The sequence below is a fragment of the Centroberyx gerrardi genome, chromosome 24 (genome assembly GCF_048128805.1).
Source record: "Centroberyx gerrardi isolate f3 chromosome 24, fCenGer3.hap1.cur.20231027, whole genome shotgun sequence".
Taxonomy (NCBI): domain Eukaryota; kingdom Metazoa; phylum Chordata; class Actinopteri; order Beryciformes; family Berycidae; genus Centroberyx; species Centroberyx gerrardi.
In genome coordinates this window covers 14,088,604-14,149,110 of record NC_136020.1, presented here as the reverse complement: position 1 = coordinate 14,149,110, position 60,507 = coordinate 14,088,604, and the positions used below count along the sequence as shown (strand labels likewise).

At 43.2% G+C, this 60,507-nt stretch overlaps 2 protein-coding genes across 2 annotated transcripts; one reads left to right on the top strand and one right to left on the bottom strand.

Annotated features, from left to right (window-relative positions):
• Positions 1-3,108: 3,108 nt before the first annotated feature.
• LOC144538115 (periphilin-1-like) lies at positions 3,109-20,238 on the top strand. Its single transcript, XM_078282136.1, has 5 exons — positions 3,109-3,781; positions 4,598-4,684; positions 7,427-7,482; positions 12,355-12,492; positions 19,178-20,238. Exons 1-5 carry the CDS (start codon positions 3,442-3,444, stop codon positions 19,370-19,372), a joined length of 816 nt encoding a protein of 271 aa, XP_078138262.1. The 5' UTR covers positions 3,109-3,441; the 3' UTR covers positions 19,373-20,238.
• Positions 20,239-20,940: 702 nt separating this feature from the next.
• LOC139911452 (prickle-like protein 1) lies at positions 20,941-56,492 on the bottom strand. Its single transcript, XM_071898989.2, has 8 exons — positions 56,325-56,492; positions 32,634-32,831; positions 30,358-30,471; positions 28,283-28,420; positions 25,219-25,422; positions 24,769-24,955; positions 23,476-24,468; positions 20,941-23,354 (listed from the first exon to the last, which is right to left on the bottom strand). The coding sequence occupies exons 2-8, from the start codon at positions 32,817-32,819 to the stop codon at positions 22,351-22,353; spliced, it is 2,826 nt and encodes a 941-aa protein (XP_071755090.1). The 5' UTR covers positions 32,820-32,831; positions 56,325-56,492; the 3' UTR covers positions 20,941-22,350.
• Positions 56,493-60,507: the final 4,015 nt, after the last annotated feature.

Sequence of the window (60,507 nt, the reverse complement as noted above, 5' to 3'; positions counted from 1 at the left end):
AAGGTTCAAGTTGAAAGATTTACAAGCCATATCTCCTACACAGAACCTTGGTACATATATCTACCTATCCTTGCTCTATAAATTTGCCTCTTGGACAATTAAAGTCCATCATAATGGATTTTATGCCATTTTATGTGTTTTTTGTCTTTTCAACTCTTAATTTCCTTTCACTTCTGTGTGTAGCTTTTCAAGCATGGGGTTTTTCTATCCTGTAATGTCTCTCCTATCATTTCATGTCAAAAATCTGATCGGCCTGTTTTACTGTGTATTGCAGGAGGATTATCCTTACAGAGTACCCAGAGAGGATCCACACACAGGACGGCCTATGGAGTTTGGGTAAGCTGCTTCTTTTCTAGCGCTTGCTTCTCTGAAAAGATATTTTTTTTTAAGGGGGCTTATGTTTTTCCAAATATGTAATCCTGTCTTTCAAGTTATATTTCATAAGCGTTATTGCTCATGAAAGTTTGGTGTTATCTTGTTGAACAGCAGGGGACGGCCTTTTTCCAGGCATCTGAGTTTTGAACAAGTCCGCTGTGTTTATTTCCTATGGTTCGCCCGGGGGGGGGTCTCCGCAGCAGTAGGCCTCCGTTTTCAGTATCCCTATGTGAAATGTTTGTTTACATAGCACCGAGCATAAATCATGGTCTGCTCTGACCCATATTGGCCTGTCTCAGCTTATTCAGTTTTCCTGCAGTACCAGCCTCAAGGCTCGCTCAGCTCCACACTGTTAGAGCTCAGACATCTTTTCAGTCCAGCAGTGGCTCATGGCGGAACAGTGTCCACATTTAGGCCACAGATTCGGTTGCAGAACGCTAGGCTACAGATTGGTTTACAGTATTCATTTGAAATCCTTGGCTCTGGTTCTGCAGTTATTTAAGTAATAGTATGTCATAGTATCGGTAATGTCATCTATTGTCAGCTCGCTGTGGCTGTGACCCTTGCACTCCTTACTATCGGTTGCTTGTAAAGTTGTTGATCTAAGAATCTAGCTTATTGTACTGTTGTACTTATTTGTACTCAGTCACTCTGGATAAGAGTGTCGGCTAAAAGGCTAAAATGAAAATTTTCATGGGGAGCCAGACTCCCGTCTCCTCTGAGTAAGGCTCTGCTACAGGGATTCTTAAACTATTTTCATCCAGAAACCCATATTGAGTAAATTTATTCTCTTCCAGGGACACAAACTCACTCACAGCATATTGCTGCGCTGGTCACGTAGGGCCCCACCACGAACACACCTATTTTGAACTTGACTATTGCTGGCAATCGTTGGGAAATATTTTGATATCAATGCAGGTTCTAAAGTACGTTTTTTCAGTACCTTTCTATGTTGTATGAAAGCATTTTATCATGCAATAGAATGCATCATTGTGTTACATGTTAAACGCCATTTTCTTTGCTAAATAGAAACAGACCTTGCTCAATATATATTCTTGATTAATATATGCAGAAACCAGTTGCAAATTAGAGGTCTAATCTCATTGTAAGAATTCAAATATCTTTCAATCCCTTAAATGGTATTGATAACTGAAAATTGCCAGGGCGCTAACAGGCATCACATTTCAATACCTAGCCTTAGTCTGGAGTGGATCCATAATTAAATAAAAACAATGTTGTTCTCATTCAGTAGCTAAATCAGGCTGGGAAGTCAGACGTATACTGACTACTTTCACAGCTCATCAGGCAGACAGGGCTACGTAGGCTGTCACTCCAAACACACACTGTGGTTGTTAAAGGGCACTGGGGTCAGTTCCGGGCTGCTGATTGGTGGGTTTGGTATGACTAGAGGTCAGAGGTCAGGGGCGTTGGGGGGCACAGTCAGACTGGGCGCCAGAGGTTACAAGGGATACAGGGAGTTGTACAAAATGTCTGTAAAAGTATGCATACACATTTTACTTTGTTGTAGACCTACTATCGTGTCATAATTGGCGATATTTTGTTGTTGTGAATCATAATCTTTGGCTTTAGTGTGATATGGCTTTGTGGACTGTCATATTACCCAACCACCATCAGCATACATTATATTAAACACCAACCAAGATCTTCAAATCCAGTCAAGAAATTAGTGTCTAGAAATGGTATGGCATTTTGAAGTGAAAGATATGCAGGAACTCACTCTTTCTCCTCACACACATTTCACATAGCCACCTCACCACTACCGTCTTCTTGCATATTCAACCACTCTGGATGCTGTGTTGCTCTGTACATGGTTTCCTCTGCACTCCCCTACGAACACACTCACACACACACACACAGTGGCAGAGTACAGAGGGACACGCAGTGATACCCTTCTCCCTCTATTACCTTTCTTGTTCTCATGCGTTAACCTGAATGACATTTGGGAAAAGAGCCTCTTTATCCTCCTCAGACTAGTTGTGTCGCTCCTGCCTGGATAACTGTTTGGAGTCAGGTCAGGTTCCTGACAAAGAACAGGGACGGAAACAGTTTTGTCTGCATTTTTCGACCATTATCTAGCTGTTGGACGAGTTCCACCTCATACATTTAGGCTGCGCGCTGACTTGTAACCATATTTGGCTTGTGTGTGTTCATAGACTAAGACTACATCTTCATCCTGTTCATTTCCAATTCTTATTTCAGAAGATACCCATGCTATTGTATTAGGTGCGAGTGTATTGGGTGTGTGTTGTATGTTGGGCATGAGTTGGTCCACTGCAAGGATTAGGGGTTCACATCCCACTGACGTCACCTATGCTAAAAATGCATGTGTGGATGGATGAAACTATCTGAATAAAAGCATCCATCAAGTGGTATTTGTTATCATGTTATATGTTTGTGTGTGTGTGTCTATAGCTGAGCCACATGTATGTGTTTTTTTCTCCTTCAGCACTCGAGCGCCACCCCCTCACAGCGTGCGAAACCAGGGCATCTACCCAGCGCCCAGATCCCTCCCAGAGGGCGGAGACGACACACTAGTGCAAGCCATCCTCAACTTGGACAGAGCGTATGAGTGAATGACTATTTTATTCACTCTTTATGCCGTCATTGTTGTAATATGCACTGTTGTCTAGCCAGTGGTTGTGTAGCGTATGCTGTTTTTTATTCTAGCCAAACACTGCAGCATTGTCAACCAGAGACGATGAAGTAATTCAAGAAATCAACTGGTGTAGTCTTTGATTGGAATGAAAACCTGCATACTCTTGGGCGTCAATGGCAGCATGGTTGACAACCACTGGCATTCATGTTAGTACTTTAATGCGAGTGGTATTTATTTCCCTTCAACGCTTATGATTTTTGGGCTGTGCTGTTCATTTCTGACTGTGCAGATGTCTTACTGTCATAATGTCCTTGTTGTCTGTCTATCGCTCCCTCTCTCTGTCTCCCTCCTTTTGGTCTTTTCGATCTTTTGCTTTCCTTGTCCTTCCATCTTCCCACTCTTTCCTCCCCCACCTCTTACTCTGCTAATTTGTTTATCCAGAGTCCAATATGCGTTCTGCATTTTGCCGAGTAGGCCATAAGGAGCAGCGGCAAACATCTTCCCTTAATTATAGCCGATTGTGTGTGGATAAGTTTTGTTTTGTCTTTGTATGTTTGTACTATACAAATAATTACCCCCTCCAACTACACGCCCTCTGCTTTCTCAGGGAAGACAGAGATCACTACAGGAGAAAGGCGGCGGCCCCGTTCCCTCCCATCAGAGAGCGCTCCCCCGTGCGCAGAGAGGTGGCCCGCTCCCCCCACAGTCGCTCCGGCTCCAGCGTCAGCAGCAGAGGCTACTCGCCAGACAGGACCAAGAACCTGCCCTTCCCCTCACAGCAAGGCAAGAGTATGTACCATCCTTAAAATGTCCCCTCCCTGGTGCGGCGTACGGCTCTATTCCTGTAACACCACATCCTGGCACGAGGGGGTTTTTAAAAGGATGAATGGCCTGACGACAGGTCGGTGAAGTGCTCATTTTTTTTGTCTATTGGCCATTGCGGTTGGCACGTTCTAAAATTGACAAGCCGCTTTAACTATTTTACCAGACAACTACGTTTTTAAGAATAGAATATGACCTCCAAATGATGGATGGTTTGATGCCTGCCTGTTGGAGTAGAAAACTTAGTTGTCACAGCTAAAATTGACCAGTATTTGGCCGGTGGTTGGTGTTAAATCCCCACCCTGCCTGTCAAGCAACATCCAGTCAGTTTATAATTGGCTGTACAACCAAAATGAAGCTCAAAATTCAAACTGCCGCTGCCTCCAACTGCAACTTTAGACACGACTCACTTGTTGCGGTCGCCTCACCAGGAAGACATTCAATGAGTTTTGTTCCAAAATGAATTATCATTTGTTTGAAAAGCAACATCTCCTCAAACAAAATGATTGACAACACAAAAACAAATTTTGTAATTTGGAAAGGATAGTAGGTAGTCTTTGGCTGACAAACTTTTACAGACTGCATCCTCTATATTTTAGAGGTATTGAATAATATTGAATTTATTTATTTATTATTGATAAATAATAGATGTGTGCAAAATGTGCATGTATTGTTTTGGAACAGAACTCTTCATTTTCTCTCTTCTTTTTATTATTTTACCATCTAGCTGCAGTGATTTCAGTTATATCTGTTGACTGATGATGTGACTAACTGGCTTTGCAGGTGTGGACGGTCCAGAGGGACTCGCTGGTGTTTCTGAGCACCTCTGGGGGGCGCTCTTTCCCCAACAGAGAGGACTTGACACTTTGGGTCTGTACACTGAACCGTGTGGACAAGGTTGGACCTGGGTCACAATAGTTTGTTTTATGGTTCCTCTCTTTTTGCCTCCTTCTCATGTCGGGAAATGTTGGAGGGAAATATTGTGGCTTCCTACACTCCATACATCTCTGCCAACGAGTTTGGAGAAGGATACAAGGATAGAGGATACAAGAAATCAAAGGCCTTGAAATGCTTAAAGATTTTAAAAGATAAAAAAGCATCAAGTTTGAGCTTACTTTGCTCACTAGTCAAAAAATAAGCATTGCACATGTAGAATTCCCACCACGATAAACTACGTGCCCTATTTGATTTTATTTGACCCAGGTCTTGAGTAGAGTGAAGTTGCCTTGTAAATTGTGATTCCTGGTTAGTAAGGCAACTTCACTGTGTAGTGTCCCTTATATTTCTTCTATCCCTTGTGGAGGTACAGTAGCACTTAATTTCCATGGTTCCTACACAGGTCTGGAAATGTATCAAACTTGATCATTTCTTTGTCTTTAAAATGTATGAAAATTGCACAAGTTCTTGATCAGAGCACATGACTATACATTTTTTTTTGTAGTTGTAGATCCATCTCGCATATTGTATTGTGATTCAGCATGCATCAAATTGACCAACAACCAAAATTGTTAAATCCTATCTATGTCTGCTCTGGAAAAATTATGGAATTTTGAAAAGGAAAATGTGTAGGAACTATGGATTTTACAGTCCGGATCAAACAAGTTGTAGAGCCATGTATTTTTCAGAGATCCTGTGTTAAACTCCAGCCCCTCAGTCTTTTTTATAACCTTGCCATAAACCTTTCTGTGCTGTTCTGTACTAGCCTATAGATACATGCAAGCACTTGCAGCATACAGCTAAATTGGTAGTGATGCTAAAAGTATCCTTATGCTTGTTAGCATCTCAAAGTTATTAATTATTTCCAATGATGTGGAGACAGCCAAATATGTATAAGTTGACATGACAGGCTGACAATAAATTTGAGATAAACTGGACTGTAAAATAAGCAAGTGCTGGGGTGCCTCCCTGTTTGCTGCATGTCTGTAGGCTCTATAGATCTCAACCTCCCAAGCTCCCAGTCTAGTAGTAGTACAATTTAATTTAGTCAGTTCATCAGTTTGGGCCATGTCTCCTTTAACTTTCCATTAAGTTTGGTGTGTTTTCTTCATGAAGTATGCTCAGCGGACCTTAGAATAACAAGTGGTCATCATACTGAAATGGCAAAATGACAGAAAGATGATGGACGGATACATAGATGGTGATAAAGCTTTCAAATTAAACGCATGAATCGTAACATCCTGGAAGTAGAGCCTAGTGGAGACTATTACTGAAGGAGCAACCTGCTTCAATAGATTAGGCATCACAACAATGAGTGATGAGGGATTGCTCTAAGATACGTAGACCTAGTTGTGATTTAAACATCAGTGACTTTGCGGTTTGGTCTTCCTACAAGGTTTGAAGAAACTTATTCTCAGAGCAGGATGACTGGTAAGTACAGTTCAGTGTAGTTGTTGTGGACAGGTTGGAAAAAGCCGCCATCTGGAACATTTTGGCTGTGGATGGTAAATTGTTACTCTACTAGCCACATAGGCAGGTAACAAACCAGCATTTGGAGGTCTCTTTCTATTCTAAAAACGCTTGTTGGCTGAGGAAATGTTGAAAATGGATAGTGAGTTTTCGCTTGTATCGGCCACCGCCACAACCACTGATTGTAGAGGGACCATAGATTATTTTGAGCAGTGTTGCATTAGTATACTTTAGCTATACCTAGAGCGTATTATACATGGTATATGCCCCATTGCATTTTTTTTGATGGGTGTACGTAGAAATTAATGGAAGAAAGATGAAATATGACATACAAGTGAATTGGATCTGAAATAAACCAAAGTTATTGCCACTAAACTTAACCCATTCCCAATATGGGAAACCTGAGAGAGAGAGAGGGAGGGAGAGAGAGAGAGAGCATTGCTAATGCACCCAGCAGCCAGGCTTCTCCCCTCTCTGTCTGCCACTTTGTCAGGCCTCATAAAGATGCCACCAGGTCGTGTGTGGAAGAAGAGGGGAAGGGTATAGGATGTCTGATGGATATTCCTGAAGCCCCAGTTTCCACAGTAGGGTGTTTTTTTTATTTTCATGGCCAGGCCTTTAGAGTACTCTTACGGTCATAGACTTGGTTGATTGGCTACAAAGCCTTGGGTGGTGCTGGAGCTTTTAGCCCGTGGCAGAACTGTGAAAAGCCGCTAGAAAGACAAATAGGAAGTGAGTGATTGAGAGAGGGAAGGGGAGGTGGTGTCCAATGGATGAGTGGGAATCTGCAGAGGTTGGAGAAGTGGCTCGGGCAGTGTGAGTGTTTCTCCTCAGTGAATCCTCCCTTGGGATTTTGGAGCGTGATGTTGAACCATCTGTTTCTAGATTGTTCCAGATGTTTTAGCCCAGGTACCTGTCTTGAGCCTTGAGTAGTACATCATCACCTTTACAGCGCCCCAATAACCACACACTCGCACACATAATCACTTACTTGCCGGACATGTTGATTGTAACAGGTCTGGTTTTTCGGACTGAATTCCTGCCGCCTCCTGCTATTCATCCTCCTTGTCTTTCTCTGTCCCTCTAGTTTGCTAGTCATTCTTTTTCTCTTTCCCGATCTTTTTTTTTTTTCTACCCTAGACCTTGCCGACTCTCACTTAACTCTCACTGTGTCAATTTGTTTTTGTCCCTCTCTCCTTTCTTCAGACAAAGTTCCTGGCCTGTCGAGGGATGGCTCTCCACAAAGCACAACCTCAACCAAGGTGAGCTAAAGTAAATGCAAATGCTCAGTGAATATCGTTGCAGAAAAAAACACCTGACTTGAATATTGGTGTTTCTCTTGCCGGAATTGAAAGTTTACATAGTCATGTATGTGGTGAGTGAGTTATATTACCCTTGAGTGCTTAAAGCCTGTTGAATAATTTCAGAAATACATGGGCATCAATGGGGAAAATAGGCATCTGTTTCTTGATTTCTGAAAAACCTTTAGTGGATGCATGGTTTTTGTCTTAAAACCACAAATATTATCTTATCTGTGCCAAATGCCCAGCCAGGCCAAAGCAGTAGAGTCCCGTTCATACTGTGGAAAGGACGCATTTGCTTATTTAATGTAAAGCATGGACTCGACCTCTGTCACTGTACGGCAGAATGCATCTGGAACTCCTTAAATTCTGTCCTTATACTTCTCTAAGTGTTTAGTCCCATTGAAGTATGTTAATGGATTTTAAAGTGGCCCTCACGCGGAGCATGAAAGGCATCGGGGCTGTGCTCTGTTTACCTGTGGTGTAAGCAGACTTCAATCACAGCGCCTTGTAACAGCGAAGGGAACGGGGCTCGATTTCGACGAAAGTACGAGTCGTGCATTCCTGAAAGAGCTCCTATCAAAGTTTTGTTTCAATCTTTTTAAAGAGATTTTTTTATTGTTTTGGGTAAATTGAACATTGCATATAGATGTCTCATGCCAGCTTTGCAGGTAATATACACTTGCTTTACCGATATGCCTCCATTTGGGTGGAGCAGTGTAAACAGAATCATAAGTGATCTGTGGCTAGGGGCGATGGGTCTGGCTGGGGCCACCCAGACTGTGTGAAGGGGCTAACTCATTATCCCGAGTCATAATTTTATCACAGGATCTTAGCCACAAAGCTGGGGGGACTCCCTGTGGAACTCATCGGGATGTGTGTTTAGACCGTTTACAATGAACAATCCTTTCCTTTTTTCTCTTGAAGGGTATGACTGGCTGTGTTTGGTAGTCACAACTGTCCGGCAAATCCAGCAGCCCATTGGTCTAGTGGTTTGAGAGACTGTTTTGTTGCAGAAAGGTCACAGGTTTGACCCCCGGAAAACAACTGACCTGCTCACTCATTGTGTGTCATTGGATAAGAGCGTCAGCTAAATGCCTAAAAGTAATGGAGACTCTTTTTATCTATATATGGGGCAAAGAGCATAACTCTTTATCTTACTTGTGTACCAGCAAGGCATAAACTGTGTTAACTTAAAAGTGAGAAAAAGTGCTATTTTTATCAAAAAGCCTATAAGGCAAACTGTAAATTAGTTTAGGGCTTTTTTTGTTTTACATTGTTTTCACTTCTGAGCCAAAGCCTCATTAGCAGCCCTCAGATCCTACCCAGAACATCCTGGAAGCACTTTGAATGTTGTTAAGCTTGTAATACTGCTTGTGTTTACAAATATTTGTTGTATTTTCACTAGATCATCCTTTTGACTGGTTTAGGGGGCACTCTCAATCTTTCTGAACCCAGCCACATGCTTTATATGTCAGAGATCACAAGATAGAGCACAAACAGACACACACGCAGCCCCTTCCTCCCCTCCTAATGTGCATTTTCCAAAGAACCAGCCGCACCCCACCCCCCAATCAACTGCTGTGATGAAAGTTGCGTTTGAGTAAGTCCACCACCCCTCCACATACACACACACACACACTGCTGCTGCTGCTGTGTTTGATCTAGCCCATGGTGCAGTGTTGTTGTTCTCTGCTCTCGGGGCACAAACCCATAACCTTGGCCGAGATGAAAGGCCTGTGCTGTGCCCCCAGTAAAGCCTGCTCTAATGGCCCTGGCCACTGCCTGCTCGCCTGCCTGCTGTGGGGATTCAACAAACACACGCACAGGCTTTCTGGAGCCATCTCAGACAGAACAGAACAAAGAGAGGCCACCTAGAGAGCAACGCCGGCTCTGGCTGGGAGCCAGGGTGGCAATGGTTGGAGAGCCCGTCCTGTAACCGAAAGGTCACTGGAAGGTTTCATCCCTGCAAGAGACAATGCGTCCATTTACTGATGCATGAGCTGAGGAAGACATTGTACCCTTAACTGCTCACTCGCTGGGAGTCTTTCTAGGGAGCCAGCTAAACGCCTTAAATGTAAATGTGAGATGACTTGGCCTCACCATTTTCTGTCTTCTACTACTGAGGACTTTGAGTAGAATGCGCTCTTTCATTGGGCTGTTAATAAAATATCCACCCTTGGATACTCTTACACTGTTGGATATCATCAATTTGTGATGTTCAATGCGTTCCAGATGTTATTTCGCAATGAAGTGTTGTAATTTACTTTTTCGGTCAAACCACTTTCCCTCAACCTGCCTCATCTACTTCTCCTTCAGTTAGATATTTCCTACATTTACAATAACTTTGACAACCCCTAGAGAAGGGGTGTGAACGTGTGGCTTTCAATCAATGATGGACTTACAGGCATATAAATATAGATAGCTAGCCAACTAGTTCATGATCATGGCTGCGCCCCTTACTCAAAGCACAGCATGTCTTGTGGCTAGATTGCGTTCTGGTCTATTGAGGCTGTCAGTGGAGAAATTGGTGTCTCTACCTCTTGTACCATGGATTTCTCCCTGTATGATTGTTGAATGTTGTTGCAAAATGGTGAGTCTAGAAAGAAGCTCTTGCTTTTTGATTCTGAGGGACTGACACCAAAACATGATTGTCAGTGTTTTAGATGGCTGAAAAAATGTCTGCTATTAAACTCCATTGTAGCGACACTGGAAATATCTTGATGTGAAATCACGCCGTCTGTGTTTGGCCAGTTATCAGCGGGAATAAAAATACCACCAAACAACAAAACATGCCCACAAATGTAAGGTACCAAACGCTGTTTTTTGCATGGTTAAAAGCATTTCAGGGTGGATTTTTCCTTAGCACAAAACATACGAAATAAGATAATTTGTTAAATTATATGAAAATCTAGAGCCATCTTAACCTTAGAGGTCAGTCCATGGTTCAGCTAGACCAAGCTGGCAGCAGCAGGCTTTTTCTCAACATCCAAATGAAAGGAAAATATAGGTCTAATAGCCTTTTTTATTCAATCTTAGCTTGACATTGAAAAGAGATTACCCATACCTCCAGACTGACATAATTTCATTTTAGTCCAGTTTTGCACCGAACATATCTGCTAAGCTTTGCATTGGGAGTAGAACGTCCCCTTCATGTTTGGCCGTGCCCAGTGAGTTGAAGTGAAAGGCTCAGACAGGGATATTTTTTCACATAGACCAAGGAGGCTGAAGACTGACAGTCGAGATCTCGCATACGTGCACAAGCACACACACTGGACTTCTCCCAAGCATAGCTTCAGGGGGGGAATTGGAAGTAGGACTAATTGGATGATGCCTTATGAGTTGCGTTTTTATTTTAGACCACACAAGGCTTTGTGATCTACCATCTCCTGTAGTTTTTTTCCGTAGCCATCTAGAGATTTGATATGACTTAGTCCATGGCCTGTTTCCCCTCATATATGAGTGGATTTTAGTCATGGCTGGCCAGCTCTGCTCCCTAGCCATCGAGCCCTAATAGTTTCATCAGGAAATGAGCAAAAGAAATTGAGCGGTCATCCAAGTCGGCCTCATTTCTCCCCTTGCTCTTTGTTTCGGGCCTCCCAGTAATACTTATGAGGACTTGCGTCTCCAGTCCACTCGCTCCAGTTGGCTCATGGCTTCTTTGGCTACCTTCCCTATTCTCTCCTACAGCACTGGAAACACAGCTGAAACGTCATTTTTACAAATTTGCATTTAACTCATAGTGCGCGCCTATGTAGAAACCTAGCTTGAATGTTAAGCTAGGTCTACAATTACAATATACCAAGAGCTGAGAACAGTGTACAGTGTGACTATCCACATCTGCTGCCATAGCTATGCCATCATATGGTATACAACTCTCGTCTTAGTCATGAGATGGATTTCCATGTTTTGGGCCCCAACTGGCATCCTTTCTTGTCAGCCAGAGCCACTGGCTGCAATTTTTGACTGCTTCAGATGCTGCTTTTGTAGGTTGCTGTAATTCTTGACCACGAATCCCTAATCTCCTGAGTAAACTAGATGCAGCTACAAATCCACAACACTCCACTTCCACAGGGCGTTCTCTCGCCTCCCAGCCTCGCTGTTCAGCCTGGGCTGCTAGTTCAGTGGATGTAAGCTTCTTCCTTTCACATGCCTCATCTACCACGTCTTGCCATTGCACAGCGAGTCCTATAAAACAAACAGTCCGCTGAGTATTGGACCGCAATACTAGGTCAGGTCAGAGGCTGGTGCTGACTATCTCTGATGTGACTCTAAGTTGCTGGTCTATGTCTTCTCACATTTCCCAGTCTCTAGCTTTCTCTCACTGCCCTAACTTGTGCCTACTCGACAATAAATCTTGTTAGCACTTTATCTTGTCATTGCTAGCACTTTAATTTGTTTGCTTTCATCAGTGATTGTGTTCATTTGTTTATTGGGAGTTCAGTATCTGGTTTCTTAATTTTTCTGAGTCAGCTTTAATTAGCAATTGCCATTAATGGAGTCAGTCTTCCCTGTATTACAGCTGATTGTTTTAATGATGTGTTTATTTTACAGCATTTTGTAATTTTCTCAAGAATGGAATGAAATCAGATTTGTTTTAATTTTCTTATTATTAGTAGTAATTGTAAAGTAAGTATTGTTATTTTAGTATCAGTATTAGTGTTTTTATTGTTGTTGTTACTACACTGCTGTGGTTATTGGTCATGGGTTTTCTTCCTACTAGCCTATTAAAAACAGTTTTTTCATTTGACATTGACAAAATTACCATTGTGCCCAGTGTTCTTAGGGCTCCTTACAGCTATGACTCACCTCTCCCCCCTCCTCTACCTTTAGGAGGAGACCCATCCTCCAGAAGGGGAGAAAGAGGAGCCGGTGGTGGCTCCAGTTGTGGAGGAGAGCCACAAGCCTGCAGATGACTTCCTGGAGCGACGAGCACAGGCCATCGCAGCCAAAGCCCGGGAGATAGAGAAGGTGTGTCAACCTATCTTCCCTCCAGCTCATCCCAATCTTAAATTTACATTCAGCTGATGTTTTTATCCAGAACGATTTATACTGAGTGAGCAAGTAGTTCAGTGTCTAAATAACACATCGGCTGTTGCAGATGTCAAACCTCTGAGCTTTCTGTTATATTGCAGTCTCACAAAACACTAAGCCACTCTTACACCTTAACAGTGCTTTATCAAAGTCTACTACATATTTTTTCACATCCACGTAGTTCTTGTACCTCAGCCTACATAACTTGGGGTCAAATTTCTCGATATACTGACCATGAGCTGATGATAAATTAAGATAACAGGATCACTTTTGTGCAAAGAAAATATCCAGGATTCTATATTGGTATACAATTGGTGTGTTTTGTTTTTTTTTGTTTGTTTTTTTAAAGGAATTCCTAAAACGAACATGGAAAAATGTATGTCCAAATTTTAATGACGGTCAATGTGCCCCCTTGGAAAATCATTGTTTGACATTTACAATCCTCTCAATCCTCCACAGGAGGGAATTTGTGACTGCTATAAATGTCAATTTGGGGCACATCTGTAGCGCATATCCCTGGCAAGCTTTCCCATACATATTCTGTACTTGGGTTCTCTGACTCACACATGGATTACTGTACTGGACAGGCATTACTGGAACAACCACCCATTATGTTCCTAACAAGGCAGGAAATTAACTTCTCTCTCCACCGATCACAGCGGTCGGTACATCCCAAAATTCACCAGCCACTTTCACTATTTTACCAGCCAAATACCATTTTCAGAACAGGACCTACAAATGATGGTTAGTTACCTGCCAAAGTAGCTGGTAGTCTAGGGAATCTTACCAAATTTAATGGCATTTTCCTGGTGGCTGTTGTTAATCTCCCAGCTTGACTCCCTGACTGGAATAACTGCTCATTATGTCCCTTCACCAGCTTAATATCCCACACCGCACACACACCACAACTCTCCCTCAGTGCATGACTCGTCTTCACAAACGCACACACACGCACAGGCATGCACACAGGGTTTGCCAACACGAGTTAAGTCACAAATTACAGGAAATTTAGAGGAATTAGTTTGTGACGTTGGTACATGGTCGTACTGACAATTAGCATAGTTAGCATAAGTACATACAGGCACACATTGTACAGGAACACACAAACACATGCACATATACAGTTTGAGGACGAAAGCACGGTCTGCGCAGGGCATAAATTTGCGCATACAGTAAATCGAAGGGTGGTGTGGGGGGTTGGATAACTAAGCAGGGCTGAAACCACCCCAGGCTCGAGGTCTCAGCTCTGCTTAGTGATCTAATGAAGGCCATTCCTGCACCACTGGGCGCTACCGCTGCTTTACTGGGACCATTAAACCTGAGCCAGCTCTGCCCTGGAGCACAAACCGGGCCCTCACATTGAGCTGCACCACAGAACCCACGGAGCTGCGCCCCAGAGCCTATAGGCTGTTATAACACTGTTGCTGACGCTGCAGCTTCTGGCCTGTTTTATAGCCTGTCTTTCTCCCCCATCTGTGTCTCCCTTCTCTTCCTCTCAGTCACTCTCATTTTATTAGACACACCATGTAACATGTAGGGCTGTAATGATTTCAGGTATTTATAAAGGTGAAAGTTTGAGATTGCACTAAAATTTGGGAAAATTATTGTTGTTCATTCCCAATATGCATGTGACAACATATTTTATGTCATTGCAGACCCACTTTATAAAGAAGGAGCTTCAGTTATTCTAATATAACCATGTTGGCTCTGATATGGCCTTGTCATTGTCAGCATACATCATATTGAACACCTGCTATAATCTTCAAATGTAGTCAAGAAGTTCTGGAAAATGTATGGAAGTTTAAAATGGAAATTGAGGAGGAACAATGTATTCCATATTCACAGGGATGTGATGTTTCTGGTTTCTCTCCAGGATTTCCGGTTCTTAGATGCCCAACTCCCATCCACTTCTAATGACAATTCTAGCTTTTCCCTCCTCTTCTCCCTTTCTCTGTGTTTTTGTGTTGTCCCGATCACATTTCTGAATGTTTGTTATTTAGCACCCCTCACTCTGTCCTTCATGAAAGGCTCAATTGTTTAGTCTTCATGCCCTACCACATCGCAGAGTGAGTCTAAGTCGGCCTTTTTCCATCAGAAACAACCAGGTCAGGAAAATAACTAATAAACAAATCCAAAATTGCCCAGCTACTTTCCATATTCTCTGGGTTATTATGCAGGTCTGGAAAAGCATTGAAAGATTAATTTAATTATTTCCATGTCTTGGAAAGTTTCACAATTGCACAAAGTCTTGAAAGTCTTCAGTTGCAGTACATTCTGTATATTCACTACACATTTTCCATAGTTAGACCATACTGTCGTTTTTGCATTTGTGATGTTTGTTTTAGTGCAGCGTAATAGTCAACCCTAGATTATTATAGCCTTGTTGTCAATCATTTTTGCCAGCCATTAGACCATAGTGAACACAAAAAAATGTCAAATCCAGTTAAGAAATTATAGTCCAAAAATATTTTTAGAATAGACCCTTCAAATAATGGTTGGTTACCTGCCAAAGTGGTTGATAGAGTAGAGAAACCTACCAGCCACACTGAAAATTTACAAGCACTCGGCTGGTGGCTGGTATTAATTTCCCAACCTGCCTACCGCACATAGCTAAACAAGTCGGCCTTTTTTCTGTCAGAAACATCGCAGTCACTTTCACATGTGGTCTGTGAAGTGGCAGCAGTGTTTCTGTTGTGGTAGTCACTCATGTTCAGCCGCTTGACAAGTGTCAGCCAGATGTTTAGCTTTCTGCCCCCAATCTGGTCTAGCCATCTCTTCTACACACACACACACACACACACACACACACACACACACACACACACACACACACACACACACACACACACACACACACACACACACACCAGTCTCAGTATCTCCTACTTTCCATCATCGGCTAGCCAACGTACTGGGCTGTGCTATATTGGTGCCTCAGTGTGTGTGTGTTTGTGTAGCTAAGTGAAATTGGTCTGCTGAAATTCAACCTGAGCCCCCTCTCATTGTCAAAGTTGACTTTGGCTGCAGTTCAGACTAACCGGTTGTAGTGAGTGACAAGGCATGAGAAGTAATAAAGGGTATTAAGTTCTGTTCCTTATAGTCCAGTCTGTGATACAAAGGGAATTGTATTTCATTTGTTGAGTAATCTAAATATATTTGTCAAAGACATTAGTGTTGATCTTCTCCACAGAGCCAGACTGTTCCAGCCTCCTGATGTTTCTAGCAGGTACAAAGATGGCAGAATTGGACCATGGCTTCCCAACTCTCTCGCCCTTTCTCTCTCTTTCTTTCCACTCGTAATCTTCCACCATAGATTAATAGTCTTAGTGCCCAGCCACAATCAGCATTTTACAGCAAGGTTTCCAAAAAGTAATAAACATTGAAATGCTAAATGCGGAGGAACACTGAGACAGGCACGCACCCTTGACGGACCCCCACCCAGGGTCAAGAGAAGGGCCTTTCCTTCCTGATTGGATAACAGGGGAGGGGAGGGGTTTCAGGAAGTGCGTTTGAATACAGGAAGTACAGTTTCAGCACATTGTTATCTAGGAACCACTTTCCCTGCGTTTGTAGCAGTTGTTATGAGCACAGTGATTGGATACTTCCTCAGTAGAGTTGATAAAATAAATTCATTGTCATCAGTCATGAGCTGTTCAAAAAAAAACATACAACATTGATGAAAGATGGAAAAGATGGTGCTTTGCTGCTAAATTCAGTGCAGTGACAGTGGCCATCGGTGTTTTGTTTGTTGGACGGATGGGTTGGTCTAGCTGTTGTGTAACGTCTTCCGCTGGGGCATATCTACTGTAAGAAGTATCTGAGGAATGTACATATGCTATAGAAACACTCAGGGAACAGTGTGCTACTTTTACCTCAGGACAGTTTCCCGTCACTGATTGTAGCACAGATTTATCCCAGCGTTTGATTGGCTGCACCCTAAGAGGGAGAACTACAAACTGTGGTCACAGCCACAATACGGATAATATTCACTGTTGGTCAAGAAGGAGCAGCCTCACAGCTAGGCAATGAACAGTCAAAGGATGCAACTCAGCTTATGCTTTTTTTAGTTAGAAATACTTGACAAGTGAAGACAGAAACTGTCATTCTTTAAACTCTTTCCTTCACCAGAAATCTTCAGTAAAGTGTCTTATATCAGGAGGACAGGGCTTGGTTCAGTATGTTACATGGTCTCATTGTAGTGCATCTAATGCTACTATGACTGATGAAAGTTGTTGCTGTCACTGACAAACCATATAGCTGCAACTGCAAACTACACTGTGTTTGTTTTTCTTTCTCTTATTTGATTTGAACGTTTAGTGTCATTTACACATTCAAGTTTCACCAACCCTTGACCCTTGAAACCTGTTAAAATCTATTGGATAATTTCTGAAAATACATCTGTATCATTAAGAAAATAGGCTGTCTTTTGTTTGTTCCAGATAAACTTACTCTTTGCAGATATGTGGCTTTTATTCAACAACAGAAATATTGTCCTAGTGTAATGCAGCTTTTGGAAACTTGCCATCTTTGTTGCAACTGTGTTAACTCTGTATGACGGCAGATCGCATTTTGATCTCTCCACTAAAGCATGCTTTACATTCTAGCAACATTGTGAATGGCTATAAATAAGCCCGAGAGTTAGAACGGCCTGCAGCACAGTAGGCATGGTTAGTATCCGGTGAATGGCTGAAACTCGCCATTGGCTGTCCTTATTTTACACACACACAGGCGTGTGGGCACACATACACACACGCACACACACACACAGTCAAGCAAAAGCACGCATACACACACACACACATCCCATGCCTCTGAAGCTGGACTCGGCCCTCGTCTCCGCCTGCGGCATGTAGTCTTGAGTCTCCTGGTGAAGGCTTGATGCCCCACTTAATGAGCAGCAGTATCGAACTAATGTATGAACTAATTCACTTCCGTTCACTCAGGGATCAGAGCCTTGGACACAGAGACGGAGAGGAAGAGATGGAGAGAGAGTGAGACAGACTATAGGGCGAAAGATGTTAGCGAAGCAATACAGGGACAGATAGAGGAAAAGAGGGAGAGAGTAACAGATGTGTGAGTGTCTCTGAGGTCTGTCAGTGAGTCATGTCCTGACTGGAGATGATTAAGAGTTCAGTATTTATATAGAAAAATGGGGCACTCTGTCCATCTGGTAAAAGTAGACACATCATCACAGTTATGCCTCAGGGATCTAATTTTTAGTCCTTTTTGGATTTCCCATCTTTGGGCATACATCTTCCATTCATTTGTATGAAGAAAACTGATTTCTTTCCATTTTGTGTTTCTTTTTTAACATTTACTTATCCAGGGAAGGTTGACCTATCGTGCATGCTCTTGTTCAGCAAAGCCCCACTTCACATTCACAGTTACACACAGACAATTTCACACCTTGAAGCTGCCCAGTCCAACCAGTCTCTTACTGCTGGCCATTGAATAGCTCTACTGGAGCTGACTTGAGATCAGCAGTAGGAGCTTAACTGCCTTGCTCAAGGGCAGCTCTTACTCCTGATCACACCCCTTGAAACTCTGCACCTGGATTCACAAAACTCCCTGAAGTGATGCTCTAATATGATTGGGATACTGTAATACACACTATCACTTAGTTTTTAAAGCCATGTGGGAAAGTTGATTCCTGGGAGAGAGGTTGATGATTGAGATACACAGCTTGTCTCAGTGTTTTCTGTGTGGGAATCCATCCTGAGCATGTCCTGAGGCTACTGGCTACCAGCTTTTATTTCACTTCGAAAATGAAAATCGCTGCAAAAATGTTAACGTCAGTGGAGCTGTTATTCACCCTGATACTCTCCCCCCCTGCGGTATTTTCACCCTTTTCCTTGTCGGTGCATGTTTCTAGCTTCTGTCGAAGGATAATGAGTTAGAAACATAGTAAAGCCACTTTTGGGTATTCTATAAACCCAAGATGCAGTTAACAAGCAGAATCCAACTGCTCTGTGTGTGAGCAGCGGGTCTCTCAACTGTTTTATGAGACATTGGAGGCTTGGTGTGAAATGGCAGCTCCCAAACAAGATTCCAACACCTCTTCCTCGCTGTCCCTCTAACACCTGTTACAAGCCTCAGAGCCACCACTAAAATGGGGTTTTATTGGTCCTTGGGCCAGCCTAGCCAATAGAAAGGGCCCTTATTGAGCTCTAGGGGAGAAGTGTTTATCTTTTGACACAACGTGCTGTGTTTTAACACCAGAGTGATCAGCTCAGTTTCAGTGATGCTGGTGTATTTACACCTAGACGCCAGGTAGAGCAGGAAGGAAACAACTTTTCATCTCCTCAATTAAGACCTTCTCTCTCATCGCTCATGACCTTGGCCTGTCAGTACTTTTGAGTCCTAAATCTACAATGACTAGATTGCTATTCATAGATATCAAATCAAGACACATTCAACACTCAAACTGCCTTTGTCAACATGCCAAAACATGTTAATTGTGACTGCTAAAAAAGTCATTTGAGTCATTTTTTGGGTCAAGAGTAAACTTTCTGAACCTTTTGCACCACATTTTTCTTTCTATAGCTTTTGAGTTGTGGACCTCAAGCTTCTATTGGTTTTACATTTATCCCATATCATTTTCCCGTCCCCCGCACGCGTCCAGGTGTACCGCCAGGACTGCGAGACCTTCGGCATGGTGGTGAAGATGCTGGTGGCTAAGGACCCCAACCTGGAGAAGCAGCTGCAGGTTCCCCTCAGGGAGAATCTCGGGGAGATCCGCGAACGTTGCCTGGAGGACCTCAAACACTTCATCAGCGAGCTGGACGAAGTGGTACGGCAGCCGGAACCTTCCGCCTGAGACCTGCCCACCCCCTCTTCATCCTTCACAAACTTTAACCAAGACGGGGGCTAATCATGGCTCATCACACTGACACATAGGCCAGATCTGGTCTGTTTACGTGAGATTGAGCATGGGAATGATTGTCAACATAGGATGCAGATTGCTGGACATGATGGATATCTGGATAGATTCTGGATTGCTGGATTTCTATATAAAGTCACACATGGACTGAACCTACTCTACAGCACAGCAACCCAAGGAACAACTCTGCATTGAGAGAAAATGTATTGTTGCACTTGATGTTGGGATGAACAGTGTTAGTTTTGAACAGATCTTTTTTTATCAAAAGACAGGCATTTTTATCTTGTCATTCACCACTGAAGGGTATTAATAACAAAATGTCCTTTTAAAATGAGTTTTTCTGTCAAGTCTTTCACAAGCTAATTTATTCTGACTGGGAGTAATATTCGAAAAGCTGCCAGTCTCATGTTACCATGGAAATGGTCAACACTGGTTTCATTGGTTTCCTCTCCCGATGAAAACCAGTTGTTGAAAGGGTAGACTGCCAGCCCTCCAATGTGATCACATTTTTCCATCCTCGGCAACCGGAAAGCCAGATAAAACACAATGTATTGTTTTGTGATATGTTCAGCAATGTAAATTTAATTTTGTAGCAGTCAGATGTATGACTTGGTGCTGCTAAATGCACAACAGTGCTACATTCTTGTATAAAGTCTGTACGGTCTGGAAATGTTACCTCTTCTTTTTGTTCTTTTCGTTCCGTTGTCTCATTTTGCTTTTGAAGCGTTATGCCCTCTGTTTCTTTAACAAACCTATACTGTACAAAGCTTGTTTACCATGATAAGATTAAAAAAGGCACAGAACATGTTTTTGAAGAATTCAGTAAACATAATTTCTATTAACTTTCATGCTTGCTTTAGCGTGATCTATAGTACAAGTTCATTGGAAATTTCATCCTTATATATATTACAACTCTATAGGGTTATTCTGAGATTCTGTTTTAAAGAGCATTAAGCAATTAAGAATTTTTTTCATTGCTTATCCCTCTAAGACATACATATTGGTATTTCTGTGGAGGTGTAAGAGCATGGGCCGTCAAGATGGTCTCTAACCAAAAGGTCACCATGCCACCCTTACTGCATGGCTCAAATTTGCATGTTACCAAATCAGCTCAAACTTCCAGCAGGGATTATATTCAAACAAATCAGGCTTCCTAAACTGGACTAAGAATGGAAACGTGTAGAAAAAGGTTTTGACGGTGTCCAGGTCTTTAAAAGTAGGCAAAACCACAAAAACCCATAAAGTCTTTGAGGCACCTATCTGGACAATCACCATTGCACTTTTAATTGTTTGTCCCTGAGAGAGAATTGTACACTGTTAAGCATCAGCAATATTATTGGCTTTTTGTCAAAGGTGTAAAACCTTGCAATGAACCTGGAAAGTCTAAAAATTTACATTAAAAAAACCCAATGTAATAAAAAAAAAAAAAATAGAAAAACTCAGATCTGTGAGCAATAGGACAATCGTTCATGAAGCTTTGGAAAGAGTATTTATTAAAAGCTTCTTTACATCACAAAGCATTTAACTGGTTATGACAGAGCAAGGGTAGTGAATACGGTAAATGGGGCATTTCTGCCATGACATTTTATATTTTGTACACCAATAGTGAGTATTGTGGAGGATACATGTTAGAATAGACATTGTTACCAGGTAACATGGCACTTTTACTGTGAAGAATATGGTTTGTGTAGTGGCACATTTTTTTGTTTCTCATAAAACATTGAGGTCAGTTTGTTAATGATTACAACTGCTGTTTTCCATCATACACTTCAAAAGAAACATTTCTTTAAACCAAGGATATAAAAATAACAGTATTAAAATCTTAACTTAGTATATACATTATCATTTTATACTATTACGTATTAAATAATTATTTGATTAGTTTCTAGATGCTACTTTAATTATCAACCTCTGTGTTTAAGTGTTGCCATTTCAATGTACACAACAGTATTGCTGCAATACTTTCAACTGATCATAAAGCATGAAAAAAACTTTTTTATTGGCAAATGTTTAAATGAGAAAAAAGTTTACAAGTAAATGTCTTCACTATTTCAAAGTCTGTGCATAATTTTGGTATCCACTGTCCAAAAAGATTCCAATTTCAACCAATAACCAATGTCCAGGGTCAGGGAGTTACTTTAAAACAAGGCTTGCAAATTCACCAGTCCACACATCATATTAGTGCTAAAAATAAAGTCCCAGAATCTGGGCCAGATTTGCACACACACAAAAACATGATTTTCTGACTATATGTTGCACAGGTCCGATCTTTCCATTGCTGTCTAAACAGTCTGAATCAGATATTTTCAGAATCAGATTTGTATGTATTTTGACATGACGTTATGAGAATTATGTCTGGGAGATTATATCTGATATATTTAGCCTTAAAAGGGAAAAGTAGGGCCAAAGATAAAATTGGTCAATGGGGCACAACATAAGGTATTTGGCCATGCAGCTGCTGCACATAAAAGAATAAAAAAATAGTGTAGGCTTTCTGCCATAATATAGGCTTCTTGGGCATCTGACCTAGCGTAGAGCTAGGAGCTGTTCTAAGGGTGTATAATAACAATGTATTTCCACATCTGCACATTTTACAAGCTCAGTTTGAATGTTTTGATATATGATGCCCTTAATCCCAACTATTTTAGAGCTCGTAGTTGTTAAAAGTTTGCAAGGGTTCAGTTTGTTTGAGAAATTAGGCTACCTTGGCTACTAATTAAAAATGACCTTACTATCTAGTTGAGGATAAAACTGACATTCCATGCAAATGCGAGTCATTTCAACATGCCTGTCTGAACACACTAGTTTGATCTGTGCCAAATCACTTAGGTATCATATGATCAGAAAATCAGATTTTTTTTGTTTAGTGTAGTGCAGCCCATAATGTAAATACAGCCCTAGTTCAGTCTGAGCTGTTAGGAGATGATACAGTTTTTGGCCCGGTGGCTCTTTCGGCGAGCAGTCCGTGAGCCGTGGCTCTGGGATGAGAGGGCTGTGACCCTAGTGGGATAGTCCTCAGCATAGTACTGGTAGCGTCCGGCAGCCCGAGGCTGGGGAATTGGCTGGCCCAGGAAATAACCCTCCTCTTCAGAGTCAGAGGAAGAGGAGGAGCAGGTAGAGCACCAGTCATCCTCGTCTCTGTAGAGGCCCATGAAATGCTCAACTCGTGGGTCTCCTTGTGCTGAGCTTTGGAGGGTGTAGTCGGATCGGGTTTGGGAATAGGCCAAGGGCAGTCTGTGTGAGGAAGGCTGGGTGAACAGGGCACCACCCTGAGGATTCACCAAACTCTGCTGCTGGGGCTCATAGGGCCTCTGCGCCCTCTCCAAAGGCACCATGTGAAGGGCATTGTCTGAGCGGGCTTTGCGGCTCCTGTGGTGCCTGCCTTGGTGGTGGTGCTGCCTGCTGCGCCCGTGGTGGCTAGTTGGGCGGCTTCGTTCTCGGCCCAGCTCATCTGGGCGGTATACCCTCCGCTGTGGTTTCTCACTCATGGGGTGCTGTCTGATGTTCACATCGATGCCACCATTATATCCATTGTCCACAGTGTCTTCTGAGAACTTGACCATCTGAGGCGGCCTGGACTGAGACTTGCTCCTCCTCAGAGCTGGGGCATGGAGCAAAGAGGGAGGGAGGCCCTCCTGGTGGGGGGACAATGAGAGAAGTCCACCTGCTGTGCCTCCCCTCATTGCCATTGCTACCTCCTCCTCTACATCCTCTTCCTCCTCCTCCTCTAAGGCCACCCTCTGGTGGTTCAGCTCCAAGTTGAGGTTGAGGGAGTTGGTGCTGTGGTGAAGCTGGGATGAGTTAAGGGTTCCCATGTTGCTCATCTTCTCACAGTCATCAACAGGCTCCAAGGGATCCTGCAGACCATGAAGGGAACAGAGTATAGGTCTGTCCTTACCATCTCCGTCCACTGATGCACCTGAGAGAGCAAGCAGGAGAGAAAAACAGATATGTTGTTAACTTGTTAAAAAATAACTGTTATACATAAAAAGAAAAGCAATTCTTTCCTATAAATCCAAATGCAACAGTAGTGTCCTTACCAGTGATGTTGGACAGAGCCAGTGAGTCCATGGAGTCTCCAACACCCTGCTCAACCTTTCTCAACTCATCAGCGATACACTCCAGGGAGTCTTCGTACCAACGCCCAGGGTCCTGCCAGAAGGCCTGTCTTCCTGGCCCGGATTGCTCCTGATCCTGGTCCAGCTCTTGGATCTTCCTGGCACTAGCAGGGCCCGGGTGGCTCCCATAGGCTGAGTCTCCCAACCCATCCTGGGACTGGGCCCAGTACATTTCAGGGAGGTGCTTCTTACTCATCAGTCCAGGGCTAAGGCTGTTGCTTCGAGATTGATTGTAAGTCTGACTCTGGGTGGGACTGGCAGGGCTGGGAGAGGAGACAGTAACACCCATGGATGTAGTGTCAGGTTTCAGCCAGGGATCAGAAACACCTATCAGCCTATTTCTGTCACTACCAGGGCTGGGGGCTTCGAGGGATTGTTGCTGGGGTTGATGTAACATCCCACGATCGCCGAACTTGAGCAGGAGCTGAGTCATATAGTCCTCATGCTCGGCCCACTCCTCTGGATCCTCTTCTCCCCCGGCCTCCTGCTCTTCCCTCTCCCTCCAGAACCTCTCCTCCTCCAGGCCTAGACGGGCCAGCTTCCGCCCTACAATATCAATGTCCCCATCCACATCTCCATCACCCTCTCCATCCGCATACTTGTACTCCAATGTCGGGATGGTGGCAGGGGGGTTAAACAGCTGCGACTGCCTCCACTGGTCACCGGGCCTGCTGCTCTTCCCCATGCGGATACTGCGCCGCGATTCACGTGAACGGGCAGACTGGAAGGCAGAATCGGACGAGTCGGAGGCATGGATATCTTCCCCTTGGCTGCAGGCCTTGGAGCAATAGATGCGACCCTGCTTAGGCAGGAAGGGACAGCCTAGCAGGGAGGTCTTACACTGGGCACAACAGAAGCACTGGTCTGTGGCATGCCAGTGTACACCTTCGTAAGTCATCTGGGCATGGTCCACACCTATATGATGGTAGGATGGAGGTTAAAAGAGTTTGTAAGAATAGAATTTTTGCAAAGATACAGTTGAAACACTAGTCAATGAAGCAATACATCAGTTCAAATCAGCATCTTGTGTTCAAACTTGTGTGTAGGCGTCCCAAAAGAGGGTAGCTCTTGCTATTCTAACACCAAAGATGGATAAAAGAAACAAATAAGCAAAGTAAAATATCTCTCTCGTGCCTCACTATTAAACCCAGCTTTTCTGAAACAGAACTCCATTTAAGATGTCAGTGAGTTATTCTCAAAACAAAAATAACTCACCAATGTTCTCACCGCAGGCCTCACAGTACTCTGCATAGAGTGACTCGAAGCAGCCACAGCAGTAGGGCCGGCCATCTTTCATGATGTACCGCTGACCTCCCAGCATCGTCTCGCACTCGAAACAGGCAAAGTGCGTCATGTGCCAGTGACGACCCTCTGCCTCCGTGCACTCATCCGCAAAAATGATCTGAGGAGAAACACATACACGTGCAGCTATTAGTCTTGTGGAGCTCTGTGGCACTCTGTAACAGTCTTGGGGTTAGAGGAACCATTGCCTATATAGCTCTATGGGTAGACTGTTGGCACCGATGTTGCCACAGTTAGGGGTTCCATTCGCTGTGTAGACCATAGAGCACTTATTTGTTTTTGGGGTTGTTTCAACAAATCTCACCAAAAGACTTCATGGTAGCTATTTTGTAACTCACTTCTACTCCTACTACAACTACCTACCTCATCACAGGCAGAGCATCGTGGTTTGAGCAGTTCAGCGTGGTGTCTTCCACAGTGGATCTTGCCGTTCTGGTAGAAGTAGATCAGATCCACCAGCAGCTCATGACACGTGTCACACACAAAGCATGCTGGGTGCCAGCAGGGGCTCGGCCCTGCCCTGGACGCAAAGATGGCCATCTCCCCTCCACTGATGCCTCCATCACACTGGCAGTCAAAAAGAAACAACAGATGACTATTAACATTTGCATTTCAGGCATTTTGTTAATGTTTTTATTCAGAGAGGCTTACAGTGACTAAACCAGTAGAGGTACAAGTCTCTTAGGCAGAACACTTTGAAATTGATGGGACACACATTGGCTATTGTGGAACATCGAAGCTATGACCTTGCTTATGAGATCATTAATATGGTTAATATTAAATCACTGGTATCTGTTCAATACTGATCTGGGATAATGTGTTGATGAGTACACTACCTTGAGAATAAACCTAAAGCAACATATTACAGAGATAAAAGCATATGGGGATGTCTTTTCAAAATAGATCTGTGATACTCTGTTGATGGCTATGACACATGAGGAATGCAAAATAAACAAAAGAGGGATTATGGAGATATCTATTCAAAGTATCTATCATCTCTGCTGATGTTTCAGTTACAGTGAGGCTAAAACAAAGCAGGCTAAACAACAGGTGATCATACTGTAAGTGCCAATGGAATATGATCTATTCAAAACAGATTGATGATGACTGTCATAACAGAAACACAATAATAACATGGGCACATGAAAAAAAAAAACATGGGCATAGAGGAATCTAATCTTTTCAAAGCAACCCTAATGAAGAGTAGACACCTGTTATTACAAAATGATTGATTGCACAAAATAAAAACAATTTATGGTACTTTTTCAAGCTAAGTTGGTAACCTTAGGCTGTATAGTGTATTGGAGTAAAACTCTCCATAATAACATATGGGTAGATTCAACTATATAAATGCACATAATTTTCTGTAAAGATTAATTGAAGGGGTTCATTCCAAAAAACCCTATATCCATTTTGGAAAAATGAAATTCTGACTAAAATTCATCTGTCAATATTTCAAAAACACAGATGAATCTGTTCTATTCTAAACTAGTTTGTCAACAAAAGCTTTGAGATGACTCATGACTTTAATTGTAACCCCATAATGTGCTTTGCTTTTGCCTCAGCAATCATTTGGAAGTGTAGGCAATGGCATCACTTCTGCTTTATTTTGGCATAAAAGTCTTCAATTATTCAGCAACTTGGGTGTTTGCCTCTGGACAGAATTTTTGTTGCCCGGCGATGTAGGTTTAAAGGGAATACACTGGCCTTGGTCCTGAGTCCAAAGATCATATGACTCCACAGAGATTGGCAGAGCATGTCTGAACGTGCAATCACAAGTCTTTATATAACCCGGTGGAGCCATGAGACACCATAGGCAGCCACGGGATACCATACCCAGCTGTTAACCATTATTACCAGGGTGGACAGGGGCCTTGGATACAGGGGTGTCGTGTGTCCCCTGGAGTTACGGCACCAGGAAACTGGAGCCTGACAAAGTGTGTGTGAATGTATGTGTGTGTGTGGGTGTGTTTGTGTGTGTGTATGGGTGTGTGGGTGCATGTGGATAGAAACAGTGTTTGTGTATGCATATGTGTGCATGCAGGACATATCTATGTGAATACATATGTATGTGCAGTATGTATGTGTGTGTATCCGTGTGAGCCTGTGTGTGTATGCTTATGTGTTCCTATGTGCCTGTTCAATGTGTGTGTGACCTTGCATCCCTGTGTGTGTCTGTGTTCGAGTGGTGACAGACCACATCTGCTGTCTGCGGGGATTAACACGGCTGGCCTGTTCTTCCTGGATGCCTGGCAGGGACGAGCCAATGGCCTCTCAGAGGATGTGGTTTAGTTACTGGTCAGGGCTGGGTTTGCCGAAAGCAAAATAGCACTAATATTTGTGTTTGCTGCATTGAAAGCCAGTGGACAAAGGTCGTTGTCGAGGAAGGATGTTTTTGGAAAAACAGGATCAAGGACAGCTTGAATGGCACTGGATGTTATGTGTAAAACACATCAAATCACAAGCTGGAAATACAAGTTTGTGGATAGTTTCAAGTGTCGTATTTCTTCATAGTTCACCATGGCTGCAAACAGAATCTCAAAATGGAGTCCAAATCTCTCCTCCCTCAGCAATTAAAGTTAAGATGCCCTTCAGCAAGCTGCTTGACCCTGAGTTGCTCCAATGAAGCTGCTCAGTGGCCAACAGTAGAAGAAACCCTGTAGAGCCAACTATTAGAGCATCCAATGGCATTGTTTCTAGTTCACCAAATGAAACATTACAAAACAATTAACAAGTAAATCCGCTTGGTTCAAGAATTTTCTCAAACAGGTGTAACAATCTACCTTACTCTAAGATACTACTTATTTCCAGAAAAGTCTTAAAACAAGCTGAACTATATGGAAAGAAGTGAAATGATCTCACCCCATTGGCAGATACTTTAACCTGTTTCAGGAAAAATAGGATTTTAAGACTGAATGCAAGAATTACTTGTTAAGGTGGACATGCTGAGATGTGGATGGATGGCAGGAAATTGGCCACATTCCTCGTGGGGAGCTGACTTCTCCGCTCGGCTTGAGCGTGAGCCTCCCAATTTCCCCACTTCCTCTCTCCCCCTAATGAGGAGGTTTATGTCGATGATTAAAACCATCGCATTAGCCAATCAGGATCAGGCCTTAGGCTGCCGCACATCGGGATGGGATAGTGGGTGTCGGCTATTCATGATATAAATAACTTAAGACCCACCAGTTGGTTTCCTTGTAACTGGTAGCTTACCTTATGGCTATGTGAGCGCTAAATGAGGGAAGTTGGGTTCATGTGTGTGTGCAAGTTATGCGTGTGTATGTGTGACTGTGCGTGTGCCCTTGTGTTTGTCCGTGTGAATGTGTGTGTCTGAGAGTGCCTTTGTGTACTGTATGTGTGTCTGTGTGTTCATTTCTGTGTGTGTGTGTGTATGCTTTGTGTATGTGTAACTGTGTGTGGCACCTACATTTTCACAGCGGGTGTGTTGCAGGGCCCGGGGCAGGATCTTGGGTGTTCCTCTCCCCAGCGCCTCCCTTTTCCTCTGGGCACTGAACATGTGAAGCTCCCTCTTCTCCTCCTCAGTCAGAGACTGGCAGTACCGCACCTGGGAAAGAGAGAGAGAGAGAGGGAGAGAGAGGGAGGGAGGGAGGGATGGGTTGACAAAAAGAAAGAACCAATTTATGGTGAGAAGAGAGTAAGAGAGGAGGAGAGGGAGAAGGGGGAAAGAGAGAAGTTAGAGAAAGAGCAATCAAAAAAACATCCACCCATAACCATTGATGGATAAGCTTTCATCTCTGCATGCAACTTTGGGCAAGTATGTCACGCGCAGTCCTTATATGGTGGGAAAAGCGTTTAATTTGGGCTAATTCCCCTCAAGGCTGCGTTGAAAGGATGGCGTGAGCGATACACAAACCCTCCCTCTGTGTTTAGAGATGGTGATGAAGGCACAGATAAAAGATGAGGAGTACCCTAACAACCAGCTCAGTTGTTCTCTAAACAGTAAACGATGCTCACACACACACACTCACTGTCTTTCTATTTCGCACACACACACGCACAACCGAGCGCTTATCCTAGTTAACCACAGTTATGCAAGGAATCCTGCAGCAGTTTGCTTCCTCAACCACCAGGTCTGCCAACAAACATCATAAAACCGCTCAGTCAAACGCTGTGTGTGTGTTGAGTGTACGTGATGTGTATCTTTTGTGTGTGTGTGTGTGTGTGTGTACAGAGACCACCTCAGTCAAGCAGTAGCCCCCCCCCCCTCCTCCCTCCTCCCTCCCCTTTGGTGATAACCCCTCCACCATATCTCCTAATGTAAACTCGACTCACAAAGATGCAAAAGGAGTGCTGGTTTACACACCATAAAGCTATTATACAGAAGAAGCTGGCGTGGGCTTTACTGTCAGAGGACCATGGGAATGTGAGGCCATTGTTTTTGGCTTTACTAGAAAAGGGTTTGCAGATAGTCTTGGCTGTCTGACGTCACGCTTTAGTCAGCAAAAGGGACTGGTGCTCATGACCCCACGCTGTAGTTAGTTTAGTTTACTTTACTTTAGTTTACGAATTTCGGGGGAGGACTATGAATCAGACTTGCGACACTGCTGATTGAATTTTGACGAAACTTGGGGAATGATGCTTTTCACCCTTTTAAAATTCACTGATTGGCCCAATGGCAGTGCTACAATTACAGGCCAGAACAAGGTGACTTTACTGATTGGCCGTAGTTAGTTTAATTAGTTTAGTTGACTTAGTTTCATTAAGTTTTGTTTCAAGATTCAAGAAAACTGTCTTGTACATTATTGCAAGCAACATGGAAAATTTCTTTGGCTTGTGTTTTGTTTCAAAAAAAAATCTATCTCTGTTCTTAACTCTTTTCCTATTTCTTCTTCATACACTTTGTTCTTAGATGATCATTCTGTGGTTACATGAATATTGTAATGTTGGTGATCTAGGAATTAGAATTTTTCTACTGTTGCACTTGTCGTAAGGCAATCTAGATGAGAGCGTCAGCTAAATGTGAATCTAATTGTACATGTTTAGTTATTTGTACAGATAAATAACAAGAAAACAGAAAGAAGCAAGAGAAGATAAAACCATTGTATGTCAAATAAATTGGAAAATAATGGACTTATAAAAACATCACCTCATCTGATGTAGTGGTAACTAAAGGTATACTATGATCTATTCTTTACATTTTGTAATTAGGCTCATAGGTAAATATACTGTTAACATACAGAGAAGGAGAGCAATATACTCTGTGCATCTCTGTGTACTGCTACCCATGACTACCCCACTTACTTTCCCCATCTGTCTCTCTCTCTCTCTCTCTCTCTTGCTCACACCTTTACAAGTGAGCAGGAGGTAGGAAAGTATAAGCCAAATTATAACGTAAGTGGTAGGTATGTTTCACCTAAATCTTATCCCACTGTCAGTGGAAGACTTATGCAAGAATTCAGGGTTTTTGCACAAGTCTGAAGAAAAAGTATCAACCTCTCTCTCTCTCTCTCTCTCTCTCTCTCTCTCCCTCTCTCTCTCTACCTCATTGTCATGCGGGGGCAGCTGGTAGAGGAGCTGTCGGATCCGGTGTTTCTCTCCTGGGCTGTTGACGTACGGCACCTTGTCCTCTGGTAGACAGGAGAAATACATCTGGACCTGAGGATGGAGACAGATGAATGCACTTTAAAAGACAGAAACAAGTGAAATGTTCTCAACCCACTGGTAAATTTGTTTTCTTCACTTATTTAAGATTGAACATCAGATTAAAAGACTTGCTAAAATAGACTTTTTTTTTTTGCAGGGGAAATGGAGGGGAGGAAAGAAGAAACGAGGAGATGAAATTAAAATGGCCGTTGTTGGGAAGGCAGAGAGAGAAATCTAATTTGTGCCAGACTCTCGTGATGTTCTACTTCGAAACTGAGTTTGAAGGGAATCTATTGTCATTTTTTTTTATATGGCCAGCTCTGACCACATAACTGACGCATATTTATTTATTTAAATAAGTGTGACGAAGTCGAATCCAAAGCATAAAGACCATATGACCACATTTTTTGTGCAGTTCAAAGCAGATGAAGAACTAACCGCCCTGCTTAACTGTCAGCCACAGTGAGGCAGATGGAGAGAGAGAGGGAGAGGGAGAGGGAGAGAGAGAAAATTGGGAAAGTGCCACATTGCCTGCAGACAAGAGGCCAAGTCTGTTTGCAGACAGAGGCAGCTGAGCAGTAAAGAAAGGAGGAGAAGCATAATGGTCCTGCACACACACACACACACACACAAAGGACTGAAAATGACACTGTCCCAAGGCTAAAAGTCAAAAGTAATGTTCTGCTGAGGTAGCTAGACCAGACATTTAACACAGGGGATTAAGTTAACATGCAATTCCTATCCTTTGTGTCATGCTGGAGCAAATAACTTACTATGCCGCTGTAGGAGAGAAGACTTCCAGTTGTGGTTAAACAGTGGATGCTATTTAATATTGTGAGTTTTTTATAGCAATATGGAAAAATGTTGCCTTAAATCTAACTGCTGAAAAGTCCTGAGGTGTGTGTGTGTGTGTGTGTGTGTGTGTGTGTGTGTGTGTATGTGTGAGAAGGTCTTAACCACACACCTGCATGTAAATGTGACTGTCTATATGTATAGGAGACGCTGAAAATGAAAGGCCTTGGCTCCAGTTTGTTTTATGGCTTCATTACAGATAACTGTCGTTCACGATGGCCTGATCAACGTCCCACACTACCGTTAACACTGCTGGGAGAGGCTGGACTGGGCTTGAGGGGAGAGAAGGAGGGGCGGAGGGGGAAAGAAACCAAGAGAGACAGAGGCCCAAAATAGACAGAGGCAGATACAGACTGATACCATGACACAGATGTGAATAAGAGGAGAGGAGAGGAGAGGAGAGGAGAGGAGAGGAGAGGAGAGGAGAGGAGAAGAGAAGGTCTCCTCTCCTTTGCTCTCCGTCAGGCAGGAGAGAGGGCAGCATGGATATCGAGTGGAGAACGACTGCTGCTGTGTGTGTCCTCATTATGTGACACTGTGGGGCAAATACTGTCGATCTCAATCCAGTCACAGGCGCCTGACTGTGAAATCTCTCCGCACACAAGAGACAGCAAGGGACGGAAAATGTTAATGTTTGGCAGGACTGATTCCCCTTGACAGGGCAGAGGAAACATGTGCATTGCCCTGAAAAATATGGAGGACATCAAACGGTCGTCCCTGAGTGAGCGGCGCAGGGCATGTGCGTCTTAAAACACACTAAAGGGGAAAAAAAAAAAAAAAAATCACAGACAGATGCTGAGCTTCCGCCACAGGCCAACGCTCTGCACTTCTAATCCACTACCATGACATATGGAACAGTATGTCTGCACACATAACCTCAGCTGATCCCATGCTGTTAGCATGCAGGTTTCTGCACTCATCCCTTAAGGGGAAATTCCACCCTCGGATACTCTTACACTGTTATCATCAATTTGTGATGTTCAATGCCTTCCAGGAGTTATTTTGTGCTGAATTGTTGTGTTTTACTTTTTTGGTGTATCACTTTCCATCAACATGCCTCGTCTACTTCTACTTCAGTGAGTGATTTCCTACATTTCACAGAGTGACTTTTAACAACCACCAGACAACGTGCCTGGACTTGTTCTATTGAGGTGGAGAGAACATAGTGATAGCGATAATTTCCACTATTCTTCACTATTCTTTTTCTTCTCTATCAATCATTTTGTTAGAGTAGATGTTCATGTTTTCAGATGGTCAAATCGAGTAACTTTGGAGCAAAAGCCTTCATGTGTGTAGTTATATGTGACAGGCCACAGTCCTACCTGCTCAGGTCTGAGTCCAGGTGGCACCCAGGCGTACTCCTCCAGTGCGCAGCCAGAGTCATCATCTGAGGTGGAGCTCCTCTGGAAGCCCAGGGATATCTTCCCCATCTTCCCCCCGGTACGAGGCTCCATCTCCAGGCCTCTGGGCGAAGGACGCTCCCCTCTCTCACCGCGCTCCAGGTTCATCACACACGGGCGCTGTGGAGGAAGGGGAAGATTTAGGACTCATATTGATCTTAGAAAAGAGACCGTTTCTACCTTTTCCTCTCTGGTTCTTATTTCTTTACTTCTCTATCATACATGATCTTTTTAGGGACACAAGGATACTTTGACCCTTTTACTCTTTGCCATTAGTTGGTTGTTATATTGATGACCTAGGAATTTAAGCTTATTCTACTTTTGCACTCATTGTAAATTCCTCTGTGTAAGAGTATTAGCTCAATGCCAACAATCAGTCAATTAGTTTTATTTTCTCAACTTGTCAACAAAATGGTTGTTTTGATCCCAGCAGTGTTTGAATAACGCAAAACATTTCCAATCTATAAAAAGAATAGATGATTGAATGGATGAACAAAGAGAAATCTCTCAAAATGAGACATGAATCAGCTAGTTTGTTCCCTAGAGAAAGGGAAAAGAGTGACGAGAGGAAAAAGTTTCTCATTACCACATCACACCATTACCATGCTGTCACCATTCAAACCTCTTCAGCACCACTTGAGTCACATTCACAAATCACCGCTAATGCAAAGATGTTATTTTCCACCCCATTAGTGTAGTGTGGTGTGTTGTTCATCCATTATAGAAGCATGCTTGATAAGGCACTCAAATATATTTAGTGCCTTCCCATTTTCAAAGGGTACTAGAAGCCAAACATACTGACAATATACAATGGAAAAACATACTGTACTTTGCCAGTATGGGTACAGAATTGTACATTTATTCAGTGGGAAACCATACTAGGCTGAATGTCATCCTGGTGAGGGGTACATGACACTCTTCTGCCTTACTGTAAGTAGCTCACGTTGCATGAATAGCATATAGGCTGATATAACAGCTGCATTGTTAGGTACAGTAGGTTGAAAGGTCTGTTTTTCCATTCGATTCCATTATTTCTAGTAGAGTACAAATCTGTGCATTCACTTGCTGTGCTTCAGTGTAAAATCTTATATATCAAAGACCTCTGGTCTTGTTAGGACTGCTTTTTTCTATGCCGATGTGCAAAGAGTAGCACATCCGGCACATTTAGCCAGTTCTTATAACCTACGATTGTAATACTCTGACATAATATTATGCAACAGGAATTTCCATTGGCTGTTAGCCACCTGACATCTGTCACTCTTATCCACTGATCTATAAAGTACTGAACATGGTAGTGAAATTATAAGCAGTTTACCAGGTTGTGTTGGGACAGCGGTGTTGCACAGATGTTACTGTGCATATGTGAAGAGAGGAGAATAGCTATTACGCAAGTGGATGTTTTTTTTACATTCATCATGGGTTGTGATTAGGAAAACCAAAAAATAGCAATGAAGGGGGTGGCAAAAATATAAGATGTAGTAGTGCGCGAAAAAGTAACAGCAATCCTAAAAAGTCTGCACACACTTAAACTGTAACTGAATCCAAGCACCTTCAGTAGCATTTCAAACTGAGCTTTTTTTCCCTTTTACAAGCTGATAAGAGTTGGTCTGTACATGAATAGGGATTAATCAGTCTCCTCGCTGTGTCTCCCACCCTCAGCAGTAGCCCTCTTATCTCACCAGCCATGTTCTTCAGAGCCCCCTCTGCCTGATAACAGCGCTTTGGTCTCAAGGTGTTGAAAAAGCCACTTCTGCTTTGCCTTGCACTGTTCTGCCTCTTTGACGTGCAAATTTGGACCAGAATAGACCTTGTTTGGGTAAAAACAGTCGGAAACTTCACACAGCCCCTCCAAACTCTATGCAGGTTTGATCTTCAGACAAAAGAGGCGTCCTCAGACACATTAAGGTCTTGATGGCTTCTATCGACAAAACTACAGATACATTATGCAAGCTGTCAATTCAATTCATTTAGAGCAATGCTTGTGCCACAGTCTAAACTGAATAGCTGAGTTGAAATAACCTGAAAAGGGAAAATATAAATTATTGTTGCCTGGTGTGCCAGTACTGAAAACATTCTGCATTAGCTGATGTGAGAAACTTGAGTTTTTCCAGAATTACTTTAGATAATATTATACTCCATTCTGTTTTGTTGTTGGCATGTGAGAGCAGGGAGATTGTGAAACAGTGTCTAAGATCATTTTACTGTTTCAGTTATCATTTTTATTTCCCTGTTGTATCATTTTATACCTTAAACTGTGTCTTGTGACTTGGGCTGAAATCCCTCTTTTGGTACTGTGACAACACTGTTAGAAATCATCCATTGGTGTCATAGTTTACTATTCCATGTGTGGTTACTCTCCCTTCCTGCATGTGCTTTTTCTTTGCGATAATTTATTGATCCCCAAAATAGAAATTATCGTTTTGCTTGTGCCTCTTCTACAGAAAGGTCAAAGGTCAGCTACAGAGCAGCACCCATGGCGCTGGTAGGGATTCAGTGTCTTGCTCAAGGACACTTCAGCAGGTCGGATGCTTGCAGTCACGGGGGTTTGAACCAGGGCCTTCCGGTCGAAGGACTGTCTCCCTAATCACTACGCCTCCCTGCTGCTCCATTTGGCAAGCGGCCAAAAATGCTGAGAGCAACTGAACTCAGCTAATGTGTCCCAATATAGAAGCCAAATGTTGTGAGAGTGCAGCCCTAGCCATATAGAAATGTCAATTCTGTCTGCTCCGCTCACCCTCATGGTTTACCACAGCTCACCATGTAGCTGAACCCCAGTAACAGGAATGAGGAAAGACTGCCCCAATTAGCATACAGTTGAATTCCATTTAAATAGGGCTCAGGGCCTCAAAACACAGAATTTGCAGATTATGAATGCTGTTAAAACTCAAACCACAGCTCTTATCACAGGGCAAGGGGGTTATTTGGGTGTTGCTTTGTTGTTCAGTGACTAATCTATCAGGTTTTATGGTAGGATAGATAATGTTATCACTCAGAAGCTTTTCTAACCTCTTCTGCACAGTTGATGGCTTTATCTCACGTAGCCTAGTTAAGCCTAGTTAAGTGGTGCAAATAGGTGAAGTCATTTTTTTTCCCCCTAAGATTATATTGTGCCACTATATCCATGGTGCTATAGTTGTTTGTAAGAAGTCATTTTTGCCGGCTTGCATTTTAAGAATACAGGGTTATTCCCGATGCTAAAGTTTCCATGTACATTTTTTCAGGTATAGAGCTGAGGCTCTTAACCAGAGCGACTTTGACAGAACATTTGTTGATGGACACACATTGGCTGTTGCAGGGATCAAATCTCTCTGGGTTCAGGGCCACCCAGCCACCAAAACCATAACATTGCAAACATCATGTACAAACTGAGTGGACATGTAAGAAAAGTTAGGCATCAAAATTACTGTGCCTGTGATTGATAAAGTCGGAGTGTAAATCTGTCACATTCACATGGGTAAGCATTTGCCAAAGAGGTCTGTGATTTTCAGTAAGGTTAAAACACATAGGATTTTTTACCACTCAAATATCAGTATGTATAGACTCATGCTGCCACACCAGGGCTTTAAAAATTAAAGCCCTGCATCTAACATATTTAAGAAAAAAGGAATCGGTGTTTTTGTTTTTGAACAGATTGTCCATCTCTTTTTGTATTGTTGATTTCCACAGTGTGTCTATTGTCATGCAGTGGATATTAACGGCCATGACCAGACTGATTGCTTTAAGTGTGATGACCTACCAGTTAGGTCATCCATTGTCCTGTTTAATGATCAGTATCGTGACACACTTGTAGTGGCATTTACCCGGAACATAATAGTAAAAACATATATTTTAACATGTATAACATATATTTTAAAATGTATATTTTCATATGCATGGAGAAATCAGTTCAATTTTTCATTTCTTTTTAATTTATGGACCAATAATTTGCACCTTCAGAGTGTCTTTTCTTCTTGAGAGTTTACCTAACTAATGAACTCTCCTTTCCTCTAACCCTGTCTGTCCTCCTCTGTCCTCTGGCTCTCCTGCCTCTCATCTCAGAAGTTGCGGGGAAAAGGCGACCGTGGATTCCTGAGCCAACATACACAGCAACTCACATTACACCATGTCACCCCTTGGCAATAACACAATGTCTGTCTTTGTCAAAAACAAAAACAAAATGTCCACCCGCTCCCCCTCTAAGGCCGGGCCACGGTCGAGACGTGAGAGGGGAGGCGGAGGGGGTTAAGGAGGGAAACTTTTTGAAAAAGGCATTTAAGGAGTCACAACATTGGGTCTGTGTAAACACGGGCCAGATGTAGCCAGCTAACGGATAACTGTGTGTGCCTCCCCAGTTAACTGACACGTCTAAAGGGGCTTTCCTTGGCCGACCGAGGCCGAAGAAATTAGTTAGTCAAATACATAGCGTTTTCAAATGAACACAACCTCAGGCTAACAAACTCAATGGATCGTAATGTAAAGAGAGGTATGACTTTTCCAGATTGTGTCAAAGTGTATCATATTCTCTAAGTGAGAAGATATTCATGCAAAAATCCAAACCGGTGGAACACTTATAGCTCTAGTGTCCTGTTGTGAGACGGACTTCGAGATATCGAGCAGTTGCCGAAACCAAAACAGTTAATTGAATGTAAAGCTGAAAAAAGAAAAGTCTATTTTTCCTAAACGTCATGGGAGTTGCTTTAGGAAAACCATTAAATTGTGGAGTTCAAAGGCCGAGGTCATCGCTCTTTGACTGGCGAAGAGTGTTATTCTAAGGCCAAATGGGTGTCAGGGGGTGCACCGGAGAATTAACACAGTTTGAGCGAGACCACCTGCACACACACAAACACACACACACACACAATATCACCTCAACTGCTGTCCACACACACACAAACACAAACAGTAAGACCCAGACATGCAACCACATACATAGGCTATCACAAGGCAGACACACATGCAGAGAGCACACACACACACACACACACACACAATATCACCTCACTGCTGCCTGCCACTCACAAACAGCTCTGTAATCTTGAGCTAAGCTTAGCCATTCACTCTCTTCAGCTCTCTTTCAACACTTCATGTGCTGCTTTACAAAAGCCGAGGAAACCTCCCACAATCCACTGCATGCCTGCTCATCAACGGATCTAAGCTGTAGTGGAACTTAGGTGCAAGTTGCCTATTTTCCGCAGTATAACTCTTTATTCAACAGTGGCCTTATGCATTTCCAAGTATCAGGGAATGTACTGACCTAAGTCTTAGTCGACTATCAATCTTATTTTGATCTTACCTCCAGGAAAAGCATGCTCCTCTCTTGCCACCTCCACATAAGGCTCTCAATCAATTCTACAATCCCCCGGTCGCAGCGCTCTGGCTCTGGCTACATGTCCGCAACATCGGCCCTAAAGATCCACGCTCTAATCTGATCCAGATCCCACTCAGGAAGTATTCCCCCGCAGCTCCCGTGTTGCGTCTCGCCGGCCTCTGAAAGCCACAGTCAGCTGCGAGGAAGTCTGCACGAAACGACTGAGCTCCTCATTTAGTCATGCATCCACAGCGGTCCAAAGAGCAGAGGAGGTGACGTCTCTATCTTGAGTGTCTCCGATCCCAGTGAGTGTGCGTCTGAGTGGATGAGCAAGAGTGTGTGTGTGTGTGTGTGTGTGGTGTCTGTGAGGGTGTGTGTGTGCTCTTGGGGCAGCCGAGGCTCGTCGGCCCCTCCCTCATTCCCTCTCCACCTCCTCCAACCCCCCTCCCAACCCCGCCATGCCTGTCACTGCACTTCAAACACGCACACACACACACACACACACACTTGAGAGTCAACACCCCCCCACCCCCTCCCATCTCTCCACCCCTTCCTCCACCAGAGTCACACCAAACCCTCCACCCTGCCCCCCCCTCCAAACTTGGTTTGCAAGATTCCTGAAAGCCAGATGACCACTCTCCCCTCTCTCTCTCTCTCTCTCTCTCTCTCTCTCTCTCTCTCTCTCTCTCTCTCTCTTTCCTACAAGCCAGATGACTGTCCGCTCTCCTCCAGTGATATAGTGGAGGGTAAACCCACCTAAACTCAATTTTACCACCTTTCAAATTGCACAATAGTTTACTCACCTTTTACGGCTGATATAAATCTTTATGACATAAATTTGTGGCATCAAAATTGTAAAAGAGCGTACATTTGATTGATTTTTGTTTAGATTGGTGGTTGTTTGGCTTATGCTGATCAGCAATTAGACATTATAGTTTTTATTTACTGCTACATCATTGCTCTCCTTTCTCTTTTTCTCATGCCCTCTCTTTTCCCCTCGAGCATAAAATATCTGTCTATAATCCAGATGACTGTCCACTCTCTCTCTCTCTCTCTCTCTCTCTCTCTCTCTCTCTCTCTCTCTCTCTCTCCCTCTGCAGCTCTGTCATCAAGTGGTTCCTGAGGTTATCCAGCCTGATTCATATGATATCATCTGCCCTAATAATGTCACATTCATCTCTATTCAGCCGTTGACGAGATCACATAGTGGACACAAATGTTCTTGGTCGCGCTGCTCTGTTTTCTCAATGACAAAACAGATGGTTTGAAATGGATTACATAAACAAATCCGTCCATAACTGTAGTATTTGAAGGGTTTGGTTCCAAAATGGAATAGACCATAAACCACCTTTAACAAAATAATTGATCGCATAATAACACTTTGACAAATCCTCTATATGTTAGAGGTGTTGAATAAAAGAGGCAGGTAATGATTTTTCTTTCCAAAATGGTATAATATATGTATAATGTATATATATTTTTTTTTACAATGTAATGAACTCTTCTTGTCTTGCTGGGTTTTTTCGGAGGATTACTGCGGTTGAATATTGACTGTCCTTCCTCCCAAGTCAATCTCATCCATCTCAGGAAGTTCTCACGAAAGGAATCTGTCCGCAACAACCCTCCACCCCCACCCGACCCTCTTTCCTATTTTGAAGATGTGAATGAGTGAGAGGAGAGGGGTCCCCAGCTCTCATCTCTCACTTCAGCCAATCACAATGATGTTATTGTCTAGAGCACTTCACCTCAGGAAACTCCTGACAATCAATCAGAACGAGAAGTGAAGAGTTTTGTTCCAAATTGAAATATCCTCCATTTATAAAAAAGGAACACCTACTAATACAAAATGACTGATATCACAAAATGTAAACAAAGTACATATACATTCACATTAAATATGTAGATTTACAAATTGGATATAAAGCATTTTGGAGCAGAACTCGTAGCATTTTTGTATTTTTGTTTATTAGTATTTTTGTCTAAAAATCGCCACAATAGAACAATTTCCTTGCCAAAATTAGCCCTAAAATATTGCTCTTTACACATTTTATACATATTTTTGATGAGGTAGATGCAAAATTATAAAAATCCAATACAGTTGCATTGATTGTGCGGAGGGAAATTCAGTTTGCACAGCCAGTACAGAAAACAGTCCACCTCATACAACAGTGGACAACATACGACAAATTCAGTTGACATGCCAGGGAGGTTTGATGTGATTTATTTGGACAAGGTCTGCGCCATCCGTCATTGTGAAAGGCTGAAAAGCCGCAATGGCTTCATTTAAAGAGTCTAAATGACAAATGAGTTTACGCAATTGTCCGGCAGACAAAGGCGCCCTCTCCCCTGACAACCCCACGAAGTGACTTGCAGGGAAGGCAACAGAACTGTTTGTCACATGCCAAATTACCTGTTACAAATGAGAAATGGCCATGACTCATTTAGCTAACTAGCTTAGAGAGAGAGGATGAGAGAGGGAGAGTAAGATGGAGTGACAGAAAGAGAGAGCAAGAGATTCCCTGTGTGCATAGAGATGAGATTCTCTATGTGCTTCGCCAACATGGGCTTCTTTCCTGGCATGCCAAAGCATATTTGAAATTGAGAGAGAGAGGGAGGAAGAGAGAGAGAGACAGAGGGAGAGAGAAAGAGAGAGCGCGAGTGAGCTTGGCAGCCCTGTCAGAGGGTAAACCTTTCAGAAAAGCTCTCAAGTTTTCCAGGGGTCTTGGCACCGCTTCGCAAAAGCCACTTTGTGTTTAGCCCTTAGAATAATGTGCATCGAGTTTCCTACTGGAGATATTTATCTGGATATGCATTTCTAAAGCTCTGGAAATCTTATTTCAGGTAGCGGGGTACAGAGGACAACCTCAAGCAAAAAAAAAAAATCCCTTTTCGTGACCGGGATTAAAGGGAGACAAACACTTGATTCACATAGCCAAAGAGACAATGACTGGGTGAGAAATGCACTCGCGTGAATAGAAGACAGGTCCTAGGATGAGTGTCTTTCTCCCAGACAATAGGCAGATATCGGCCTTTCAGATTGGGCCGGGCTTGTGGCCAAGGAGCCAGGCTCCTTTAGAAAACACACAGAGGACAGTTGACCTTGCCGTCTCCTCTGCTTCCTCCCAAAAGAGAAAGACAGAGAGACAGTGAGAGACTGTGCAAAAGTGTGTGAAGTGTCTAAAGTGTCTATACACACTCAGGTTATTAAATTAAACTTGTAATTTTTCTGTTTTAGGGAGTCATGATAATGTTAGAGTGCTATCTGTGTCACTTTGCTTTGCTATCATCCTTTATCATTTTTAGATGCATGTGGGCTTTAAACGTGTATTTTAAAAAATTGTAAACTAATTTAACTAACCCGCTAAAAAATTATGTCCAAACTCCCTTTCTTCCCTCCTCAGGAGACTAGAACTTTCTGTCCCAGACGGAGACGAGCACCTCGTTGCCTTCCATGTAACATCAGGAAGTTATGCGAGAGACACCTAGGTTGCATTTCCTGCAGTTTCCTCCCTTCCCCTTGTAAACTGGGTTGTCCCTTCCCCTCAGCAGCCATTGTGAGGCGAAGACGTAATATTTCAGCACTCTGCCGGGCCGCTGGACATGTGCTGAATGGATGATGCCCTGGCCGCATTCACATGTCCAAGGCTGATGAGCACGAACTAACTAATGGAGGGTTTATGCAGCGACCTTTGACCCCGGTGCTTACAAATACACATGATGCACACATAGCGCATGTGCAGAAACACACACATACAGAAGTACAGATCTTAGTAGTTTCACAGATAACTGAAATTTCTTTAAATTTGACCTATTTAATACCAAGAAATGACAGGTGTTTAGTGTTTCCCCCAGAGTTTTAGTCTGAAACAGCATTTAGACTATGGGACACTAAAACTCTCCACTGAAACCAATACTACTGAAGGTTTTTGGTGGGTTAGCAGCTTTTTAAGGCAAGGTGACCCTCCCCACCTATTAAATCTTTGGGGTAACTATGGGAAAACTTTCTGCCTTTTAAAAAAAATAATAAATTTAATTGCAGGTTCTTATAGACTGTTCAGGTAGGAACCTCCATCATATCTGCAGTGGACAACATGACTTGCCAATATCCAATATTTAATAAAAGGCCAATATCGGCCTGATATATCGGTCTAACCCTAGTCTCAGTAGTCAAAAGTAATCTGGACAGCAACCTTTTGATCAAGGACTTTCTAAGCAGAGTTATTTTCCCTTGGCAGAAGTTTTGGACGGGGGTCCAGACAAGATCTAGTGGCCTTTTCTGTACTTGAAACTCTAGACCAAGTCTAGACTACACACTGGGTGCACACACACACTCTCACAGACACGCGGCACACTTACTCACTCCTTCTGGCAGTGTATTTCAACTGTGCATTGGAACAGAACTAAAGTGGGAATGCGGCCGTTTCTTAACCTTTATTTATGCAGGGACGGTTTGCTGAGCACGCATGCTCTTTTTCAGCAATGCCCTGCTTTATATTCATGCATGACTCAAATTCACACCTTGGCACTGCCAGTACAACCAGACAGACAGACAGACAGACAGATAGAGTGTTTGATGGATTGATCCCCAGGAGGGAATTGGGGATTTAATGATCACTTGGTCTTCCCTTTGAATGCAAATATCAGGGGAGACGTCCCTCTGGTTGCTCAAAAGGGAAATCAACAAGGACACTGACATGTCTCAACTTGTTGCATAGCAGAAGGACAGTTCGTCATAAAAAGCCAAACCTAGATGGAGCATGGGCATAATTCCTGATGTTAAAGTAGCGTAGAGCACAAAGGCTTTGGCAGACAGGATGAGTAGTGCAAGATTGTGCAAACAGCTTTCCTACCCAGGTTTTGAACCACAATAGCCCTCTTGTTTTTTAAACTGTTCCTGGAACCCAGAATTAAATAACTCTGATTACAAATGGCACGGCGGGCAGCAATGGAAACGCTGTCACGTAACCTGAAGGCCACAGGTTTGATCCTTCAACAGCCACTGTGTGTTCATCAACAGTGTGTTCTGTCTCAGCATCTTTTAGCAAGACATTGAACCCCTCACTCACTGTAAATCACTCTTGGTAAGAGCGTCAACTAGCCAAATGATGAAAAAGTACACTTACTAACTGAAAAACCACTGCTGAACTGAAGTTGACAAGCCCAGACAGATAAAGCACCATGGGGGCATTTCTAACACTTCCCCGGCCCCCTGCTGGAGCCATGACCTGACACAACAACTTAACCCTGATGTTTCCGTCCTGTAATTTTTTTCCTCCCATTGAACATAGTGAATGAATGCTGAATATATATTTTTGGTGTTATGTCTAGTCTACTGTATGTCTTGCACTGTCCCCTTGCCCTGAATGTGAGGTTGTTGTCCCTGTACCGTGTGTGTCGTTTAACGTTTATATATTTTTTCAATTAATCAGTCATTTAGTCGATAAAATGTCAAAAGTAATGCCAAAGTCAGCAGCCAAAAAAACCCCCAAAATATTCATTTTATAATGATATAAAATGGAGAAAAGCAAGCAAATTTTAACATTTGTGAAGCTTTAATTAGCAGATGTCTGTTTTTGGACTAAAATGATTAAGTGATTATCAAAGTTGTAATCGATTAATTTTCTGTAGATCAACTAATCCATTAATCAACTAATCACTTCAGCACTATCTGCAGCCTGAGGTACTTGGTACATGTGTTACTATGTTAATTGACAAATTAGACACATTTCTCTACATTTGTTGTACTTGATGAATAAAGAGATCATTGAAATCCTGTTTACCTCAAATTGGCATAGTGCATATGCACACACACACACACACATACACACACACACACACACACACACACACACACGCACACACACACATACACACACACTCCAACCCACTTCACAGAGAGACATTAGATCCACATCTCAATTCGCATCCATTATAATTCCCCATTCAGCCCCATTCACACACTGACAGACGCCTCTCAGCAGCCATTCACACCAGGAAATGGATCTCTAGCCCTCGCTAACAAGACCCGCCAACTGCCAGCTCCTAAAGACCCGCCGCTGCATATCAGGGCCGTGGAAGTGTTGCTCAGTAGTCTTACCAGGTCAGTGTTAATATTCCTCGACACTCCCGGGCCGATAGTGTGATTGAGGTTTCTGGCCATAAAACCCCGTGCCAAGGTTTGTTAACTGCCACAGGGTGTCACCTACACACCTCTGGAACAATAGAAACGCCAATAAAAGTGCCATAAAAAGCAGGAAATTGTCAACTACCTGTGATGGGATCGGCAGTGAGGATTGGGCTGGGAAGCACTGACCTCAGTTCAGATTATTCTGGTTCACAATGTCATCAGTGTACATGGACTAAGCTTTACCCATGCTGTTGACTGAAATGCTGAGCTCAGTTTTCTTTAAGAGGAGAATGGGCGGTCCGTTCCCTTTGAATCTTTATTGAGACAGTAGGAATACCAAGACAGATATTTCAAGAGGCGACGATCTTTACCACAACACCATCTCTGCTCAGCTCAGGCCAGTGGGATTCAGCCATACAGATCCTAACAGTCACATAACCTTTATTGCTGTCCCCTTTAACCGACCCTGTGTTTACAAGTGCCCTCCCTGGCTAGACTGGAAACCTGTGGACATGAAGCTTGCCTTGATGCATCCTTCATCACAGTGATTTATCACAGGATTAATAACGTTGTCTGGGTTTGGTTTGGGTTGGAAACAAGGGCTGCAAAGTTCCTCAGATGAGCCAAAAGATACTGTGGGAAGTTTTATTCATATGCAGACTTGGGCTATTACTTTGGGTAACTATTACTTTGAGTGGTGCATCCAAAATACTGAAATCAGCTGTTTGTAGCCCCTGCTCCTATATGAAATACACTTTCTCCTTGTCAGCAGAAAGTGTGTGGGGAATGGGGGTTTTCAGTACAACTCTTTTAAAAAGCAGCTGCTTTTAATTCAAGGAAATTGAATTTTAGCTGATTTGCCGAAGATGTCAGCAGTGAAAACCATCCAGACCTTGTCTTGGGGAATGTTCATGAACATATTGTGGACACAATCTTAATTGAATAAATACAACAATAACTCCAAAAAGCTGTTCTTGTTTCCAAAATGTTATGAATCCATTTACGGAGAAAATGATGACTGTTCATCATTCATTATCTCTAAATAAAGAGGATTCAATCTGTAAGTAACAAGTAATTTGTAATTAAGTAATTTGTTTTAATTGTGTCTATTTTGAGGCAGATGTGACTTTTTCATATGGTCAGTATCTAATTTTGAAAGAAACCTCTTTAAATTGGAAATGATAAACAGCTCTCTACTGCTACCACTCTGCCTCACATGTGCATCTGTCAATCTTCACCCTGCTTTTGGCTCCGCCTCTATCCCTGGATATGTAGGGAATTATTCTGAGCTTCTAGTGGATTTTCTATAAATCCCTTGACTACTTACAAGCAGATTAGAGCATGTTGAAGAATTATGCTATTTCGAGGCTAAAAGGTTTGTCAAAACAGTACAGAGGCTTCTATCGAACATGTCCAGAGGTCGGCTATCCCAAACATCTGCCATGATTTGGCCTGGTATACCTCACTTAAACTGCTTATACTTGTCTCCACCTGAATCCAATTGCACACGAGTCCTAGATGTCCCTGTAGGCTACAATGCCTCGCCAAGCTAAAATATCCTCTTGGCTACAATGTAGAATACTGTGATGCTATTTCAGCCGACAGACAATTGAGGGATTATATATCCAATTTGAAAAAAGCGTATGTTGAAATGTTAAAATTTGCATCTCAGTGTTTGACAGATAAAGGTCTAATAACATAAAAGATGGTCTTCAATGGATTTTACGTTCATGTTGGCAGTTATTATGTAAAGCTGTCAGTGTTTCCTAATGCTGGACGCATCATTTTATAATGAACTATTAACGCTGAAGGAAGGTGTATGCATCTTCTACTGCTACTATGTTACTTGTTGATATGTATCTGCACCAACATCAACAAGACAAACTCCTATCCATTTATTTTACTTGCCAAATAGAGATGATTAGTCCCTGCACCAATGTCACCAGGACAAATCCCTGCATATTCACCGTATTAATAAAAATAAAATGAATGTGAAGTCTGAAGTCTTGAGTTCTTGAGCTAAAACGGTGGAGGCCATTGAAAACAGGACCACTTTTCCCACTTTCTCCCCACAAAAGAGTGTGAAGAGCCTCTATAATACCAGGAATTAGCATGGAGTGAGGGGCTACCTTCACACACTCTTACCAGCTCAATGAGGAACTGGACTATAGGTGGGAAACACACCATCACAGCTCTAATACCTATTAGGGAAACAATAGACTCCTATTTTCACTATAGTACAGTGCATGTGAGTGTGATTGTGTGTGTGTGTGTGTGTGTGCGTGTGTGTGTGTGAGTGTGTGTGTGTGTGTGTGTGAGAGAGAGAGAGAGAGAGAAAGAGAGAGAGAAGAGAGAACCTTGTGCATCCCACCCAACACACACACACACACACACACACACACACACACACACACACTAATTTGATATTGTTAAGTGATGCATTCCTTCTTTAATAGAACCCAGAGGTCACTGTAACCACTGTGAAACATGAGCTTGTGTGTGTGTCTGTGCATTTATATGTGTGTGTCTGCGTGTATGTGTGTGTGTGTGTGTGTGTGTGTGTGTGTGTCTGTGTGTGTGTGTGTGTGTGTGAAGCTCAATGCCGTCATGCTTCTTGTTGAAAACGCAGCCAGTGCGATCACACTATTTTGGCTACTATTGCCTTACAGTACATCAATACCCACACATACTAACTCTAGTTCAGAACAGAGTTTGTAGAAGAGACAGTGAAAGAAAAAGAAAAAGAGAAAGAGCAGACATATTAGATATTTACGACTGGAGTAGAGATGGAAGGACAACAGACAAAAATAATTGTGAAAGTCAGGAACCTGTTTGTCTTGCTCATGCTGACAGGAAAACAATTATTTATTCCAGCGGCTACGCTTTGCTGTGATAATGAGAAAGTAAGAGAGGTCATATTCATTATTTACGATTGGGCCACAGATGGACGGCCGACAAACTATACTAATTTAAGAAAAGATCAGAACCAGCTTGTCTTGTTCTTGTTAACAGGAGAACAGTGACGTATTCCAGCTGCTCTGCTTGAAGAAAAAGACAAAGAGATATTAGACATTTATTATTAGGCCAGAGATGGAGAGCCGACTATAATAAAGGAAAAGATAAGAAACCAGTTTATCTTGTTCTTGTTAACAGGAAAATAAGTGACGCATTCCAGCTGCACCCGTTCAAAAAAACAATTGTTGATTGTTGATAAGAGAACTGGGAGAATTGCAGTAATGTTAATGGCATTACATGTGGTCCTGCTATCTATCTATCTATCTATCTATCTATCTATCTATCTATCTATCTTTCTCACAGAGACACAGAAATGATTTACAGTGTCACATGTGTCAGCCAAAAGAAACAGTGACTCAAAACTTTTAATGAGATGTGCCACTCAAACTTCCCTGACGGACGCGTCGCCTATGAATGACAAATCGAAAGCTATGTGAGAACCGAATGCAAAAAACAGCTACACATGATGACATATCATGCAAGAGCACCGGGAGCATTGCATCACACTCAATCACAGCCCGCTTGTTATGCGTATGTGTGTGTGTGTGCGTGCGTGTGTATACGTGTGCGATTCCCCCATGCATTTTTGTATAGAAGATAGATGTAGGCCAGGGAATGGGGTTGTGTACACATGGGCTTAATGACAGGCCCCTGAGGGGATGGCGCATCAGTCAAGCGGAACAAACACACCCACACACACGCACACACACACACACAAACACTGACTGCATATTACACAACCAGTAGACTTACTTTCCCATAATTTACCACTGGAAACATAACAAGAGCTGGGAACGGCCGGTCTGACCGAACTCGCTGCTCCAGGCACTTTGTCACACTCGGGGCCCCGGAGTTTGGCCTACATGGGCTGGCACAGTTCTCAAGCCGGACTAGTGTCGGGGAAGGGTGTGTGTGAAACCATATAGCCTTCAGTTCCACAGCCGATTCCCAAGGCGCTTTTTTTTTGTGTTTAGCTCTATATGGGTTACGGAGCCAGAGACGGAGAGAGGGAGAAGTGTGTGTGAGTGAGAGAGAGGGATAATAAAATGGTCGAGCGGTAACATTTTGGTGGCGGGTTTGGATCCCACGGGGGCGACAGATACCGAGTCTACGTGTTATGTGGACGCCGCTTTGAAAAGAGGCATTTAGCTCGATAGTCAAATAAACTCGCTATCACAGGGAAGGTGGCGTGGTCGGCTGTTTGGCGGGGTGTTTGCGTCCCTCCTCTCCCAGAGACTGCGGCTGAATTTGGCTTGCGGCATTCCACACCCACCCTCGAGTAGCGGGCCTGAGGTTCATGGGTAAACAGATAAACCGTTTGGTGGGCTTGCTGGCTAATTTCGGGCCTCTCTTTCCCCCCCTCTCTCTCTCTAACCCCCCCTCCCCTTCCTTTCAGCCAGCCATATCCTCAGTTGGCCTCTCTGTTAATTCAGACCTACCTGACAGTTCTGACTAAAACCTTCTGGGTTTACTATCAGTCCCGCTCGGCGACGGGCTCGGCTCTCTAAACACACACACACACACACACTGGAGACTAATCTGCAACAGATGGGAGACGGACAGGGGGAGGAAGCAGTATAAAGGATATACAGCATATTTGTAGCCCTCTGAACGAAACGATAGGGTTTCAGCGCAGTTCCGAGCGGAGCCGGAGGAGGGTTGTAATGATGTGCGCTGCGGCGGCTCCCAAGGGCTTAACGGGACATATTACTGGGAGATATAAGCTCTCCATCCGCAACCAGATGTCTGAACGGCCCTGAGGGGGATTCCAGGAGGGCTTTCTCTCCTTCTCTGGAGGAAACGTGCACACACATACACACTCAAGCAGACCCACACACACGAGAGGTCTTGCATGCATTAAAACACATGCAAACAAACAAATGCCGGTGTGCACGAATGCATGGATGCACACACACACACACACACACATGCAGGCCCTCACATGTTGGATTTCACGGGTGGCTGGCTGGAGATAATGAAAGCCTCCCTGATGCAATTTAGCCCCCAGTTTACTGTCTGGGTTTTCAGGTCATTAGTGTAAACACAAAAGACATTTATTTACTACCTCATTAATGCAAGTGGCAATTTAAGCTCTCTTTCACGAAGAAAAAAAAAACGGCGGATCTCATAGCGCCACCGAAACCGAGACGACAGTCAAATCACTGTTTGTATTGGTTTTTCGAAGAGCGCTTGGAAAGCCCCAAGCTTTCATCAGCTAACCACGATGGGTGAATATCTTTTACATTCTCCCTCTCTCGGAGATGAAATTGTCCTAGCTGAAGGATACGCCGGTACTTGATTACAAACCACAGAGCACAAAGGCAGTTGGAGCTTGTTTAAGGGAGTGGGGGTGGGGGGGTGGGGGGTGGGGGGGTTATATAAGAAGACGCTATACCTCTCATTAGAAAGAGCGGGTTTCACTTTGAGAAATACTTCTCTAACAGCAAACATGCCGCTCCAAAATGCCTGACACGGTTCGGTTGTGTATGTACAAATTGAATTTCACTTGAAATTGTTACGCAACGACTACACCATTTCGGTATCAAGCACATCTTGTATTGAAAGCAGGCCTACCCATAATGCTCAAACAGACTTTTTGGTGAATTTGGTAAATCTCCTGCACTCTCCCCCCACCCTCACTTGCACCGTGTTTATCGTAATGAGCCGTTTCCTGAGTCCGGGTGGCATCAGATTGGACGAGGCCATTTCCCCTCTGGAGGAATCAGAGGCCGGTGTTCTCCAGGGACAGTCTGAGGCAACATGGACTTACAGTGACAGATAGGACATCTCCCCAAAGACCACTGGGCAGAGACTGGGGGACCACCCAACAGCCATGGGTGGAATGGAGAGACGGGAGAGGAAGGTGAAGTGGTAGAGGAAGAGAGAGAGAGAGAGAGAGAAAGAGTGGAGGTATGTGGGCAGAAAGTTGCTGCTGTTGGGTATAAACAACATATCTGACTTTCTTATTTGAATTGAATGTTTCCTTGGTCATTTATGTGTTGAATGAGTATCTTGACCTTTGGGTTGTTGATACCTGTTGAAGCCCTATTCTAACTTATGGGCATCAATGAGATCATCATTATTTTCTTCATTCCTGAAACATTTAATTTGATGGATTTCAGCATGATAATGTAAAAAAGAAGAAAGATCAGAGCGATCGAGGCAGGCGTAAGGAAAAACAGGAGAGGCGGATATATGAGAATGTCAGTGCAAAACATGTCATCTGAGGATTCATGCATGTCAGAGAGAGGGGAAGAAGTAAGAGAGAGAGAGAGAGAGAAAAGACAGAGGGAGACACAGCGAGAGGAGGAAAGAGAGCAGAAAGTCCCTGATTAGGCCTGAGTCGAGACGCTCGGCTCAGGAGCTGCTCTTCGCCTCGGGAACGTAACGTCCACCACATGAGACCACATGAGACCAATTTAAGGATTGAAGGCAGCAGAAGCTAAGTCATGTTTTCCTGGTGCACATGTCCACCCACACACCGCCTCCCTCCTCACCAATTCCAAAAAAAACTCTGCATCCATTTTGGACATTTTTGAACAATGAAGATTCCCTAGTTTGAAAAAAAATCACATTCTGTCCTTAAAAACATAACTGTTTTGTAAGCAAATTACTTTAGATGGCTCATAACTTATTCTAACCCCTAACAAGGACATTTACTGTCATGCCAGAAATCACTTTATAATAGTAGGTGTCACTTTCTTTGAATGGTGGATATCTACTTTAGAAGGATTTGTTTCTAAATATCCTCCTGGTATGAGGCAAACAGTAGCGAGTCTAGCTGTTTTGAACAGGAGACTATGCTTTGATTGTTGCTGCTGGGTAAAAAACTTCAAAATGTCAACTTTTCAGAAAGAAAAACAGGATTGTTTTTAGCTTTATGACAATGCATTTTTGAGTTAGGGGTTCTGAGTTTCATAAGCCCAAGAGATCAGCTTGTTGGAGTTACGAGGTTTTCACACGACAGCAGCGATAAGCGAGGCAAATTGTATGAGTGATGTACAGAAATTGCACCCAACAGATGAATACAAATACCAATCTTTCTCGATATGGAGACCTTTTATGTTTTGCCCAATCAAAAGAAACAGCAAAAGCTATCATTTCTGGTACTTTGTTCCCTCTGCCGCAGGGTGGTCATTTGACTGAGAATAATTACGTGGTTGTCGTACAGCGAGCGCGTCTTCCTATACGAGACTCTGCGTCTATCTATACTGTTTACCTTAGCACGAGCTTTGAAGCCTTTTAATTATTATCCTCTAATAATCATCATCTTTAATGTCTCCATAACTACTGTGGCTGGCGACAGTGTCTGGGCAGGTGTGTATGTGTGTGTGTGTGTGTGTGTACGGCTTTAATCATCATCAAATAGAGCTGTGTGTATAGGTAATTAAGGTGGTGCCAAATCGACTCTCACTCGCAGGCACGAGTCAGGAACTCTCAAAAACACCTCCGTTGTGCATCGCTTAGCAAGTGCTGCGGGCAACTTCATTTCAGCTCTGCTGCAAGTTTTGACACAGAATTCAGCGCAACTCCCATCCAGAGTCCATTATTCAGTGTCTGATATTCTTCTAAGCCCTGGATTACTTTTCCTCTCCACAAGCTGACCATAATACCAGGCTTGTGGAGCCAATGCGGGCTGCAGGGTTTGGTCCCTAACCACGCAGTGAGCACAGGGATCATGATTAGGGTTCTTAGATCAAGGAGTCCCCCTCACACCACCACCCCCCCCCCCCCCCCCCCCCCCCTCACCTCCTCCGCACACGGCCTGCAAAGAGCACAGATACACACACACACATCCAGTTTGGGTGCTGGGTCGAGTGTGAATAGGCAGAAAATGAACTAAATCCCAAAGGTGTTTAGCTGCCGAGGAAGTTACCAATTTAAATCCACCGAGTGGCAGGAAAACTCTGGGCAGGAGAAATGAATAACACCCTCCCCTCCCTCAACAACTAATGCTTAAGTACTCATGAGCAAGGCACTTAACCTCCAGCTGCTCCAGTGATGCTGCTCAGAGGCCAACAGTAGAAACTGGGTGGTTTCCAAATCTCTGGAACTGCATGTGCATGAAGCAGGGAGCTGCCAAAAAAAAGCATTCATGCTCAACAAAACCTACCTACATGAATAAAGGTTAAAAAAAAACATCTTTTTTTTTGTTGCTGTCAACACCCAGAGCTTTGGCTGTATGTGGTTAATGCTGAGGATATCAATTTGAAAAACATGCAATGAAACCAAGATACTATTACCTATGCTTAATTGGTTTCTGTGGCTGCAAGCTTGTCTATTCTTCATTGTTCACTGTTTTTCCCATTCAGTGATTGGCCCATCACTATTTGGCCCCGACATACGACTACAACTTGGCAAGTGTGTGTGTGTGTGTGTGTGTGTGTATTTTCTGAGGTTTGAGTGATTTACACAGCCGCGCGCTCAATTAATTCCTGTATGACAGCACAAACATGCCAGTGTGTACACATATTGGTCTGAGGTATTAGGCTGACAGAGGCATACAGACAGAACAGTGTTGACTTACTAATGCATGGAGGTCACACACACACACACACTTACTAACAAACACACATATGCATGCACACGCGTACATACAGCCTCACTAACACAAACACGCACACTTCATATTCATGTTTATGTTTCATATTGGTTCCATTTATTTAATCTCGCGCCAATCCTCGCTCCAACCCAAACACTGGGACACAAGAAATCCATGGATGCTGCACAACTCCAAGTCTTATTCGGCAAGCAGCAAACCGTCCCAAATGTACCGGCTGTTTATATTTAAAAAGCCTAGCTATGCTGTAACTACAAACAAAAAAAAATGAAATACTGTATATGTGCTGAACAGTATTCCAAAACACTATATATCCTTTTAGGGGGAAAACTCATTACCTGAAAGTTAACTTTATCAACCAAGGATTTAAGTTACCTACTATCCATTAAATAATTCCATAATTTGTTTTCATTCTGTACTATCAGTCATATCCTAACAGGCGGTGTCACTTGTTTTAAATGGTGGATGTCTCCTGTTGGAATGAACCTCATCAACTAGAAGCAAAAAACTCTGCAACACGGCCCATCCTGAGCGCTTCAAACAGCTTTACTGCTGTAATCAGATGAGGTGTTTTAGCCGAGGACCCAAGCGCACGGCCAATGGCTCTAAATCCAGAACACCCTCAAGTCGCTGAGCAAAAAGGTTTTCCAGGAGGGAGTCCAACAATATCAAAACAATCTCCAGGCTGGATTTCCTCTCTGGCACCAAAACCCCGCTGGAGAATGAGGATCTGGGTTGCATATGAGAAGACTGAGGCCTGTAGGACGAAGCCTCATGCTTCTAATCTAGCGACACCGCTCTGAAACTGCGTCTGTGTTGATTTAGAAGTTGTTGATGCACAAAACACGTTCCCTGAAAGTTGGTGGCGCCTCGCAGAAACAACCAAACAAAAAAGCATTTATAATGCTTCCAGTGTACACACACATTTGGATAACATTATTCTGCCAAAGCTGGACTCATAACCGTCTGACTTTACAAGCCCAGTCAGGAGTCACTGCCTGTCTTTAGTTCTCGTCCCTTCAGTAAATACCTCACTTCCTCCCCTGTGAATCACATCCTTCCCTCCTGTAATATTTTCCTCCTCTCCTTGTTCAAAACTTTTCACCTTGGCTCTTATTTCTTTTCCTAGCAAACAACTTCTCCATCGGACTTTGCCATCCTGCTACCAAAGGGATATTTGTTACATCTCTCTTGCACTTTGTTGCATCTCCCTTGCACTCCTTGTTATGTTAGTGATCTACAAATGTAAGCTTATTCTACTGCTGCACCCAATGGAAGTTACATCAGCTAAATGCCTAAAATGTAATGTAAAATGTAAAGCACTTTGTTTTGGAGCCATTTGAATTAATGGTATGTACAATAGCAGTCAGTAGATGGGCCGGCATACCGATCACCTGAGCTACTGCTTGACTTGACTCTCCCATGTGGTTCAAATGGCTGACCAATTAACAGCAGCTTAACTGGGTAGACCAACTCATAGATCCGTACAGCTAGCTGACACACACACACACACACACACACAGATGCATGCATGCACACACAGACATGCAGACACACAGAAACACACATATACGCATGCACACACAAGAAAAAGACAGATGCACGCGCGCACTTGCACACACAACTACACACAGACATGGACACACTCTCTCACTCACACACACACACAGATACATACTCATTAACAGGGGCTTAGCATTGCAGTGTGTATACCCCCAGCAACGTGTAGCACAGTCTGGCCGCCCGCCCGCTCGGCCCCCCACAGAGGGGAAGACACCCCAGTCACCTGATCCTGTCGCTCTGATCCTCCGCTGCCCCGGATCAGCTAACTACACAGCGGTCTGTCATTCATTTCCACTGAGAGAGAGGCAGAGACTGCGTGGCATTCAGATGGAAGCTATACTGCATGGCATGAAGCTGAAAGCATTGCCAGGGAAAGCACACTTCATCTAGTCATCTAAGTCATCTAATATTAGAGATTTGAAATTTTTGCTTTAAAAGATAATAATACTACCAGTTGGGGTGAGATAATTTCACTTGTTTGCACAGCATATATCAGCTTGTTTTAAGAACTTTAATCTTGAAAACTGGTGGAGTGATCTGTCTAATTTCAAGATATGATCACGTGATTAAAGAAAATTCTTGAAACAAGCTGTTTTGCATTAACAAGTGAAGTTCTCGCTCAACTGCAGATTGTTTTAGGTAATTGTTCACTTCCTTAAGAAACAGAGTTAAAGCTAGATTAAACAGTTTATTAAAATTGACATTTTTTGCAGTGTACAGTAAGCGGCACTTATCTGGGACGCTTTTGAAATCACATTTCAGAAACAAACATGAAATAGAGCTTAGAGAGATGGAAAGATTAGAGAGTATAACATTGAGGCAAAACAATAAAGAGGATCCGAGAGCCTGCTGCGCTCGCTGGGGCATCTTCATAAATCTCTCCCACCGCTAGGTGACAGCACTGGCCTCAATACAGATCACACTGCACTGCAAAAATGTACATTTTAACTCGTTTAGTCTCATATTCAGTCTTTAAATCTTTTTTTTTTTTTTTTTTATGTAGCTGAAAAATTATCTGCCAGTGGTTTGAGATGAAGCACTTGTTTCCAATGCATTTCCAAGGAAGTTTGTAGAGACAAGTAACAATATCTTGAAACAAGTCAGAACAAGGCAGATTACTCAACGGGAGGCAAGAAAATCACACTTAAACAATTTGAATTGCATTGGAAACAAGTGAGATTATCATATCGCACTTTTTTCACTTGTTTGAAGGAAAATGAGCTCGTAAGACTGAATGTGAAACTAAAGGACTTACGTTAAGATGGATTTTTTTTCAGGGTGCCTTCCTAGCTCAACCGCTCTGTATGGTTGAAGTGATGTGGCTTCACTTTGTAATGTTTCTGTGGATATGGCCTACGGTCTGTCAACACTGATGTGAGAGTATTTTTGAGGAGTTAAAGAGCTGCCTGAAAGACACTCGAAGAGCTCGTTAAAGGCAGAAAAGGAGATGAGAGAGAGAGCGAGAGAGAGAGAGAGAGAGAGAGAGAGAGAGAGAGAGAGAGAGAGAGAGAGAGAGAGAGAGAGAGAGAGAGACCACCTGAGTGACAGGCAACAGCTGAGTCCACACATCTGGAAACCAAAAAGTAACCTTCCATTACTGCGTCTTTACGCACACACTTTCCAAGCCCAAATCCCCCCGACGCAGCCCTATAGTTTCACTTTTTTCTCTCCTTCACTCCTCGCCGGGGAATAGCTATGTGTCACAGCCACAAATTGACTCTTTCTGCCTGCTTTCTGCCTTGTCAATCTAACCATTGTCATTAACTGGTGGATACACTAATTCCACACTGCATTAGATGATAACTTTTTGCATTGGAAGATGGAGACAAACAAGCTTCTCTAAACTAGATCTACCGCAATTTAGCCTGGTTTGGTTCAGTCAGAAATCGGTTTGCAAATCCCTACATTCACATATTGCGATGTGCATTAAACTATACAGCCTAAGACGTGGTTGCAACATTTGGTAAATGAAGGAAAAAAACATATAAGCAGCCCTAATAGACAACAAAAACACTAACAATCTGAATTTGAATGGGTCTGAACCAAAAACTTGACACTCACCTCCAGCTAGCAGTAACTTGGTCCGGGGTCCGAGGTTGAATATTCCCTTTATCAGAATAAAATCACGACTGTGGAGGCATCCGGGCTGACTGCAGTCAACAAATACCATCAAATGGCGATTCAAGTCCGATATCAGTTCAATGGACAGTCTTTCAGTGCATGATCAGAGAGAGAAGAGAGAGAGGGAGAGAGGGAGAGAGAGAAAGACGCACACAGGGCTGAGCGCTGTGCAGCTCTGGCAGCAAGTTAAAGCGCCTAGAAATGACATTAGCGCTGCTCTCTGCCTATTGGCTTAAACAAGTCCCCCCCCTCCCTCCCCCCGCTCCACACACACACACACACACACACACACACACACACACACACACACACTCCACACATTCTTGGCAGTCTAGAAAACACGGCTTGTCTCCCTCTCCTTCTCACTTACAGACGGACGGCATACCCTACTCATCAGCACCGTGACATTTTGGATACATTACAGGAGGCGTAAATGAGCACAAGTAGCCTGTTTGGCAATTCATCATCACACTTCCCTAACGATCCTATAACTTTAGAAGGATACTATACAAATATCACTGCAAAACTATAACGATAGAAACTATTCCCTATAGGAATATTAAAGTGATGCATCGGCCCATAAGGGATAAAACCCTATAGGAATATTATAGGGATAGTATAATGATAGGAGTTAAAAAAAATTGCATGATATGATCACCATAAACTCACCATTGAGTACCACAGAAAACATTTTTAACAGAATACTATAAGAATAGAGAATTTTCATTAGGGTTAACTCGCTCTTGGCCTAAATTGGCTTTATACAGTCTTATGAAGAAGCCCTGATTGGATAGACCATATCCAAGAGTCACAAATTAGTGGAAAATTGAAACAATGCAAAAGCATGGTGACAAGCCTCAATGGCACACATGATAGATTTGATGCATGGAGGACACCTGAGACACAGTAAAGTTTGACTGTGACTGGTCTGTCTACTTTATAAGCTACTTTGGCAGGTATCCAGCCACTGTTTTGAGTGCACCATCCCAAAAGTCAAACTGGCTGGGTAAACAGCGGAAATGGCTGCATGGTGAATTTTGGAAACCACCAGCCACTGTGACTAGTGAACAAAACAGTTTCCTTCCCTGGCTGCGACGTGCATAACATATGTTCGCACCACACAGAAGCCTCCTGAAACTCAAACCTGACAGATCGTGATGATGTGTGGAAGTATTAGGCGTGTTTTTCCAAGCCATGCCAGACAGTTGATACCATGGATGTATCTCGATAGTCCAAAGTGGCTTCCTTTACTTACTTTACACATCTCAAAGTCAGTGACAGTAGCCTAGAAGTCGGAGAAGCGGGCTAGTAACCAGAAGTTCAGCAGCTGCCGTGTTCGGACCAACTGGATCTTGGGAAGTGAATGAATATGAGTCTCGTCTTCCTCAACCTCTACTGATGCAGAGGCCTGAGCAACAACCCCAACTGTTTCACTCTGGGTTTTCAGAGGCCAACAGTAGGAAACTGGTTGCACTGCAGCTCCCAGGTGTGACTGTGTGTAACTGAATGAATGTGAAGCAGGACAGAGCTACTCTGCAAATCCTTCCTTGGATGAATAAAGGTTGAAGAATAGATTCCTCCTGTCCTGACTCCTTCTCAAAAGGGGTTTAACTTTCTCACCAGTGACCCAAAGAAATCACCTCATCTGTTGCCCTGCTGCGACCCAGACTCATTAAAACATGCTAATGCTCTCGTACAATGATTAAAGTCAACTATGAGACACTGAAAGGCTTCAGACCTGTTACATTAATTAATATATTTAATGCTTCTTTAGAGCAACAATAAACACAGTATATTGACCAAGAGAATTGCTAATAGTAGGCTACTAACCACTGGACCTGTAACTCAACAGAGCATAACACTAACAGTGGGAGGGTTAGGAGTTCGATTAGCTCTTCGGCCACCTATGTTAAAATGTATGCACTGCTAGTATTATAAGGTGCTTTGGATAAAAGTGTCCACCAAATGGCATATGCTATATTAATACTCTTGTTATGGTCTTGGGAGGGATCAACCAGAAACAGGCCCACAACCAATTTTAGGTCCTGCCTCATAGTTTAAGAAACTGTGTATTATATGGAAAGCCAGTGACCTAATAAGTAATTTAATCCACTCTGTAAAACAGGTGCAAGAGTGGGGATGCAGTGAATTGAGCTGAATTTCATTCCAAAATGAGATATCTACCAGATAAAGTGACTCCTACTCTCACAAAATGATCCAGAGCGTAGGAGTCACTATTTAAGGGATAGTTGGTAACCTGATAATGACAACACTATCATACACTGGATCATCTATACTTTAGACGTAGCGATTGATAAACATCAAATAATATTTTGTTTCAAAATGGAACAGAGCTCTGAACTGTGGGGTAGAGCGCTTGGATTGAATTTTCAGACTCAGCTGTGGAGTCAGGGAAGTGAAGACAGCCGTTTGAATGTCTGTGAAGCTGGCAGTGTGACAGCGCAGGTCAAACAGTATGGCTTATTGTCCCTCCCTGCCTGCCAGCCAGCCAGCCCACACAGCGAGGGACCCCTGGGTGCCCTCGTTCACCCTGCTGGCTGTTGCCCTGACATTCTGACAGCTTGATTTACAACTTACATTCACATTTCACATTTTAGGCATTTGGTCGATGCTCTTATTCAGAGAGACTTGCCATGAGTGCAATAGTAGAATCAGCTTCAATCTGTTGATTGCCAACATTAAAAGCAACCAGTTGTATGGAGTGCCAGGTCGCTAACAAAAGATGCAACAAATATTCCTTTGTGCCTAGAAAGATGTGTTAGGTGAAGAAATTAACGACATTGAGGAAAGGCAGAAAGCTTTTTTTTGCGATCAAAAATGAGACCGCCCTTATTAACATCAGCTCATGTCGGCCGTTACTCTACTTTGTCTGTCAAATTCAAATTCAAATTCGAACAAGCTTTATTGGCAGGAAAAAACAACATGCTGCCAAAGCATTTGCAAGGAATATATGTGGTAACAATTGCACAAACAATATTGAACATGGATACCAGTCAACTCTAAATAAACAGGATCATTCAACACCAATTCATGAATCGTAACTGATCTCTCTCTGAGGTTATGGAAAGTGGTAAAGGTGGTAAAATTAGGAAATATTTCTTGAAATTTAGAGTAGAAAGTGGTCCTTGTGCGGTTATACTTTGGGCATGAAAACAGAAAGCGTCTCTCTGTGTCTAATTCCATGAGGTTACAGCGCTGTCTCTTTCCCACCTTCTCTATCTCCTAACTTTTGCCTCACCTGTTGTGCACCACATCATACACACACACGCACGTACACACACACACACACACACACCACCGCTGAACTTCTGACGGGAAATCCGATCATCTTCTGTGTCTCGATTGCTCTCTTTCCACCTGTTCTCCTCGCCTCCACGACAGAATAGAGCCCGTCTCTGTGCTTTGGCTCGGTTCTTTGTGCACACTCGCAGACATCTGTAACATTAAGCCTATTTACAGCAGAGAGAGAGAGAGAGAGAGAGAGAGAGAGGGAGAGAGAGAGAGGGGTATAAAAGGTAAGCCTATAGGCCTGCACATGCAGCCAGAGAGGAAGCGAGGATCAGTGCAGCGTGGAGAGCACAAAAGGGGCCTCTGGGTCAGTAAATCCTCCCCCTGTCACCTTTCGGTACAGGGAAACACCACGCGGTTGATGAAAGCGTCACCGCCCGCCGCGCCACCTCGTACATCGCGCTGTCACTGCTGATCCGGTCTTTTATCGCTCCCCTCTCTCCTCTGAAAACCATCCTCGCCGTCACATCCCAGCCTGGAGTGACATGGGATTGTTTGCTTTGTGACGGCGGTTTGACAGACTTGAGTTATGAATGACAAGGCATGGAGGATAAGTTGGTTATCTGCATATCAAGGTATATCTGATCACTGGAGATAATAAAAGGCATCTTGAGCACGCCATTACTCATCTTATCTGAACCAGACCAAGCTCATCTGTCAGTTAGATAGATATCCCATGATTGCCAGAACCGTGCTTGGAAGGACAAGGAAACATGGGAAAAGGAAACATGAAAATGAATCATCTGCACTTCACATATAGGATTATTGTCATCTATTGTCATGACTTTGTCTCTGACTTTAAACCCTTGCACTC

Coding starts and splice junctions, on each gene's coding strand:
- LOC144538115 (XM_078282136.1), top strand. CDS start 3,442: ATGCGTTCTGCATTTTGCCGAGTAGGCCATAAGGAGCAGCGGCAAACA. Junction 4,685..7,426: donor GAGAGGACTTGACACTTTGG/GTCTGTACACTG, acceptor TCCTTTCTTCAG/ACAAAGTTCCTGGCCTGTCG. Junction 12,493..19,177: donor AAGCCCGGGAGATAGAGAAG/GTGTGTCAACCT, acceptor GCACGCGTCCAG/GTGTACCGCCAGGACTGCGA.
- LOC139911452 (XM_071898989.2), bottom strand. CDS start 32,819: ATGAACCTGGAGCGCGGTGAGAGAGGGGAGCGTCCTTCGCCCAGAGGC. Junction 24,956..25,218: donor GATGCTCTGCCTGTGATGAG/GTAGGTAGTTGT, acceptor GTTTCTCCTCAG/ATCATTTTTGCGGATGAGTG. Junction 23,355..23,475: donor GGCTCTGTCCAACATCACTG/GTAAGGACACTA, acceptor TTGCTCTCTCAG/GTGCATCAGTGGACGGAGAT.